Source organism: Chenopodium quinoa, unplaced genomic scaffold (assembly GCF_001683475.1).
Source record: "Chenopodium quinoa cultivar QQ74 unplaced genomic scaffold, ASM168347v1, whole genome shotgun sequence".
Lineage (NCBI taxonomy): Eukaryota > Viridiplantae > Streptophyta > Magnoliopsida > Caryophyllales > Amaranthaceae > Chenopodium > Chenopodium quinoa.
Genome location: NW_018742484.1, coordinates 753,177 through 825,265, shown reverse-complemented (window position 1 = coordinate 825,265; position 72,089 = coordinate 753,177). Strand labels below are relative to the sequence as shown.

At 38.6% G+C, this 72,089-nt stretch overlaps 3 protein-coding genes across 3 annotated transcripts; 2 read left to right on the top strand and 1 right to left on the bottom strand.

Moving 5' to 3' along the window:
• Window positions 1-31,840: 31,840 nt before the first annotated feature.
• Window positions 31,841-32,368, top strand: LOC110719725. Its single transcript, XM_021898715.1, has one exon. It carries the CDS (start codon window positions 31,841-31,843, stop codon window positions 32,366-32,368), a length of 528 nt encoding a protein of 175 aa, XP_021754407.1.
• Window positions 32,369-47,357: 14,989 nt separating this feature from the next.
• Window positions 47,358-52,388, top strand: LOC110719325 (ABC transporter G family member 14-like). The gene is made up of 5 exons (XM_021898224.1): window positions 47,358-47,693; window positions 47,866-48,637; window positions 49,243-49,425; window positions 50,130-50,317; window positions 51,447-52,388. Exons 1-5 carry the CDS (start codon window positions 47,580-47,582, stop codon window positions 52,104-52,106), a joined length of 1,917 nt encoding a protein of 638 aa, XP_021753916.1. The 5' UTR covers window positions 47,358-47,579; the 3' UTR covers window positions 52,107-52,388.
• A 522-nt stretch (window positions 52,389-52,910) lies between these two features.
• LOC110719724 (uncharacterized mitochondrial protein AtMg00810-like) lies at window positions 52,911-53,531 on the bottom strand. Its single transcript, XM_021898713.1, has one exon. The coding sequence runs from the start codon at window positions 53,529-53,531 to the stop codon at window positions 52,911-52,913; it is 621 nt and encodes a 206-aa protein (XP_021754405.1).
• Window positions 53,532-72,089: the final 18,558 nt, after the last annotated feature.

Sequence of the window (72,089 nt, the reverse complement as noted above, 5' to 3'; positions counted from 1 at the left end):
GACCACGATCAAGAAAATCCTCCTACACAATAAAATAATCTTAATTAATATAAGGGTAATAAAATAACACAAAACCATAAACACCATTCTACTTTTGCATGAATTACCAAACCATCAAACTTGTATTACTTTAAAAACAATAATAACTTTGTTTTAATTTCAAAACAATAATTTATAATAATTTCATAATTATAATAATAGAGTAAAGTATTAGTAATAAGGAACATAGTACTTTAACCAAAAGAAACATAGTATAGTACGTAATAGTATGAAATAAAATAGAAGGGCTTTTTTTTTTTTTTTTTTTTTTTTTTTTTTTTAAATGGTACGTAGTAGTATGGTAAAAGAAAATTAATTTTTTTCTTTTTAACGACTCATGCATGTATGGCAAGGAGGTAAACAAAGAGCAACTAAGGCAACACCTATCTTGCGGCAGCAACTTATGGCAGCAGCAGTAGGTGGAGGAAAGAGGGCGGCAGCGGCACAGGTGGGCAGCAGCTAGGGGCGGCAGTGGTGGCGGGTTCGGCTTTGGTTGTTGTACGCATAAGAGGAAGTAAGGTCGGTGTTTGTACAAGTGAAAACTAGGAAAAGAAGCAAGAACTTGGAAGAGGAAGAGTACGTGGGTTTCAAGGGAACTAAAGGAGAAGAAATTTCTGATTTTGGTGTGAGTAATTGAGGAGGATTAAGGGTCTATTTATAGTGTTTAGAGTGTGGAAGGGATAGAGATTAACGTATGATATGATTACTAGAAAACATGATAAGTTTTGAGGTTTGTTAAAGTACTTGAATCAAATTAGGTCTAGATTAATATTTGGATGTAAAAGATGAGTAGAAAAATTGGATAGAAGTTCATTTGATTGGAGGATTAGAAGAAGGAAGATAGAGATAAAATAAGATGATGGAGAGGGTTTAATAGTTAAGTAAAGAATAAGATAGAAATCACAAAATAATCATAATTAATTTTTTTATTTTTTATTAAGCTTTCGGCCAGCTGATTTTTAAAAAAAATCTGATTTATTTATTTATTATTATTAAAAACGAAAATCATATTTAAATGGATAAAATAATTGAATTTGATATTTAAATCAAGTTATTATACAAATATATAAATATTTTAGATAATATCAAAACTAAAATTTGTTGTAAATCATAATGTATATTAGGTATTATCTTTAAAACTCTTGAAATTTCTAAGATAATAACATACATATTGAATAAAATATGGACTGACCTTTAAAAGATAATTAAACCAATATTATTAATTTAGAAATCTGAAAATAATTAATTATTCAAATGATTAAATGCTTATATTTGGCGCCAAAATTTAAAGTTCATTTTGGCTCCAAATTAAATAATTCAAGAAATTATTAAAATATCTTCCCCAAATTCGGGGTATTACACGGATATTTTAGAAAGTTTAATGAAGGGGCAATTCATCAATGGGTTAAAGGAAGAGATAAGGGCGGAGATCCGTATTCTTAACCCGTTAACCCTTGAAGACGCCATGGACCTAGCTGTATGGGTCGAAGAGCAAAACCGGGTCAACAATTTAAAGAAATCGGGTGGGGCTTTCTCTAAACCAGGGCCTTATTCGTATTTTAATAGGAGCCCATCTGCTACTCTCTTAGGGAATGGGCCGGCCCAAATAACAGCCACAAACAACTATCCTTCTAACCCAATCAGAACCAACCCACAAATTAACCCACCACTTACCCGAACTCCTCAAACTTCCATAGCCTCTATTAACCATCCTACCACCACTTACCAAAACAGATCCAACCCCAGTTCATCCCAGTTCAGTGGCGAGGTGAGATGGCTGATCTAGAGAGAAATACAAGACAAGAAAGCCAAGGGACTATGCTTTTAATGTGACAGTCGGTGGATGGGTCCTACCCTTGTTTGCACGGCTAAGGGCTTGAGTGTTTTGCTCGTAGAGGAGGAAGAATATGAGGAGAATGGGGAGTTGCAGGCTTTGGAGACACCAGTTTAGGAAGAGGAAGAAATACCAGCCACCATCTCAATCAATTCCGGTGTAGGAATGATAAATCCCAAAACCATGAAGCTCACTGGAACTATAAGAGGTCAACTGGTGGTGGTGATGATAGACCTCGGTGCCACTCATAATTTCATCTCTACTCTTGCCGTGGAAAAGCTCAGAATACCCATCACAGGAACAAACTCTTTTGGCGTGTCCTTAGGGAATAGGGAGGCGGTGAGAGGGCGCGGCCAATGTTGTGGGGTTCGCCTGAAGTTGAATGAAGAATTAGAGGTGGAGGGGAATTCTGGCCCCTTCAATTAGGAAAATCGGATGTAATTTTGGGTGTACAATGGTTAGAGAAGTTATGTTCGCTATTGGCTAATTGGAAGCTGCAGGAAATGAGCTTTGACGTGGGGGGCAGACTGGTGACTATTATAGGGTACCCCACTCTTTCTCGAACCGGAATCACACTCAGCCATGATTAAAGCCCTTCGGAAATAGGGAGGGGGTCTCTTAGTTCAGCTGAATCAGTCAGAGGAAGAAGAAAGGTGCGAAGGGGGTGAAGTCCTTAACTTTATGCACGGAGTGATGAAAGAATTTGGTAAAGTATTCGAGGAACCCAAAGGGCTGCCGCCGGTCAGAGGGCACGAACACTCAATTGTGCTCAAGGAAGGGAGTAATTCAGTAAGCGTCCGACCTTACCGTTACCCGTTCTCGAGCCCGGTGCTTTTGGTGGAAAAGAAAGATGGATCATGGCGTTTGTGTGTGGACTACCGAGCTATTAACAACGAGACCATTCCCAATAAATACCCCATACCGGTGATTGATGAATTGTTAGATGAGTTGAATGGTGCTTAAATATTCTCCAAGCTCGATCTTAAGGCTGAGTACCATTAAATTCTTGTGCGGCCGAAAGACACCCATAAGACGGTTTATTGCACCTACGAGGGCCATTACGAGTTCTTAGTAATTCCATTAGGGTTGACTAACGCCTCGACTACATTTCAATCACTTATGAATGAGGTATTTTGTCCCTCTTTACGTAAATTTATACTCGTATTTTTTGACGACATCCTTGTTTATAGTTCTAGCAGGGAGGAGCATATTAATCATCTTAGAGAGGTGCTAGCCACGCTTAAAATTCACACATTGTTTGCAAATCTTAAAAAATGTGAATTTGGGAAGGAGATTGTAGCTTACCTGGGCCACATAATCTCCAAAGATGGTGTGGCTGTGGATCAAGAGAAAATATGGTCCATGGTTAATTGGCCCACTCCAAAGTCTTTGAGGGACTTAAGAGGCTTCTTGGGCCTTACTTGGTATTATAGAAAGTTTATATGCCACTATGCTCATATAGCCCAACCCGAAATAGACCAACTCAAGAAAGATGATTTTGGTTGGTCTGAGTTGGAAAATCAAGCGTTCCTCAAATTGAAAGAGGCGATGACATTGGCTCCGGTGTTGCTAATGCCGGATTTCAAGAAGATGTTTGTGGTTGAATCGGATACTTCCGGTTATGGGTTGGGTGCAGTGTTAATATAGGAGGGTCGTCCGGTAGCCTACTTCTGCAAGGTGTTGGGACCCGGTGGTCGAAGTAAATCGATCTACGAAAAAGAACTCATGGCGGTGTGTTTAGAAATTCAAAAGTGGAAGCATTATTTGTTGGGCAGGAGATTCATTGTGAGGAGTGACCAACAAAGTTTAAAGTATATTACACAACAGAGGGAGGTTGGGATGGAGTATCAAACGTGGGTGAGGAAATTAATCGGGTTCGATTTTGACTTACAATACAAGCCGAGGGTGTCGAACAGAGTGGCTGACGCCTTGTCTCGGCGAGGGGAGGATGATAAAGAGGCGGATTTGGGGGTTATAGTTGCCACACAAGGGGTTGATTGGGCGATCTTGTACAAGGAAGTCAGAGAAGATGGAGCAATTTGAAAATTGAAGTCTAAAATTGAGAAAGGTGAGGGAGTTCTCGGTTATCCGGTGGAGAAGCACCAATTGTTATACAAAGGGCGGTTGGTGCTTCCTCGTAATTCCAGCTTGAAACCGACTCTATTCAGGGCGTATAACGATTCACCTAAAGGGGGTGATGAGGGAGAGACTAAGACCTATTTGCGGATGGCAAGTGAATGATTTTGTGCCGGAATGCAGCGTTAGGTAGCGGAGTATGAAAGAGGCTGTGTGGTCTGTCAGCGCAACAAGCTTTCTAAAAAATGACCGGCTGGGTTGTTGCAACCCTTGCCTATCCCGGAGAAGGTGCGGGAAGATATCACGATGGATTTCATCGAAGGGATGCCGAAGTTAAAGGGGGTTGACACCATTTTGGTGGTGGTGGATCGCCTCTCGAAGTATGCACATTTCATTGGGCTCAAGCACCCTTTTACTGCTTATGGGGTGGCTGACATTTTTGTGAAGGAGATAGTGAGGTTACATGGTGTGCTGGGGAGTATCGTGACGGATAGGGATCAGATCTTTGTGAGCATATTTTGGAAGGAATTATTCTGGCTACAAGGAACCGAACTCAAACGGAGTACTCTCTATCACCCACAAACGGATGGTTAGTCCGAAGTGGTGAACAAGAGACTTGAGACGTACCTCCGTTATTTCACCGGGGATCAACCTAAATCATGGGCTAAGTGGTTGTTGTGGGCTGAGTATTCATACAACACCTCCACTCACCCGTCAACACACTTGACTCCATTCAAGGTCGTGTATGGAAGAGATCCACCTAGGTTACTAAGGGTGGGCTTGAGTCAGACCATGGTCGATACCGTGAAAGAAGTATTGCAAGAGCGTGACATGATGCTCGATGAGCTTAAGCTGCACTTGATGCTAGCTCAACAAGTGATGAAGGGTAATGTGGATGCGAAGCGATGAGAAGTTGAATTTTAGGTGGGGGATTTTATGTTCCTCAAATTACAACCATACCGACAGCGTTCCTTAGATAATAGGCCCTTTGAGACGCTCGCTGCACGCTTCTATGGTCCCTTTTGAGGTAATAAAACGCGTGGGAAAAGTAGCTTACAAGCTGCTGCTACCAGATTCATGTCGACTTCACCCCCATAATGTTTCTCAATTGAAACAAGCTGTTAGGGATGTTCTGAATTCACCCACCCTTCCTACACAAATTACTCCTGAGCTTGATTTGGTGGTCAAGCCTGAGATCGTGTTGGACAGCAGACCTAAGGTGGGGCGAAGTAAAGGGCTGGAAGTTCTAATCAAGTGGCAGAGATTGTCTGAGTTTGAGGCCACTTGGGAGTATGCCGAGATTGTTAAAGCGAAGTTTTCGGACTTCCACCTTAAGGACAAGGTGGCTCTTTTGGGGGGCGGTATTGAAATACACCCACTACCAACCTACTACCACCACCAACCATCTTAACCTACAGCTGGAGACATAAGCAACAGGCGCAGCAAGGCAACACACACCCACTACAAGCAGCAACGACTCACTAAAGTTGCAGGCAGCTTTGGCTTATTATCTTTCTTACTGTTGGTAACTTAGCTAAAAGACAAGAACTAGCGAATGTAACAATTAAGGCCTAAGTTAGAGAGGGATATCTAGAAAATTGTATTGAGAAACTTGGAGAGTAATGGCTTAAAGCCATTGACATCTACGTAAGCTTTTAGCTTTATCAATCAAACAACCTTTAAACTATTTCTTTGTGTGTGAAACACGCTAGTCTGTTGCAATTTCACCACCACTTAACAGATTCCATCCAAGAATCCATTAGTGGGGCCCAACACATACACTTATTACTAATATATTGGATAAAAAAAGAAATAAATACCAAAAAAAACCTTACACCCAATAGATTTTTTTTCTTTTTTTTTATGCAATATATTAGTGACACGTATTCGTAGTGAGCCCCAGCAGAGGATTTTGTGGATGGAATCCGTTAAGTGTGGTAAAATCAAAATTTTTGCATTTTTTGTGGTGGTAAAATAAAACCTTTTATAAGAGAAGGTAGTAAAAACCAAATTCGTATTTATTTTTTTGTGGTAAAAATCAAAATTTTCATAAATTAAAATGTGGTAGGAAAATTACGGGTAGTCTCCTCTCGACAAGCCATATGAGAAACAACATTATATCACTTAAATGATAACTTTACATTATTTTTATATTTTATAAAGGAAAATAATCGTTAAATAAATATTCATCTCTTCAATTTAGTTCATTAAAATTTAGTTTAGTTCGTTTCATTTTCAATTCAATGCATTTTTTTTAATAAAATGAAAAGAAATAATTGTTATATAAATATTCAGAATACTAAGGTCATGGTCAATTGGATTTTTCTGCAATTCAGTTTAGGTTGTTTTAGTTTATTATTATAACAAAAAAACCTACAAAGTCAATCGATTTACAAGAAATTAGTGGGGAGCTGAGATACAATCTGGGCCCCCACCCCTCTAGCTATAGCGAACCCGATCCTACTGAAGATGTGAGCAGTTGCACGAGCACCGATATCCTGAGTCCTAGCGAACACCTGAACCCGCTTCAGCAGCGCAACAACATCTTTCTCCAATTCCCTCAATGAAGAAAAGGAAAAAGGTAGAAAACCATAGCCAATAGCCCTGCAACGCGCCCCATACTTGTCCCGCTTCCGCAGAGCCGCAGCCGACACAACACGACCAGGAACGAAGTCAGACAACCCAGAGTGAGTCAAAGGAGAAGACCTCGTCAAGTCAACACATACATCAAGGCCTCTATCCCAGGAATAAAGCAACACATGTATTGGCCGAAAAGCCCCATTGTTCCCTCTAGTCAACCCAACATTAACCTCCTTTCTTGCAGAAATCCCAAACTGAAAACAAATATCAATAAGGGTGTCACGAACAACATTGTGCCGATGTTTAATACCCACCATCCCAGCACAAGACACTGCATGATCCCCATAAATATCCCCATCAAAAACCCTTGAGCAAGCAGAACACGGTGTCAAAACGAAGAATAAAGGAACACCCAACCGGTAGCAAAGAACACAACGGTCAGTCTCCACAGTCCTATTAAAAAGACTAAGAGCGCTATTGAAGGCCGGTCCTGGACCAACAATACCAGAATTGCGAAGAAGCGTAGTCTGAAGACACGAAGACTGCAAACGCGATGTAAGGAAAGCATAGTGCCGAACATCACCTGCTGAATAGACACTCAGTCCACCATAAGCAAAAGGTAATGTGGCAAGTTGCCATTGCCAATCACCAAAACCCGGCCCCGAAGCAGTTACAATAGGCTCCAAAGAAGCCCGAAGAGCCACATTAAAAGTAGTCTAGGCTGCTTCAAAAAGATGAGGGGGACAAGTGCGCATAACAAAGTAGAGTTTGGAAACCCCAGTACACGCACGAAGAAGTAACAACTCACATTAGGGATCATTGAGCTTAGCAACAGCATCCATTAGCACTCATATTATTATTATTATTATTATTATTATTATTATTATTATTATTATTATTATTATTATTATTATTATTATTATTATTATTATAACAAAAACCTACAAAGTCAATCGATTTACAAGAAATTAGTGGAGAGCCGAGATACAATTTGGTGTTGGGTTTTGTAGCGTCCAACGCTACGCGGAAGAGAAATCTGCCCAAGACCCGCTCATTAATTAAAGCAACTAAATATTTAATCACATAATTAACAACATAAGAGAGAGAGAGAGAGAGAAAAGACATTCTTACCCTTGATGCGTGCTTCGCTCGATTCACGAGCTCTTAATTCAAAGCCCGAGCCTTGCAAGTGCGACGATCTCCTATGGCTCGCACCCTCGACCCGACCCGAACGGTCTTAGTCCCGAAGGTTAGTCGGGACTTGACCAATAAGAACTAAAGTATTACGAACTTAAGGTTTTCTCACTTTCTAAGGAGATGCCTTTTTAGTTCCACTCAATTGTTCTTCCCAAAACCCTAAACTTGGGTATTTATAGGGAATAGAGACTTGATCTCCATTCTCCCATCAATGTGGGAGATTTGCAATTTCCTATATTTTATTTTAATCAAAACAAAATAAAATTGCAATTCAATCAACAAGCTACAAGTGGCACAAGGAGGGAGAAAGAGTAGGTGAGGACCACCAAAAGGGGGGGACCAACTCACCTTGCTCTCCAAGCCAAGCACCATCCCATTTGGTCCCCTCCTTGACCGGCTGACCATGCCACACCACACACACGCATGCACGCATCTCGCGATGCTTGTGCCATAAGGTGTGCGTGTGCTAGGGGATGCTAGGCACCCATGATGCGCGTGGGTTGGTGACCTCGCCTAGCCTAGCACTTGCATGGCTAGGCCAATGCGAGGCTACGGTTAGGCTCAAACTTGTTGCTTGCTTGATTTCACTTCTCGTCGAATTCTAAATTCGTCTCGACTTGTGACGCTCGGTCTCGACGCTCTAAGCTCGATATCCAACATCTTTGTTCGTAATAATCTAATGCCTCATCTAATCCTTCAGATTGATTTGTTGATTCGGATCGGTTATTCGATTGGGGTGCGACCCGAAGGGTTCAGTCAAGACTAAGCCATAATATTAATTATGCATTAATATTACTGATCGAAAGCGGCCTCCACTTAGGCATTTCGATCACTTGACCTCACTGAAGAATTAACTTTCTAATAATTCCGAACCCTCTATCGGAATAATACACTTGTTGGAAGGACACCATTCCATTCAATCTCCCACTTGTCCTTCCGGACAAGTGTGCAATTAGTGTACAACCCTTTTCCTATGTTGCTTAATGTCTCTTCATGAACTATAAGGTAAGATTCTTCGTCATCCTTATTATATCCAGAAGTATTTCTCTATTCCCGAGTTTGACTGTCAATAAATAGATGATTTCTAAAATCCATCTTAGCACGGCCATGCATTTTCAGTCTCGCTCTTCGAGAGGCCTTGTAAACAATAAAGACATATTCCCTATTGTTAATAGGGGGACATTCCCAGTCTTGTACTGTAAGCTTCCCTTACTAAGAGGACTTTGTCGCCAGAGTGTTGCCGTTATAATCCCCATTTACGGCAGACGTTTGACAACATCAAAACGACTAGTACTTATACAAGAGAACTTGCAATACTCATGGTCAAGGAAAAAGGTTTCGATAGCTATAATGAGAAATGTACTTATGGCGGTTTTTAAATCTCTCAAAGTACTCTCATAGGTCGATCCGGTACAGTTCCAAACAATCATGTCCTCGTAGCACAAGAAATAGTGCTATAAATCATACTACACACTAATCTAAAGTGGTCATTAATCGTCCATCGTTTAAATGACCTTGATTAGGGATAATGTTCGATTAAAATATTCAATGTTCACTTAACAGGTGTTTCTTTATCCAAGACATGGTCTTCATACCCTGTTTTGAATATTCTAAGTAATCGAATGGACTCATTATTTAATTCTAAACCATAATTAAATAGAAATGGAGAAATAATAAATTTGCTGAAAATTTAATTGCTACAAAATTGAATGGTTCAACATAGTGTTTTACATTAAAACATCAAGTTTAATTAAAACACATATACAGGGAATTCAAAGCCAATCTCCAACATGCTTGATCCCCATTGCCTCAACGTGCTTGTTGTGCTTCACTTGAGGCAAAGGTTTAGTCAATGGATTGGCTACATTGTCGTCCGTTCCAATCTTACAAATTCTGATTTCACCCTCGGGCTTCCATTCCCTTATCAAGTGAAATCGTCGCTTGACATGTTTGACCTTCTGGTGTTCCCTTGGCTCCCTATCCTGAGCGATAGCTCCATTGTTATCACAATAGAGTTCTATCAAACCCTTGATGGAGGGTACAACACCAAGTTCACTAATGAACTTACGAATCCAAACAGCCTCCTTAGTTGCTTCAGAACCTTCCAAGTATTTGGCTTCAGTTGTAGAATCTGCAGTGGTACTCTACTTAGCACTTTTCCAACTAAACGCTCCTCCATTTAGGCAGAATATGTACCCTGACTGCGACTTGGAGTCGTCTCTGTCAGGCTGGAAGCTCGCGTCATTATAACCTTCAACAACCAAATCATTACAGCCACCATAGACCAGAAACTTATCCTTGTTCCTTTTCAGGTACTTTAGGATATTCTTGGTCGCAGACTAATACGCCTCTCATGGGTCTAATTGGTATCGGCTCGTAGCACTCAAGGCATACAATACATCCGGCTTAGTACATATCATGGCATACATGATCGATCCAATAAGTGAAGCATATGGAATCTGACTCATCCTCTCTCACTCATCAGGTGTCTGTGGACACTAATTCTTGCTGAGAGTTATGCCATGAGACATGGGTAGGTGCTCTATTTTTGTCCCTTCCATGTTGAATCGTGCCAGTACCTTATCAATATAAGTACTTTGGCTCAATCCAATCATCCTCTTAGATCTATCCATATAGATCTTGATGCCCAATATGTACTGTGCCTCTCCCAAGTCCTTCATTGAAAAACACTTACCAAGCTAGCCCTTTACGGACTCTAACAGTTTAGTGTTGTTTCCAATGAGTAATATGTCATCGACATATAAGAATAGGAATTTGATGTCACTCTCAGTGACCTTGTAAACACAAGACTCATCTGGATTCTTGATAAAACCAAACTTACTAATAGCTTCATCGAATCGCAGATTCTAACTTTTGCTTGATTGCTTTAGTCCATAATTGGACTTCTTAAGCTTGCATAACTTCTCAGCATTGCTTGGATCAACATTACCTTCCGGCTGTGTCATATACACAGTTTCTTCCAAAATCCCATTAAGGATGGTGGTTTTCACATCCATTTGCCATATTTCATAATCGTAATGTGCAGCAATCACTAGGATAATCCAGACGAACTTAAGCATTGCGACTGGAGAAAAGGTTTCATCATAATCAACTCCGTGAATTTGCCTGTAACCTTTTTCCACAAGTCTAACTTTGTATACAGATACATTTCCATCTTTGTCTGTTTTCAACTTGAAAATCCATTTGCAACGGATAGGTGTGTTACATTCGGGCAAATCAAACAAGTCCAAGACTTGATTTTTAAACATGGAGTTCATCTCGGATTTCATGGCATCTTGCCATTTTTGCAGAGTCGAGGCTTGTCATAGCTTGTTTGTATGTCCCTGGCTCATCTCCACCCATAACTAGGATGTCTTAATCTTCGGTTAAGACAATACCAAGGTATCTGTCTGGTTGAGATCTTGGCCGTTGCGACCTCCGTAGGGTAATAGGTTGAGCATTTTCATTGTCGGTTTGACTCTGACCAATGTCATTAGCTGCTTCTAAAGCACTATGATTGTTAGTTTTGTCAGGTTGACTTTGTTGCTCGACTTCTCGAACTTCGTCGAGTTCGATTTTCCTCCCACTTGTCATTTTGGAAAGGTGTTCCTTCTCCAAAAAGACACCATCACGAGCAACAAACACTTTGTTCTCGGATTTGTTGTAGAAGTAATACCCCTTGGTTTCTTTTGGGTAGCCCACAAAGAAACACTTGTCAGATTTTGGGTGAAATTTGTCAGAAATTAATCTTTTGCTTCGCAACCCCAAATCTTAAGAAAAGACAACCGTGGAGGTTTCTTCATCCATAATTCATATGGAGTCTTTTCGACAGCTTTTGACGGAGCACGGTTCAGAGTTGATGCCGCAGTTAGAAGTGCGTGTCCCAAGAAAGAGATAGGAAGTTCTCTAAGACCCATCATTGATCGAACCATGTCTAACAAGGTTCGATTCCTCCTTTCGGACACTCCGTTCCATTGTGGAGTTTCGGGAAGTGTCAACTCTGAAAGAATACCATTTTCTTTCAAGTGATCATCGAATTCATGGCTCAAATACTCCCTACCTCGATCCGATCGAAGTGATTTGATTTTCTTGCCAAGCTGATTTTCAACTTCACTCTGAAACTCTTTGAATTTCTCAAAAGATTCAGATTTGTTCAACACATCTACTATAGTCGTCCGTGAAGGAAATGAAATATCGATAACCATTCGTTGCAGGTTTACTCATTGGTCCACATACGCCCGTATGTATTAGACCTAATAAGTCACTAGCCCTTTCTCCCAACTTGGAGAATGGCTGTTTTATCATCTTGCCTAACAGACATCCTTCACAATTTTCAAACGAATCCAAGTCGAATGAGTCAAAAATACCCTCATGAAGAAGTTTCTTGATGTGTTTGATGTTAATGTGGCCAAGACGACAATGCCAAAAGTAGGTTTGATTCGACTAGATGGTCTTAGCTCTTTTGGCTGTATCATTAATGTTATAAACTTGTTTGTCTAGAGAAAGCACATAAAGACCATTTTCTGAATATGCCTTACCATATAAAACATTATCGAAATAAAACGAACAACTATTGTTCTTATTTCGAAATTTAAATCCCTTGGTGTCCAACGCCGAAATTAAAATAATGTTTTTGGTAACTCTTGGAACATGATAACAATTGTCAAGTTCTAAAACAAGCCCAGAGGGCAAAGACAAATTGAGAGTTCCAACGGATACAGCAGACATCCTTGCTCCATTGCCGACCCGAAGCTCGACCTCTCCTTTCTCTAGCCTCATATTTATCCTTAGTCCCTGAGCATTGGAACAAAGGTGTGAGCCACATCTGGTATCTAATACCTAGCGAAGTTTAAGTGTATAACAAAAATACCTGATGAAGAAGCAACGGTGCCATTCTTCTTATTTTCCTTAAATTTGAGGTAATCCCGCTTCCAATGTCCCTTCTTCTTTCAATTAAAACATTTGGAATTGGATTTAGAAGAGGCTACCTTCTCGTCCTTGCCGCTCTTAGCAGCACTTGACTTAGGCGGAAAATTCTTCTTCTTTTTCCCTTTAAAGCTTCTCTGCTTGCCCGAGCGCTTAAACGGCTTGCTCTTTCTCACCATGAGAATGTCATGCTTTTCCCTCATCCTTGAGGGTTTGTCGGCCTGCTTCAACATACCATGAAGCTCGGTGAGAGTTTTCTCCATGCTGTGCATATTATAGTTCATCTTGAACTGATCATAGCCTTTGTGCAGCGAGTGGAGAATGATGTCAATTGCCATCTCGGTTGAATACCCATCATCAAGACTTTCCATGTTCTCAAATAATCCAATCATTTTAAGAACATGCGGGCTGACTGACTCTCCTTTCTTGAGCTTGATCTCAAGGATATGCCTGTGGGTTTCAAACCTCTCGGTTCAGGCCTGCTCTTGGAGCATATTCTGAGTTCAAAAATGATCTCATAAGCCGTCTCCTTTTGAAAGAAAGTCTTTTGAAGGTTCGGAGACATAGTGGCCAGCATGATGCACTTGACATCTCGATTGGCACTTTTCCATCGGTTAAGGACAGCCTAAGTGACCTCCTCATTGGGAGTGTTGGGAATTTCCTCATCAAGGACGTATTCCTTTTGCTCTTGCATGAGAACATTACGCAAGTTCCTTTGCCAATCAAGAAAATTTGGCCCACTCAACTTCTCCTTGTCGAGAATTGAGCGTATTGAAAACTGGTTGTTTGAGTTATTTGCAAACATGTTTCTGCAATTGAAAGAATTTGAAATGAAAAACCATTCATAAACCAATAAGTTTGAAATTTAAAGCATTCATGCAAATTTTCAATCTTATTGAGCATTTTATCCACGCATTAACATTAGTCCCTTTTAGGCGAGAATAAAATGATTCCAAGATCCCAAAAATCAAAAAGTGATTGAGCATGCTTTGGCTTGTCTTATTACTTAATATTTTAGGGTAATCAATCCAATCGCTAATAGCTCCAAGCTACTCTTGGTTCGATAAAACGTCGCATCCAATGCTTCCTTGACATTTTATCTCCATTGCCACGACATCTAAGGACTCCTTACTGATATTGTTGAGCTTAACCAAGAAGACTTGTATACCTAGTATACCTTATGTCCCTAGGGAAGCGGTGATGCCTCACTTTGGCGTAGCCCATCACCACGCGCATTAGTTTGGCAAGTGTTGTTCTTGGAATGGCAAATTTGGATCAATATTATAGGGACCTAAGGTTTCTACATTGGTTGATTTAAGTGAACTTAATTAATCATCGCAACATTTGAAATCCTAAACATGCATCTATCATACAATTCAATTATATATAAACACAATATATATAAACCATAAGTATAAGATGCATTTGGCAACTAGCATGACCCCTTGAAATCTTCAAATCTTCAAGGGTCTTCTATGCAACTTCTTTGGCTTGTCTTCTTAGAAACGCCGCCTTCGAGACATCTCCGCCAACTATGCATCTACTAGCTACTATGACTAGGAATAATCTAAATATTAAGGTACAAAAATACCCAACGGTACGCAGACCGTATTTAGATTTACAAAAATACATAACGGATCGCAGTCTGTATTTACTATCCTAGTCGGGCCCCACTAGTTTCCATTTCCACAAAACCTTTGAAACAATATACATTCCATTCATCCATTCACTATATGTGAATGGCCCATGCATTTTACAACGATAAACAAGTAAAAATGCATAACACGAGCAAACTAGTAACTAACTTAGGTGGTTAATCCAATTAACGCGCCTAATTAAAACTAGTCAAAGTTGTTAAATATTTTATGTGATTAAGACATAATTAGTTCATGCAATTAACGAAGCTCCCGCTAAATTCCGCAACCAACTTAATTAATCCAATTAATTAAGCCGGTTAACCAAAAATTTTGTCAAAAAATATTTTTGCAAGAGCCGGAAGAACCGAGGTCTAGCCTCGTTAAAATAATAAAATTAAAACGGCAAAAATTCGCAAAACTCATAGCCCAAGTAACGTGAAAATCAGCCCACTAAAACCGAGCGCCTAGCATCCTAGCCATGGGGCTAGGCTTGCTAGGCATCAAGGCTGTGGCTTGAGCGTGCTTAGGCCCAGGCATGCTTGCCTAGCAAGCCATGCTACTCCTGTTAGCTCCAGCAACATTGCAGCATGCGTGCTGGCGCTCGCAGTGTGTGGCTGGGCTTGCTAAGGCTCGCTGCCTTGTTGCCCAGCAGCTCTTACGAGCAACATCCAGCAGCCACGCACCACACAGCAGCACGCAACAATTGTGCACTCCCAGCCCGCCACATAGCAGAACCATGTTGAGGTAGGAGCACCACCATGCGCACCTAGGCAACCACATGTGGGCTGCATTAGCAGCCCGGCTAGCCTTGGTGGTGCTTTAGTGATTTTACCTCGATTAGGGTGCTTTTATCTCGGGATTTTAATCCCGATATATGTGTGACATAAAATTAATTCTAAATTTATTTTAGAACCAATTTAGAGAAAAATGAAAAATAAAATAAGTCCAACTTAATTAAATTCAATTTTAATAGTGCACATGCCTAAATTATTCAAGAACTATTCTTTAAATCAATTTAGGTCTATCTTGATGCTACAAAATTGAAGGGCTACACTCATAATTAATTTAATCGAATATAAATTAATAATGAGATTTGACAAAATTAAGGAGGTTGGAAAAATAAACCCTTTCATCCAATGAAAAATTTCCAACAATAACTTGTGTATAATTGAAAAATTACATCTTCCAATATGAAGATTAATTAAATTTTAACAACAAGTTTTGAACTTTTAGGACTTTAATTAACTCAAAATGATTTTATCCAAAAATTAGTTCAACATGGAATTTAGCAATCAAAGTTCCAACCAAATAAACAATTAAAGATTGGATCTTTAACATATTAGGGACTTCAAAATTACAACTTCACCATAAACATTCACACTTGAAGCAATTTATTTGCAAAAATGTGAAAATTTCAAGTTTATGTGAAAAATGAACTCACCAAATTAAGCACCAATTATGACTTCATAAACATGCTTAATAAGGTTTATAATTGCAGTAGATTAGTGATGCAACTATACATTTAATCTACCTTTAACATGCCATAATTAATCAAGGTTTAAAGATTTAAAATTTTCGTCAAAAACGAAAAACCCCTTGAAAAACATGTTTCTGGGTGGATTTTGGCTTCTAGACAACTGTCGAAGAGGGTCAAAAACGATTTAGAATAACGATTCCACCCAAAAATCACTATTTTTGAGTCGAAATCAGGGTTTGTAGGCCAAAATTAGTAAAATACGAGATTAAAAATAATTAAAACGAGCTTCTAATCTAATTAGAAAGCAAAACCAGAATTAAAATCCATTTTAAATCACCTCATTTAATTATTAGTTACAATAATTAAAATGAGCGCGGCTCCGTCACCGCTGTTGGGTTTCGTAGCGCCCAACGCTACGCGGAAGAGAAACTCGCCCAAGACCCGCTCATTAATTAAAGCAACTAAATATTTAATCACATATTTAACAACATAAGAGAGAGAAAGAGAAAATACATTCTTACCCTTGACGCGTGCTTCGCTCGATTCACGAGCTATTACTTCAAAGCCCAAGCCTCGCAAGTGCGACGGCTTCCTACGACTCGCACCCTCTACCCGACCCGAACAGTCTTAGTCCCGAAGGTTAGTCGAGGCTTGACCAAATAAAATTAGAGTATTACGAACTTAATACTAATCTCGTAGTTTACTAATCTCGTAATTGTCGCGTATCTACCAAAAATAAAACTAACTAAAACCTCCTAAAATAAAGTAGGGTAAGCTAGGGTCGATCCTACAGAGAATTGGATTACCAAATTATTACTTGCGAATGTTAAAAACTCCTGATTTGAAGAATGACTATTACGATCTAATATATAAAACTATGGACATGAAAATAAGCTAAGTACGGAGATGTAAAACTGACAGTAGGAATAAATATTAAAAATCAAGAATGACAAAATAGGGATCGGGAGATGCAATATAGCATTGGTATATCGATTGATCATCGAATTATATAAATCATGTTTTTATCTCAATGTTAGCCGATGAGCGCAAACAAGCATTTGACACTTCCCTTTATTGCAAATAAACCAAATAAGCTCTTGGAGTATTGTGTAACTAACTAACAATCTACTCGATTAATTAGTGGAATTAATAAGTAGGAATTAGCTAACTTAAGCCACAAATCTCACAAGCTCGGATTCGTGCAACTTAAAGGGCTGATAATCATAGGCATCGGATAAGTTTCAGTCACCCATAAAACACCTAAGTGCTATTAAGGAGTATTAATCCGGACAATTACGTATCACAAATCAATATTCTAGCAATTAAACTAGCAAACTATACTAAAGATGACCGGTCTAGAATATAATTTAACTAATTTATTCCGATAAAACAGATTATCAATCCAATCAAGATATAAACATAATACCCACGAATTATAACATATTTATTCTCAAAATACGATAATCTAATGCATAATATATTTCCCTACCCACTTATAATCTAACCTGACATATTAAGAACTGAAATACTAACAATGGTAATTATATAAATCATAATTACGAAACAAGAGATAAATAATTAAATTGAAACAAAGTGTAAAATCATTCAACACGATCTAATAAAAGACTGAACTATTGACGGTAAAAATAACTTAGTAAATTACCCATTATTTGAAATTCCACACGCAAAAGTTGTAAACAATCAATTAAATTCAGAATACCAAATCAATGGAGAACAACCACAAACGACACTCCAAGTTAAATTCACCGCTGTTGCTGCCTTCTTGTTCTTCGGTGTTTTTCTTCAGCTCCGCCGCTGCACTGCTGCTCTATGTTCGTTTCTGGTTTGTTGCTGAATTTCGCTGCCCATAATGTCCTCTTTTTTTATTTCTTAGAAAGATCTCCAGATAAGCTCCAGAATCTCACCCCCAAAAAACCCCAAAAATACGGAGCTGAATTCCACCCAGAACTTCCCTAACAGAACGATAAAGAACCTTTTATTCATCTCAGCTGCTCTGAGTATTTTGCTCCCATCCTCACCTGATTCCATCTCTATATTTTCTTGCTTGACAATTTGATTTCTCGCAAAAATCGCTCAAGGGTTTATTTGTGCCATACCCGCAATAAACAGTGAGAGGAGTTCTTTTGCTCTTCTTTTTTCTTTTGTTTTGGCTGAGTAACCAGTTGGTGTACTTCATGAGTTCATGGTCCACTTGGCTATTTGCTATGAAACATTATTGGGTTGACACACATGTGAGTCGACTGGGCTTGTGAGCTTTGCTTCGTGTAATCCGGGCGGTAATAAAATATCACTTTGATATCGTAATCTTCCTTCCTACAAACAAATAAATAAAATAGTAGTAAATTGTGTCTTGGGAAGATAATTACTTATAATACTCTTAAATCATTAATTGTCAATATAAAATCAAGAGTTTAATATATATAAATAACATATTTTTACGGCCCTATCAAACTCCTCCAAGCTATAATTTTGCTTGTCCTCAAGCAAAGACATGAAATTACAGAGGAGTTAGACTCTTGATATGACAATATGCAACCTGACATGTTACAATTACTCCACTCTTGCTCAATAACAGCTTCAAGCCAAGTATATTGACACATCAAAAACAGCTAAGCATTCTGTAATAATCACTCCACTTTGCTCAATAACAACACCTAGTCAAGTATATATGCAGGAGGAAAATCATTTTTATGATTACAAAATCAATTACCAACTCTTAAAACAATTACAGCCTACCTTCCGTCAACAATGTAGTGGAGTAAATCAAAGATCCTTAGGACTTGAATCAAGGATAAAACAGGGCCAAGGTAAAGTGAGGTTTTAGAGAACATTTGGAATGTGGTAAGAAGGATTAAGATTAGCAGAGCAAAATATGCAAAACCACAACCACAACATAAGAACTCATATCACAGGCCCTTCCAACTTCATGAATTTATTTATTTATTTATTCAATTTTTGAATGTGTTTCATGACTCTTAATGTCAAGTATCTGTCAAGCAACCCATGTAGCGAGCTTTCAACCAGTGACTCCTGGTCCAATTGGCCCAAGGCACTAGGTTTTAAGATACCCCTACGGATTTACTAACTCGAGTTACTCAATCACGATACATAAAACATCACACGTACTTATATGAGTTCTTTTCTCTTTTTTTTTTTATTTTTATTTTTTTTAAATTTTTTTTTTATAACCCATACATTAGTACGTAGAGCCTTTAACATGAAACTTTTAAAAATATAAACATCACCACCAATTTACATCATTACCACATCGATAATCCAATTTACCCTTCGATATGCTTTACTAATCTGATAGGTAACTATTTCATGTTTCAGACATTTTGCAAGAAAAGTAGGTCTATAAAGCTCAAATTGGGTTTAATAATGAATCATGTCATGGGTAAGCTTTTTGGCTTATGTGGTGTAAAACTTTGATGCCTAACTCATTTCTTTCGTTTTACCCCACCACAAGACTGACTTTCACTAGGCTAGCAATTGTTCAAAGAACCTCAATTTTTTTTTTCTACATATATACAAGTCTATTAGCCAGGGGTAAGCATTGTAGAGTTAATGTTGACTCATATGCAAAGCGGACATACCAAGGAGACCAAATATAATGCATTCCCCCAAGCTTAATTCACCCATTGCCCTCAATGTGTAACTGTAAAAAAAAAATAAAGAAAATTAAAGGGGAAAAAAATAGAAAGAAACAAGGAAACAAGCTCACCGGATGATGTTGAATGACTTTAGAGTGCGGACTGTATAGCTAGTCTGCCAACTCTTCCCCCAAGCTTAAACCTTAGCAAATTCATTCAATCTTCTGACAAAAATGTTCTATTCAATAATGTTCTGGTTCCCAGGTAGTTGATTCGCCTCTACCGCTGCCTCCATTGCTTAGCTTCTTTGCTGCTTCAGCTGTGCTTCACTGCTTCTGGTATGATGATACTGTGTGCTTCAGCTTGGATGAACTTGGCTAACTGTGAGAAATGGATGCGTATTTCCCTTTTGGAACCCCCAAGCTTGAATATGTTCATGTTTTTAGTTACAAACACCTGGGAGTTGCTCGTAAACACATCATCAATTTTCTGGAAAAATGCTTATGCTATAGCAATAACTGGTGGAGAGACAATATATGTATAATGCTTTCACGCAGCTAAATGTGTACCAACAGTGATGTTGTTTGTTACAAGAAGAATGTTGCACAGCTCTAAATTTGCCAGTAAGATGGCTTTGCTCCAATAATTTTTCTTGTAATACACAACACCAAATCAAAACATAATTAGTTTCCAGAATAGTATAAAGGGCTTAAAAATAAGAGCAACTGAAATTTTATAAGCTTTGTTTTTTTAAAAAAAATAGAAATATAAAATTGAAAAAAAAAATGACGAGAAAATAAATTAAAAATTAAACTATCAAAAAATATTCCTAAGCTTGGGCTGCCTCCCAAGCCGCGCTTTATTTATTGTCGTTAGCTCGACGCCTTTCCAGCATACTAGTCTTCATAATTTGGAGCTTCTAGCTCCATCACTTCAATGTTCTGGACCTAATAACCCTCATAGTACGGCTTGAGTCGATGACCGTTCACCTTGAATTCCTTCCCTGTGCCCTCACTATGAATCTCCACCACACCATGGTCATATACCTTGGTAACAACAAACGACCCTACCCATCAAGAACCAAGTTTACCAGGAAAAAGTTTGAGCCGAGAATGGTACAAGAGAACTTTCTGGCCAACTGTAAATGTCTTTCGTGTGATGCACTGATCATGGAATGCCTTAGTCTTCTCCTTGTAAATTCTCGCATTCTCGAAAGCATCATTTTGGATTTCCTCAAGCTCTTGTAACTGAAGTTTCCTTTGCTCACCTGCTGCATCCATCTCCATATTGCATTGCTTCACAGCCCAAAAATCTTTGTGTTCTTATTCTACTGGAAAGTGACAAGGTTTACCGAACACTAGCCTGTAAGGAGACATCCCAATCGGAGTTTTATATGCTGCTCAGTACGCCCACAGAGCATCGTTGAGGCAGAGACTCCAATCTTTCCTATTTGGATTCACAGTCTTCTCTAGAATGGATTTGATTTCCCGGTTGGAAACTTCAGCTTGTCCATTTGTTTGCGGGTGGTATGCCGTGGAGACTCTATAGATCACATTTTACTTCTTTAAAAGAGCCCCTACGGTTTTGTTACAAAAGTGTGTCCCCTTATCGTTGATAATGGCCCTCGGAAATCTGTATCTAGCGAAAATGTTCGATATCAAAAATTCTGCAACCACTTTAGAATCATCAGTACGGGTGGCTATAGCTTCTACCCATTTCGAAACATAATCGACATCTAGCAAAATATATTGAAAACCATAAGAAGAGGGGAAGGGTCCCATGAAATCCATACCCCAAACGTCGAAAATTTCACAAAACAAAATAGGAGTTTTGGGCATTTCATTCCTAGGACCTAATGTACCTGTCCTTTGACAATTATCACAAGCCTTACATATATCATATGCATCTTTGAATATAGAGGGCCAGTAAAATCCGCTTTCCAAAACCTTGCGTGCAGTTCTCTTGGGTCCAAAATGTCCTCCACAAGCATAAGAATGACAAAAGATTAGTATATTCAACCTCCTCGTTCGAAAATGAACTTTCACTGTGAGGTAACGGAATATGACGAGCTTGCTCCAGTATTTAAGCACGAGTCCTTTTAGCTACAAGAAGAGTATAAAAAGGATTAATTATAAGTCCTTGATTCCTTGCTGCAAATTCCCTAATTCTTTGATTCTTCGAGCTTCTGTCACACATACACAAACAAGGAACTAGATGACAAGTTAGTAGGAAAAGTTAGCAAAAACACAAGTAATAATGTAATAAAAGGCTTATTCCCCGGAAACGGCGCCAAAATTTGGTACGATTGTCGCGTTTCTACCAAAAATAAACCTAACTAAAACCTCCTAAAATGCAGTAGGGTAAGCTAAGGTCGATTTTACAGAGAATTGGATTACCAAATTATTACTTGCGAATGTTAAAAACTCCTGATTTAAAGAATGACTATTACGATCTAATATATAAAACTATGGACTTGAAAATAAGCTAAGTACGGAGATGTAAAACTGACAGTAGGAATAAATATTAAAAATCAAGAATGAAAAAATAGGGATCAGGAGATACAATGTAGCATTGGAATATCGATTGATCATCGAATTATATAAATTATGTTTTTATCTCATTGTCAGCCGATGAGCGCAAACAAGCATTCGACACTTCCCTTAATTTCAAATAAATCAAATAAGCTCTTGGAGTATTGTGTAACTAACTAACAATCTAGAATAAGCTCTTTAGGCTCGATTAATTAGCAGCATTAATAACTAGGAAGTAGCTAACTTAAGCCACAAATTTCACAAGCTCGGATTCGTGCAACTTAAGGGCTGATAATTATAGGCATTGGATAAGTTTCAGTCACCCATAAAACCCCCTAAGTGCTACTAAGGAGTATTAATCCGGACAATTACGTATCACAAATCAATATTCTAGCAATTAAACTAGCAAACTATACTAAAGATGGCCGGTCTAGAATATAATTTAACTAATTCATTCGGATAAAACAGATTATCAATCCAATCAAAATATAAACATAATACCCACGAATTATAACATATTTATTCTCAAAATACGATAATCTAATGCATGATATATTTCCCTACCCACTTATAATCTAATCTGACATATTAAGAACTGAAATACTAACAATGGTAATTATATAAATCATAATTATGAAACAAGAGATAAATAATTAAATTGAAACAAAGTGTAAAATCATTCAACACGATCTAATAAAAGACTGAACTATTGACGGTAAAAATAACTTAGTAAATTACCCATTATTTGAAATTCCACACGCAAAAGTTGTAAACAATCAATTAAATTCAGAATACCAAATCAATGGAAGAACAACCACAAACGACACTCCAAGTTAAATTCACCGCTGTTGCTGCCTTCTTGTTCTTCGGTGTTATTCTTTAGCTTTGCCGCTGCATTGCTGCTCTAAGTTCGTTTCTGGTTTGTTGCTGAATTTCGCTGCCCAGAATGTCCTCTTTTTTTGTTTCCCAATAAGATCTCCAGATAAGCTCCAGAGTCTCACCCCCAAAAAACCCCAAAAATACGGAACTGAATTCCACCTAGAACTCCCCTAACAGAACGACAAAGAACCTTTTATTCATCTCAGCTGCTTTGAGTATTTTGCTCCCATCCTCACCTGATTCCATCTCTATCTTTTCTTGCATGACAATTTGATTTCCCGCCAAAATCGCTCAAGGGTTTATTTGTGCCTTACCTGCAATAAACAGTGAGAGGAGTTCTCTTGCTCTTCTTTTTTCTTTTGTTTTAGCTGAGTAACCAGTTGGTGTACTTCATGAGTTCATGGTCCACTTGGCTATTTTCTATGAAACATTATTGGGTTGACACACATGTGAGTCGATTGGGCTTGTGAGCTTTGCTTCGTGTAATCCGGGCGGTAATAAAATATCACTTTGATATCGTAATCTTCCTTCCTACAAACAAATAAATAAAATAGTAGTAAATTGTGTCTTGGGAAGAAAATTACTTATAATACTCTTAAATCATTATGTAAATATAAAATCAAGAGTTTAATATATATATAAATAATATATTTTTACGGCCCTATCACAGAGACCACCAAGAATGGTGAATAGAAACCGTGACCCTAGCAAATGATGTGACTTTCATAGAGACCATGGGCACACCACTGATGAATGTACACATATGAAGGACAACATAGAGGACTTAGTCCGACGTGGGTACCTGAGCTGGTTCAAATAGTACTCTGACTATAGCCGACGAAGAGAAAAGGATAAGTCTGGCAATGACCTTAGAAGAGGTCAAAGAGACCAGGCTGAAGGCAAAGATCAAGAAAGTAAACCAGAGGGCAGAGTGTATGTGATCAGTGGTGGACCAGTGCACGGAGGAATGGTGAACAGGGCAAGGGCTAACTTGCGAGCAATGATTCACCAAATAAATTACAATGAAAGGCGCAGATGGCCACCATTACCACCGCAGCCGCGAGCAGTATTTGACTAGTATAATCAAGAAGGCATATCTATCCTCACGATGATCCTCTGGTAGTCACGGTGAGAATCGCGAACTGGGCGGTGGATAGAGTATTGATTGATGACGGTAGCTTAGCCAACATAATCTACATTAGCGCGTTCAAAGATCTGAAGTTAGATAAAAAAAGACCTGAAAAAGGTGAGTTATGAAGTCACTAGGTTCAACGGATCAAGTCTCATCCCAGAAGGCATAATGGAGCTATCAGTCCGTGTTGGGGATGGGTCTAGGCAACGTGATGTTCGGGCTGAGTTCTTAGTTTTAAACTCACCTTCACCCTACAACGTGATCACGGGAAGACCGCTCATTCATAAGATAGGTGGAGTGGTCTCCACTTACCATCTAGCTATAGCTTACACTGCCAATGATGGAAGATCCGCCAAGCTCAGAGGAAGCTAGAAGACAGCACAACAGTGCTACATCACAACCCTTAAGCAGCCAGCTAAAGAAAAACGACAATTCAGCTCGAAGTTGAAACGAAAGGGCCAGGGTGAAAGGAAATCAAGAAAAAGAAAACGAGAAGAATACCACAGAGAAAAAGATAAGCAAAAGCTGGTAATGGAAAATTTTGAGCCTGCAAAAGAAGAAGCAGCCAAACCATTGCCCAGTGGCGAGCATGAAAGGATCGAGCTCACAGAAGGGGATAACTCTAGAACACTGAACATCTGAAAGGACATCGAGCTTGAAGTAAGGGTGAATCTCGTAAAATTGCTGAGAAAAAACAAGAGCATCTTCGCATTTTCGGCAGATGAAATGCTAGGAATTGACCTGGAGGTCGTGGTTCATAGGTTGAATGTGAAAGAGGACATCAGGCCGGTCAAGCAAAAAAACAAAGTTTCTCTACGGAAAAGAACCAGGCCATACAAGAAGAAGTGGACAAGTTGCTGGAAGTCGAATTCAACGAGCCATGTGATAACCCAGAGTGGCTAGCAAATGTGGTCATGGTCAAGAAAGCAAATGGTCAGTGGAGGATGTGTGGTGATTTCACAGCTCTCAACAAAGCCTGCCCAAAAGACTGCTACCCGTTGCCGCGAATTAATCAGTTAGTGGATGCTACGAGTGGACATGCATTATTAAGTTTCGTGGATGCTTTTTCAGGATATCATCAAATCAGCTTGCACAAACCAGACAGGCAGAAAACTGCATTCATCACTGAAGGGGAGTGTACAATTACATAGCTATGCCCTTCGGGTTGAAGAATGTAGGGGCCATGTTCTAGAAAATAATGGATAAGGTGTTCATTCATTAAAAAGGGAGAAATGTGAGGTGTATGTCGACAATTCGATTGTCAAAAGAATCACACAAGCAGGACACATCCTGGACTTGGAAGAAACATTCGCCACACTGAACAAGTATCATATCAAGCTGAACCCGAAGAAATGTGTTTTCGGGGTGAGTTTTGGAAATTATTAGGCTTCATGATGAGTGAAAGAGGAATTGATGCCAACCCCGAGAAGGTAGAAGCAGTTCTCAAATCTCCCAAATCCTAAATGCACTAAAGACATTATGCGCCTAGCAGGGAGAATGGCAGCGCTGACCCGTTTCATTAGCAAGTCAGCTGACAAGGCATAACCCTTTTACCAATTTCTAAAAGGAAACAGAGAGTTCAAATGGGGAAAGGCAGAAAGGAAAGCTTTTGCAGGAATCAAGGAGCACCTAACCAAGCTCCCTACTATGATCAGCTCGGAGCAGGGTAAGAAGGTTCAATTATACATTTCAGCCTCAGTGCAGATAATAGGATCAGTCCTCTTGGTTGAAAAGAACAAACAGCAAAAACCGGTATACTTCGTGAGCCATGTACTGACTGACGCTGAACAAAGATACCCGCTTGTAGAAAAGCTAGCTCTAGCAGTAGTAAAAATAGCAAGAAAGCTAAAACCATACTTCGACGGTCATATATTCCAAATTCTTACAAATCACCCGTTGGGGAAAGCCCTACAGGAAATGGATGCTTCAGGAAGGCTTCTTTAGTGGGCAATTGAACTTTCTGAGTATGAGTTTGAAGTCAAAGCTAGAGCAGCCATAAAAGCCCAAGCTTTGGCGGATTTCATAGTAGAAGCCTCAAACAAAGAAAAAGAAGATGAAATAGGAGTTTGGAAAGTAGAAGTGGATGGATCATCAGCTTAAACAGGCAGCGGCGCTGGAATAATCCTAACATCACCAGAGGGCAATGTATTTGAATATGCCATTAAATTCAAGTTCAAGGCATCAAACAATGAGGCCGAATAAGAGGCAACCCTAGCTCGATTGAGAAGGAGTATCGCAACCGGAGCCAACCCTTACACTTGCAGACTGACTCCCAGCTGGTAGCCAGCCAGCTGAAGGGGGAGTATGAGGCCAGATATTTTACGATGTTGAAATACACAGCCAAAGTAAAAGAGTTGGTAGCCTAGTTGATGCACTTTCAAATGGATTTAGTCCACAGGGCAGAAAACTCTCAGGCCGACGCATTGTCAAAATTGGCAAGCTCTACCCTTCAAAGCCTCACAAGGACAGTCATGGTGGTAGTCTTAGAGAAGAGCAGCATTGCTGAAAGAAAGCAGGTGAACTATACCACGCAGCAACAAGCATGGTTCTCAGACATATTAGCATATAAAATGCACAGCGTGTTACCGAATGACACAGTGAAGGCTAAGAAAGTCAAGAAAGACGCCAACTGGTACGTTGTGATGAGTAGGGAGTTAAACAAAAAAGGTTTCTCCAAACCACTCCTAAGGTGCATTATAGAGTTGGAGCAAGAAGGAATCATGGAAGAAGCTCACTCAGGAATTTGCGCAAACCATATTGGAGGAAAAGCCTTGGGAGTTGAAGTACTCCAAAGAGGAGCATATTGGCCAACTTTAGCACAAGATGCTTTAGCATATGTCAAGAAATGTGAAAAGTGCCAAAAGTATTCCCCAGTCATCAATCATCCGGCTAACGATCTGACACCGATCCTCAGCTAGATCCCGTTCGCTCAGTGGGGAATGGACATATTGAGACCTTTCATCACTAGGTCAGCGGGTAGAAAATTTCTCATAGTGGCGGTGGACTATTTTACTAAGTGGATTGAAGCTTAGCCCACAAAATACATAAAGGCATCTCAAGTCAGAACGTTCATATGGAAGAATATCATCACAAGATTTGGGGTGCCACAATGCAGAGTTTTTTTTACCATGGCTGTCAGTTTGACTGTGACACCATCAAAGACTACTTGGAAGAAATGAGCATCAAGTACGCAAGTGCTTCAGTCTGTCACCCGCAGAGCAATGGCCAGGCAGAAGCAGCAAACAAGCTGATACTAGTAGCCTTGCAGAGAAAGCTAGAGGAGCACAAAGGCCTCTTGGCTAACCTAGTGCTAGAGGTGCAATGGGAAAATAGGACAACGGAGAAGGAGGCCACTGGCAAGAGCCTATTTGCCTTAGCTTATGGAGCAGACGCTGTCGTCCCAGTAGAAGTGCAAATTCCCAGCCTGAGAGTTCAACACTACAAACAGCAAGGAAATGAGAAGCGCCTGCTGGAAGAGTTAGACTTCCTCCCAGAAATGCGGCTAAAAGCAGCTCTCAAGCTGGCAGCCCAAAAGAGCAGAATCTTGAAGGCTTTCAATAAGAGAGTCAAGCACCGAGAATTATTGCCCGGAGATCTTGTTCTCAGAAGGACTACGGTAGTAGGAAGAGGAAACCAGCATGGAAAGATGTCAGCTAACTGGGAAGGCCCCTTCCTCATTCACGAACAAGTAGGATCAGGTGCTTTCCTCTTCTCTAATCAAGAAGGTTAAGTTCTAAGGAACATTTTCAATGCAGATGTGTTAAAGAAATATTTTGTTTAAAGTCATATGACTAAATAGAAGCATAGAAAAACTTTGTTTAAATTATGCAATGTTAATCAAGGCAGCTTAAGCCATTTAAATTCAATGAAATATGAGCCTCTACGTGAGGAGTATCCTACACGAACTTGTTTAAACATGTTTATTCATTACATTGTGCTCCAGCATTATAACTAACATGCACAAAAAATAGAGTAAACTAAAAATCACCATGGCAAAGCCAAAAACACCAAGGCAAGACATGGAAGGACACGTTGACACAAGGGGTTGATCTTAGAAATCGCCCAGACTCAAGAAAATCATCACTGCCTAGTTTGACCTACCAGCTCAAGATAAAACAGGGTACCACCTTAGGGACGCTTGAGGGGGAGGCCTGGCACGTTCAAATTAAGCTGGTAGGAGTGAATAAAAGACAAAACCAGAACTGAGCGGGCAACGCCAAGGTGCTCTTGGTCTCACTCAGCTCGTTTTTCGTGGGTAGTAGAGGAGATAGAACATTGATAAGCTCTTGCACAAATTAAGTGAGAAGCATAGGCAAAAGGTCATAGCCAAACAAGCTGAATAACATGCCCACAAGTCCTTACAAAAACTAAGTAGGTGACATAAATGCAAGCCCTCGTCACAAAAGATGAGTGGCACAAACCTAAAGTCCTAGGTGGTGGAAACTCCAAAGAACCACTAGAGGATGGGGGAGACAGCTGCCAAAACCTTTATTGCTCGTCAGCCAAAGTCTCCACTCCAATGGCAGCAGTAACGTTAGGGCAGAAGGGCACTTCTAAGTTCAGCACAACATGGCTAGGAACTTTACAATTGACAACAAAGGGGTGATCACCAAGAAGGTTGTGGCGATCATCGTGCCCAGCAAGGTCAACCTTAGCCCAAAAGTGCTTCCTTCCTAGCCGCCTCAAGCTCATTCTTCCGTCCAGCCTGTAGACAGCCATCTCAGCCTCCAAAGATTGCACCCTGACTTGAGAAAATCGCAGCTCCCTCTCACGGTCTACCAGTTTAGTCTTAAGGGGCTGGAGTTCCTCTAGCTGAATGATGAGTGCCATTTATGACACTCAAATGGAATTATTTTGGGATGATTTTAGATGCTTTTATAGCTTTCTTTATGCCTTATCCCTTAGTTTTAGTCTCTTATTCTCTAGTTGGTCTCATTCTCGTTAGTTCTACCTTTTTCCTGTATTTTCTTGGATTTTATGGTCTTTTCCCTTTTACTTTCTTGACTTTCTTTATTTTTAGGTGTAAGGTGAATTCCAAGACCCTTCATGCTGATTCCTTGAGTTAGAAGATGCTCAAGGTGCAAAGTGGAAGCTTACTTATGGCTCACAAAGCAAGTGATAGCTTACTCCAAGACTTGATGCTTGCGCCCTCATGCTGCGCTCACATGAAAATATGATGTTGAACCCACCGTCAATTCATTTTGGCACTGCCATCCCCAATGTTGATCAAGAGGAGCGAACCTCTTGCATTAAAAGAAAAGGCGGAGGAAGTCACATGCTCCAATGGCGCGCGTGCGGGTGCGCATAGAGGAAACCTAGTTTGACTTCTAGGAGATAACCCTTTAAGTTCTCTTGATTGAAATAACTATCCTCCTTTACAACATTTGGTCTATTGATTTCCCCTCAATTGGCATAACCATCATGATTGTGTGTGGAGCCTAATCCCTAGTGCTTTTAATATTGAATTCCCTCTTTAGTCTAGTTGTTTGAGACCATAGTTAGTCATATTCAACATCCTTCTTATTCTTCGAAATAACTACCTTTGGCTATAGTAACCTTTCTCCCATTCCTCGTGGTTTGATCCTTGACTTACCCTATACTTGGTTTAGGATTGGTCGAGTGTTTACAATTTTTGTTGATAAGGTTTTAAGCATTTAACGACGTGTTTTGACCCTCTATCAAATTGGCGCCGTTGCCGGGGAGTGGCGTAGTTGTTTGCTATATTTGTTGAGTCTATTTCATTTTATTTGAAAAAAAAAACAAAAAGATTTTTTTTTCTTTTTTCGGCTACATCTGTAGCTGTGCTACTAATAATTTCTTTTGAGATTGTATGCATAGAGCACGAAGTCGTTCTCTAGTGCCATTTGATCCGGAAATAGAGAGGACAATTACGAAGATAAGAGTTGCAAGGCGTTGCTCAAGTCCTTTAAGACAAGAAGAAGAACAAGAAAGAACGGGAGAAAACCCAAGAGTGGCATTTAAGGAATTAGGGATTCCAGGTGCATATAGGTTCGAGAGCGGGATTGCTCCACCTATAACACCGGCGAATGATTTTGAAATTAGACCGGAAATGATCACTTTGATAGTAAGGCAAAAATTTAGTGGGCCAAGCACGAGAGTCCTCTAAACCACCTCAAAGAATTTGAGAAGTATTGCAACACTATCAAAGTGAACGGAGTTTCGCAAGAGTTCATTCGTTTGAAGCTTTTCCCTTTTTCTCTTATAGGGTGTGCCTTAGAATGGTTGGATAAAGAAGTCAAGTTGAACTCATTAAGGACATGGGATGAGGTTACTAAGGAATTTCAATCCCGGTTTTACTCCCAAAAGGAAACGGCGGAGGCAAGAGCACTTATCCAAAGTTTCAAGCAAAGATCTAATGAAAGCCTCTATGAATCTTGGGAAATGTATAAGGATTATTAAAGGGAGTGTCCTCACCACGGAATTCCTACCTATCAAATCATTCAAATCTTTTATGGTGGTGTAAGCCCTCAAGGGAAGTCTTGTCTTGATGTAGGACCCGGAGGACCCATTATGAACAAAACGGAAGAGGAAGTTGTGGATATTATTGAAGATGTAGTGAGGCACTACATGGATTGGCAAGATGGTGAGAGGGAGTCAACAAGCAAGAGTAGCTCTTCGGTGTACTCAGTTGATCATCTAAATGTCATCAATAATTTGTCATCACAAATAACAAGCCTAAGGAAAGAGATGTCTTCGATCAAGTCAAAATTGGAGAATTCTACCTCCCAAGCTTCAAATATTCCCTCCCAATTTAAGGGGAAAGGTACATCTTCTAACTCTACTCCTCCTTCTTCCTCTAATAACATGCCTAGTGGATGCTTGTTTTGCGATGTATGTGGTTCATATGAGCATGATTCTTCTATGTGCCCTCATTCATTTGTGGATGGATGTGATGATTTTGATGGTAATGTGAATGAGCATGTGAACTTTAAGCCTAACAATAATGGATCAAGGTTTGATAATCAAAGAGGTCAAGGGAATAGGAATTATCACAACTAAGGCAATTTTGACAACTATAACCAAGGTAGTGGTTATAGGAACCAAGGAAACTAAGGTTTCCGGGGTAACTATAACAACCAAGGTTATAGTGGCGAAAATCAAAGCCAAGGTTATGGTAACCATAATCAATGCTATGGCCAAAATCAAAATAGGGGTAATTGGAACAATCAAAATAAGGGTAACTTTCAAAATAATGCTCAAAGGGGTCCCCCACTCGGTTTTGTTCCAAAGACCTAAGGTCAAGGTGATAATTCTTATGCTCAACATTCTTCTTCTAGATCTAATTTGGAGGATATCATTGAAATTCAAACCAAATTGTTGAACACTTACATGTCATTAGTGATAAGAAATTTAATGAAATGATGACCCATAATAAGATGTTAGAGAACCAAATCTCCAAATTAGCTAGTGCTTTGAAATATATTGCAAGCCCTTCTTCTTTACCTTCCCAAGGTCTTGACCCCAAGAAACCGGTTTATTCTATCACCACTAGAAGTGGCAAAGTGCTAGAGGAGAAAGTTTCTAAGAGGAGTCAAGAGAAGGAAAAGGTGAGTGATTCATTTGATGATGATGAGCGTGATGTGTCTAGCAAGAAGAGTGAGAGTTCTAATGAGAAGGCCAAGGATAAAGAGAGAATGCAAGATGAGGTTATCAAACCCAAACTTCCCTACCCCAAAAAGTTCATGAGGCACAAGTTGGATGAACAATTCAGGAAATTCATCGAGATGCTGAAGCACATTCATCTTTCTATTCCTTTCACCGATGTTTTGCAACAAATGCAAACTATTCCAAGTTCCTTAAGGAAATCTTGAGTGGCAAGAGAAAGTGCAATGTGGTTGATTCGGTGAGTGTTGGGGAATGTTGTAGTGCTCTTATCCATAATGACCTACCCATAAAGATGAAAGACCCGGGGAATCTCTCTATCCCTTGCAATATCAATGGAAAATTGTTCCAAAATGCTCTTTGTGATCTTGGTGCTAGTGTTAGCATCATGCCATATTCCGTTTTCAAGAAGCTTAAGTTAGGTGAGCTCATACCAACCAACATGACCCTACAATTGGCCGACCGTTCTATTAAGTTCCCCAAGGGTATAGTCGAGGATGTCCCCCTTAAGATAGGAGAGTTCACTATCCCCGTTGACTTCATTGTGCTAGAGATTACGGAAGATGATAATATTCCTATCATCTTAGGGAGACCATTACTAGCGACTTCGGGGGCTTTAATTGATGGGAAAGGCAGTATTATTACTTTGTGTGTTGGTAATGATAAGGCAAGTTTTAAGCTCAAGTCGATGCATGAGTCTCTATCTTACATGCAAGGAATTATGTGCATTAATTCATTTCCCTTGAATGATGATGCTTGCATGTTTGTGTCTTCTACTAATGATATGCTTGTAGCTTGTGATGATACTCCTAATTGTGTTTAAAGCAAGATTGTTAGTGAAGAAGACAAGGAGTCCTCAAATCTTGAGAATGAGATTGAAATGCCTTCTTGGTTTGAGCTTTCTTTGAAGGATGACGAGAATAGTTTTTCAAGTGTTGGTCATGTGGAGCTCAAAACTCCAAGGAAGAAGAAATCAAGGAAGAAAAAGAGAGTTCCCAAGAAAAAGAAAGAGAAGTTGAAGCACAACAAGTTTGATCAGGTTTCTATGATTCAAGATGATATGTCTCATGTTGTGATTTTTCCCAAGATTAGCAATGACTTTACCCTCTCCACCACTTTGGACAAGGTGGTCTTCTGTGACCCTCCATGATTTGGAGGGCGAGTCAAGCTAGGGACCTTAAACTAGCGCTTCCCGGGAGGCGACCTGACCCTCTAACTTTGATTTTCTCATTACTTGATTTCATTTTGAAGTTACTAATATGTGTTTTGAGTATAGTTTGTTTTCATTTATTTTCCTTATTCTTGTCTTGTAGATCAAGTTTAGCTTTGTTGGAGCTATGTGGAGGTGTGAGCTCCTCTTTGCTTCTTTTCTTTGCTTAGCTTGGATCGCTTAGTGAGATCTTTCTATTTTCCCTTCTTTTATTTTCTTTGATTGGTTGCTTTAGGATAATTTTAGCTTAGGAGGAGTTGAATGGTTCGAGAATGTATGCTATTAACACCTAGTGTGTTTGGGATCGTTGACATTGTGGTTGAATGATCATTGTTTGTCGATTGGGATTTACTTGCATATGCTTATGTCCTTTTATCTTATCACTCCTTCTTTGTTTCTCCTTTTTTTTCTTTTAAGCAACCTTAATCAAGGCAATTTTTGCAAAATGTATTTTTCTATCACTCTTTGTTTGGACAATTAACATTGGTCTTGTGTATTTAAATGATTTCCTTCTTTGTGATACATGTGTGCATGATTTGAGAGTGTTAGTGGTTGATTCTAGGATATTGCATGCTAAGGTAGCCAGTCTCAGAACTTTAGGGTCCATGAAGCCTTAGTTCATTAAAAGTGGTAAGATGGTGTTGCTTTTCATAGTGGATTTGATACCTTTGGGTTAGTATTTGTTTCAAAAGATCCCTTGAGAGGTATATTGTTCAAGCCTTCATCATCTTTGTTGAGCGGCATTTTAGATCCTTGGCTATGCATGTTTTAATCTTTGGTTTGTCCACTAGCTCTCAAGATCGAGACCGAGCCACTTTAGGGGAGGAAAAAGGTTCTTTTCATTTTCTTTTGTGTTCCTTTTATTTAGTTACTTTCTTGTTTTTATTTTACATTCACCCTCTTGCTACCCCTTTGAGCTTACTTCCATTTATTCGGTTACTAACCACATTACAAGCCTATCGACCTTTACCCTTAGTTTTGAAGCTTTGGTTGGACGCTTGTTATGTCAATAGTTTGGATTTATGGTGGTTGAGTCCGAAATGGAAAGTTTGTGATATTAATATGCAAGAAGAACAAGAAGTATGAAATAAAGGGTGCATAATGTTTGATTTTTGAGTGTTATACCAAAAAAAAAGAGCATTTATAGTTCAATAAGTGTGAAATGTCATGAATTACACCAATGAAATCTTTGTTATGATCGTTTTTCGAGTTTAAGCATTGAGGACAATGTTTTGTTTAAGCTTGGGGGAGCGTTGCTTTGCTTTTGAGAGTTAAAGTTTGGTGTATTTGTTGAATAAGCTTGGGGAGATGGAATTTTTGTTTTTTTTTTTTTTTTTTTTAATAATTGGTGACTTCTTAAGTTTGTTTCTCAGAGATGGCCACTCTTTTGCTTCACTTAGGAATTACCACCAAATTTTCAAATTTTTGTCCACCTATACCTTAAGCCATGACATTACAACCTTGCAAAGTCCTTTAGCCCTTAGAGGGTTGAGTCACAAGTCGGTGGAGGGAAATGGTTTTCAAACCTATAGAGAGGAATGTGCATAGCTAAGACGTCGGGATAACCTTCTCATGTTTTTCATTTCATTATATTTTTTCGGTTCCTTCGAGGAATCATGAGGAGCTAACTCAAGGGTTGATTTAAAGCTAGTGGAGAGAACGCGGTAAGACTAGTGGGGACGAGGGTGGATTGAGTCTCCTATAATTCTCTATGCTTATCATGTTCTATGTTTCAATCAACCATTTACATCTTATAGCATGCATACATATATTGTCTAAGAAGTCTCTCATTCATTGGTATTTGCTTCCTTTTCAATTGTCCAACTCAAGAGCTCTTTTTGTTTTTTATTTCTTGATTTTTATTGCTTTGCCTTGACTTTGGTTGCTAGAGTTATGGGTTAAACTCTTTGGAAACCCTTACGAGACCTCACTCGTCCTCATTGGCGACTTTGGGTTTTTAAGGGCTTGTTGTAGCTAAAAACAACCGTGATTCCTACGAAACTGAGTTAGTGTATATTCTGGTCCCCTTTCTCTCCTTTTTCTTTATTTGAATAAGTCTTTCATCCTACTCCTACTTGCTTTTGTTTTTGCTCGAGGACGAGGAAAAGTTTAGCTTGGGGGAGTTTGATAAGTGTCATTTATGTCACTCAAATGGCATTATTTTGGGATGATTTTAGTTGCTTTTATAGCTTTCTTTATGCCTTATCCCTTAGTTTTAGTCTCTTATTCTCTAGTTGGTCTCATTCTCGTTATTTCTACCTTTTTCCTGTATTTTCGTGGATTTTATGGTCTTTTCCCTTTTACTTGCTTGCCTTTCTTTTATTTTTAAGTGTAAGGTGAAGTCCAAGACCCTTCATGGTGATTCCTCGGATTAGAAGATGCTCAAGGTGCAGAGTGGAAGCTTACTTATGGCTCACAAAGCAAGTGATAGCTTACTCCAAGACATGATGCTTGCGCCCTCATGTTATGCTCACATGAAAATATGATGTTGAACCCACCGTCAACTCATTTTGGCACTGCCATCCCCAATGTTGATCAAGAGGAGCGCACCTCTTGCATTGAAGAACGCACAGAGAAGAAGTCCCCTGCTCCAGTGGCACGGGCGCGCATTCATCGGGCACGGGCGCGCAAGGTGCTGGCGCGGGCGCGCCACTTGAGCTTTCTGTTCCGTACCCCGTTTTTCATGACCGCGCATTCCGGAGAGAGGGCGCGCCTGTACGGGTTTCTTTTGGACGTCCACTTTATTTCTCCTTAGTTAGTTATTCTAGAGAGAGTGAACTTTTGATTTATATATTTGGGGAGGCTAGGAGGCTAGAGAGAAAAGTTTTTGGAGTTAGTTTTGGAGCTCTTAGATTTTAGAGAGAGAAACTCTTGGATTTTGATTTGTACTTCAACATTTGCTTCAATCAAGTTTGGATATCCTTCAATCAATGATAATTAGTGAGATTTTCTTCCTTTAATTCCTCTCCATTGCTTGATTTTGCTTTTGTTTCATGAATGATTGTTTGATTTGTTGATCTTTTGGTTAATAGTTTGATTGATTTGAATTTCTACTTGATTTAGTTTAAGATGATAATGTTTGTGATTTACTTAGTTTTGTTCTTAAATTTCAATATGCTTAGTGAGTAGACTCCTTGCTAGGGAGATGGTGAAGCATGCATGAATGATGTATTATTGCTAATGGAAGGATTTTGATTGATTGAATGTTGTGATTAAATTGGTTGATAGAATTGTGCATGTGGTTGAATTGTTAAGGAGTGATCAACCTTGATTTTCAAGCTAGATTGCATTGTGATTTCTAATGACACGAACCATTGATTTAGGGATTGCAATTATTGATTGAATTTGATTTGTGATTCTTCTTGCTAGTCATTTATAGAGGAAACCTAGTTTAACTTCTAGGAGATAAACCTTTAAGTTCTCTTGATTGCAATTACTATCCTCCTTTACGTCATTTGGTTGATTGATTTCCCCTCAATTGGCATAACCATCATGATTGTGTGTGGTGCCTAGTCTCTAGTGCTTTTGATACTGAATTCCCTCTTTAGTCTAGTTGTTTGAGACCATAGTTAGTCATATTCAACATCCTTCTTATTCTTCGAAATAGCTTGACCTTAGGCTATAGTAACCTTTCTCCCATTCCTCGTGGTTTGATCCTTGACTTACCCTATACTTGGTTTAGGATTGGTCAAGTGTTTATAAATTTTGTTGATAAGGTTTTAAGCATTTAACGACGTGTTTTAACCATCTATCACTGAAGCTGTAGGGCACCCGCTCTCTCCTTTAGAGGAGCCACCTCACCAGCAAGTGCATCCTTCTCAGAGTAGACCCGCTAAATCTGCTTATCCTTCTCAATAAGAACAACATTCTGATTCTGATACTCTTTCTCCACTGGCATTGTCTAAGTCACCAACAGAGTTGGTAAGCTGCAGAAGAAAGAAAGACGGAAAAAACAATAAGTTAGAGGTGAAGGGTAAAGTAAGCAAGAAGGGAAACAAGAAAAGCCAAGGCAAATGAAAAAAGCCTAAGCATATAACAAACTAACCTTCTGAAGATCATGGCACGCACTGGAAGCCGAAAGGCTGACTGAGCCACTAGTAGAATTATCTGGGAGACGAATACCCTGAGTAAGGCGGTACCCCAAAGTACCACCTAGTTGTGGGTTATCTACGAACAAAGACTCGTCAGCCCAAACATTCATTAGAGGCCAAAAGGAGCATTCTCAGCCCCAGCAGAGCATAGCACATGGTGAAAGGCAGCGTCAATAGGCACCTCCCCAAACTCTATAGGCCTAGTAGGGCGAAAAGTGCCAAGAGTAGATATAGAGGTCGCTGAAAGTGGATTCTCAAAAGCATCACTCAGGAACTGGTGAACACAACAATTAAGCTCGCTAGAGTTATGGGTGTCAGTATCCTTCATAGCATTATCACCAAGAAGCCCAATATTCGCAGAGTGAGAAGCAAGGGGATCTAGCGCAAAGGAGGTGCGAGCCCTTTTGGCAGCAGGCTGTTCATCGCCAGCTGAGGACGAAATCACTAGGTCATCCTCCAGATCGATAACTGGATGAGCCTACGGATGTGACCCCGCAGGCTGAGAATCACCACTTCTGCTGGCTTTCCGCAAGCAGCCTCGAAGCCTAACTAAGCGAGGGGATTTTAGGGAGCTCCATGATAGTCTCATCAGGCAGCTCAAAATCAGGAGCTTTAGTAGGGGGGACAACAGTTTCTTTGGCAGCAATAGTAGTACCAATGCTAGTGGTAGAGAACAGAACATGTTTAGCAGAAGTTGTGGGTTTCTCACCCACCACAGCATTAGTCTCAACCTCCCCCTTAGGGGGAAAATCGAGAATGTTATCAGCAAAATTATCAGCATTGTCATTTTTTGGATCATTAGAAGCTTGTCTCTGATTCGTGTACTTGGGAGGACTAAGGTGCCACCTGGCCGAAAGCCGCAGCAGGATCCTTCACAGAAGATGAAGTACCATGCCTCACTAACGCCTCAGATCCCGAAGTAACTTCTTCCAACATATTACGAGTTTCTCGCCGACTTCCCACAGTAGAAGATGAAGGCTAGGCTTCAGCTCTGCCAGACCCAATTTGGACTACAATGGTCACATTACCAAAAACAGACCTCAATTCAGCAGGAGCCAAGCGAATTTCACCCTTTAAGGCACCAGCAAGAACCTCCAAGGTATCAGAGCTCAGGAGGATTGTCAAGGGTGGCAGTGATAGGATCTTTCCAATTGTCCTGCAAGACGAGAATTCGCCTATCCAACTTGTCATAACCTGAGATAGCAATCAAGCAATAGAAAAGGAAAAATGTAAAGACAAGGGCAGACAGACGAAGGAGAAAAGAAAACACTTAAGCAAAATGAAAGAGAACATACCAGATTCATGAGTAAAGCACAAGCGCATGGCAAAAAGCTACACGTTGCCTACAATGTAAAGAAAGTTAGGCAGCCAGATCTTAAGATACTTGGAATCGCCTGTACCCACTCCCTGCAGCGCGTTAAGAGCCTGCGCTTCTTGGGCAGCCTCAGTAGGAACAACAGTAACCCTAGCCATATTAGTACGAATGAACCTGAATTTGCGTGGTACAGCAAAATAGGAGGGGAAAGAAACCCAAAAGAACTTGCCAGTCTAGTCCCTAAAGCGACCAAGCTTGGGATAAGACAACACTCTCCCTTCTTTAGGAGCCACGCAATACCAGCCAGACTCAGGGGAGTTGGAGGACGTTCGCTTTAGGCTCATCAAAGACTTGAACAAGTTCAACGATTCTGGATAACGCCGAAATCTCAAGAACCACAACAAACATATCAAAGTATGCAAGGAGGCATGGTGCAGCAATGCAATGAAAAGATTGAAAGCGCGAAAGACCTTATCCAAAGTCTGGTCCAAAGGAAAGCGCAATCCCAAATCCAACTGAGAGGCAAAGACAGCAATATCCCCAACAAGAGGAGCAGATAGTTTGGAGCCCTCAGCATGAAGAACCAGCCCGTACCTGGCCCAAACCCATAGAATTATTGACCCACTGAAACCAGGTCCAACCTCTCAGCATCCTTATGCCAGTTGGAATCCAGCGTGCAATTCTTAGGGCCAATGCACCTCTCATCAACATAGAAATTAGATTTCCCTTCCTCCACAAGCTCGGCCACATAGATAGGCTGGTAGTCCTAAAAGGCTTGCTCGCTGGGAGATTCAGCAATTATGCTCATACTTTTAGCCGGAGAAGGAGACGGTGAAGGAGTTGGAGAACGACCACCACGCACTACATAGTGATCAAATTGCTTCACATCAGCCATATCATCAAGCCAAGCAAAACTGTTTAAAGGCTGAACGTGGGGAATGGGGGTAACAAAAGACACATCAGGAGGATTAGCTTTAACCTCATCAGCTAACCGTTTATGGCGCATTGTAGGCATTCTCAAGCGAATAAGATGCGGCATGGGAACCCCATCATGAGTAAGTTCCCGTTCGCAGTAAGGGTCAAAGAAATCAGGAAGAGTTTTAGAGCGAAAAGGGCGAAAAGCACTGCCGGTAGCAGGACGACTAGTGCCTGACCCAGATGCAACTGGCGAGGTCGCAGCAGTACTCACCCCGCTCCCAGCAGGAAAGGTGTCACCTGGCATAACTACTTGCAAAGGAATGGGGGGAGAGGCAAGAGAAGCAAAAGAATTTTGCGCAAAACGCTCACCTGAGCGAGACGACTCAGGGGAAGAATCGAACTCAATGCGCACAGAAAGGGAACTCAGATTTTGACTGTCAGTAGCGTGAGACATCCTAGGATCTACAAACAACAAAAAGCCCCCAAAAAAGATGAAGAAAATGTGGTGCAAAAGCAAAATCAGTTAAGCTCTAAGAGCAAATACGAAAAAGCAAAGAGAGAAATGGAGAAAAGCCACAAAAACAGTGGCAAAAAAGCATAGACAAACAACAAAAGGGGAAAATTGGACAAGAACAATCAAATCCAAGAAAAGACTCAATCTTGTGAAGCAAAAACTCAAAAGAAACGCAATTAGGCAAACAGAAATGAGAAAAAGCCATAAACAAGGTACCTTTATGAAGAAAGCTGCAGAAGCAAAAGAGCACGGCAACAATGGCAACACCAGAAAACCAAATGGAGAAGCGAGGGCTTTGAACTACAACCAAAACAAATACTCCGAAATGTAGGACAAGGAATGGGAAGAAATAAGCAAACAAAGCAGAAAAAATAGAACGAAAACAAAAGCAAAAGGGTAAAAGGAAAAGAAGAACTTACAACAACAACAGGGGAAATGAGAAAAAGGGAAGTAAAAAAGGGGGACAGTGAAATAAATGAAGAAGCTAATGGACGGTTTAGCCAAACAATAAAGCCAAACCGCCATGTCACTTCAGTAAAAATAAACTGACCCTAGGATGACTGACACGCGTCTCATACATGCAAGCACTGGTCCCGCCTTAAAAGAAAAAAAAAATAACCCTCAGTTCTCAGACTTCAGCGGGAGTAATCGAAATTCCTCCCTACAAGCTCGTCATTTCTGAGACTTTAGAGGGAGTAATCAAAATTCCTCCCTGCAAGCTCGTCATTCCTCAGACTTCGGCGGGAGTAATTGAAATTCCTCCTGCAAGCTCATGATTCCTCAGACTTCAACGGGAGTAATTGAAATTCCTCCCTACAAGCTCGTCATTTCTCAGACTTCAGCGGGAGCAATCGAAATTCCTCCTTGCAAGCTCGTCATTTCTCAGACTTCAGCGGGAGCAATCGAAATTCCTCGCTGCGAGCTCCCTCTCCCTCCAGTATTAACAAGAATAATCAAACATCCTTTGACACATGGAGGACATGTACTTCACAAACAAAAAAAGATCACCATCAGCAAGTAGCAGCAAATCTCCGTCTTTAGCACCTCGTATCATCACCTCACAAGTCTTTGCAATTCATGGTCAATCCTGAGATTTGAGGGGCTAGAGGTATGCAAGGTGACTTAGCCGGATAACTCATTGAGCAATTACCGGTAAAGTTACACTCTCAGAATAGCTGGCATGAGTGACCTCATGCCATCTCTTTAGGGGCTAGTTGTAGGGGATAGCTCCTGCTGAGCTATTCCCCTCCCAGTTGAGCTCATCCAGAGAGGCCACACTGTGCAGACAAGAGCCGGCATGAGTGACCTCATACCACCTCTTGAGGGGCTAGTTGTATGGGATAGCTCCCTCTGAGCTATCACCAGGCTCCCGGCCTAACTTACGGGGTGCGCACTCACCGTTGGAAGAACACTTAGAGGGGCTCACTAGCCCGATAGAGTCAGCCTGCAGGCTGACCAAGTAGGACTCCCCTTGAAGGAGATCGTACACCTATAAATAAGGGATAAAGTACAACGGAAAAGAGGTTAGGCACACAAGTTATTACACTCTCTCTATCTCTCTAAGTACACTTTCTCTCTCCAAAGACATTTTAACTTAAGCATCGGAGGGGGTTCCTCGAGCCACCCCCGAGGGCAGTCATGTGGGTTACCTTGTGCAGGTTACCAGCTCGACCCAGCCTGCCCCAGTCAGAACCCTTGGATCCAGACCCGGAACAGTAATCATGTGGGATTTAATAAAATTCGCTTCAATACATACTTTCATAATATATATCTATGAAGTTATTTTTATAATTTTTACTTTTTTTAAAATAATTTAAGATATTAGTAAATGAAATAACGCATTAACAAACGTGAAATTAGGAGTGTGTGTTGTAATGTTAGTGAACGGAGGACGTATAATGTTGTCCTATATGGGTCTGTTTTGTTCACTTTATTTTCACTTATTTCAGGTGTAATAAGTTTAGATAAGTTCAAATCAGGAAATATGAGTTCTGATAAGGGGTAACTAAGTATAAATTACAACTAAAATAAGTTTTAATAAGATCTAATAAGTTCAAATAAGCTCTGATAAGTTCATGTAAGCTCAGATAAGATAAGATAAGATAAAATAAGATAAGTTCAGATTAGTGAAAATCAGGTGAATAGAACACACCCTATAAAGTAAGCAATACAAATCTTTACTCAATGAAAGCATGTCAATTTTTATGATTACCTGATGAAGGGTGATTGAATTATTGAATACGCGCGATTAATGGCTTAGTGAAATAAATCTAACGACTAACAGAACCCAAGTTTGCTTCATCACCCCTTCATTGCTACACGAATTGTATGATATTAACTACGTACTAACCATCGAATAAAAGAATTTCAATGTACAAAGAAAGCAATACCATATCAAGTCATAAACCTACCAATTTGGGTCAAAGAATCTGGTTCAGATTAGATTTTTGTGTCGTGCTAAAAAACTATCTCAAATATTGTAAAAACATGATATCATTACAAAATATGATAAGTAGGTCAAATTAGGTTGTGTTCGGGTTATTTAACCTGAGTCGGGTTTCTCTAAGTAACCTTGAATTAGATCGGGTTATCGAATTGGGTCAGGAATTGAGAGCATTTGACCATACCTTACCATAAGCAATGTTTTCACTTATGACTTGATACACGGCCATTGAGGCATTGACCATTGTTACACACAAGTGTCACGTCACTCACGTGTGATTTACTACAATCGATTTTTCACAATCCACTCACAATTGTACATTATATCACCCTACATACCATTGTACTTTGAATCACATTTCTATTATTTCAAAAAAAAAAAAAAAAAACCGGCACCGAATTCGGGTCAAATAATTTGACCTAAAGTGAACAACTAACTATGTGTTAAAAGAACAACAAAGATCCATATTAATAATAAATCATAATAATGATTAATTAAAGTTTATTCATACAACTTGCGTGCACTCATTGTTCATGTATCATTAGTTGTAGAGCAACGAAACATAGATGTTTTTTTAAGTATAAAAATTGCAAGAATTCAAACCAAGTAGATTTTTTTTTGCCATTTAATATCTTTCTTATAATTTATTTGGAATTCAAAGACATAGCTTCCATCAACCATCATTTTTGTCCTTTTGGAATTTTAAAATTCTAAAAAGAGAGGAGAAGAGGCGGAGAGACAAAGCATCAAGGCAGCCGCTAGACCTACAAAACTTTGCTTTTAACTCTTAAGTGAATATTATGGAGTAGCACCCTAGTCTATGTAGTACATTTTACACAAAAATATAATTACGTCTTTAGTGATTTACATTAAATTAAAATTCTTCAAAAACACGAGAAATTGTTGAAACTAAAAAATTCACTTGACACAAAATAGAGAAAGTTACTTGCTTCACTTTCAATAATATATAAGAGAAACATGTAAGAATTGATACTGTATGAGAGAAACATCTACTTAAATCATATTATTTTGCATAAACAATTTTCGTATATCGATTTCTAAGAAAGAATACTACATGGGAGAAACATCTAAGCTATATTTCTGTACATTATTAACTAAATAAACAAATACCATACGTACTAGTAATATAATTACGAAAACATGCACTCTATAAAAAGTGATATGAAAAAAGTTTAAAAAGAGAAGAAAAGAAAGGGCAGGCAAAGGCAATAATCAAGCATTTAGCAATGATATCGAATTTCGAAGATACGAATGTTGAAAGTTTACTAGTAGGATTAGAAAGAAACCACTCACATTTATAGTTAAATTCCTCTAGCGCTCGACTATACAAGAATCATTTTGGTGTTCTTATGATGACAAAAAGGCATTAGACTTACTTTCGCTTTCCTTTACATTCAATTATATTTTTTCTTCTATAAGTTGAATTAATGTACCCTTTTCGTTCGAAATTAATTGTCATAGATCATTTGATTCGACTGATCTAATATGATTTATGTTGTATTGGTCGTGTTACAATTTTCTATTTAGACTAATAATTTTGGCCTAAATTGTTTCTAATTTGAGATGTATGAATAAAATTTCAATTTCTTATTTAGCCAAAGTTTTTATTATTTTTCCTCACAATCAATATAAGTTCTACGTCTCTTCTAGGTTGACATGGCTAATACATTATCAATGAGCCACGTTAAACGTGAGCTTCCTAGTTGGTTGATTTCAAGATAGAGTTGATTTATGATTATCATGGTTTTAGTCCTTTTAGACTTAAACAACATGGGACACCCAAATCGAAAATAGTTTAGGTTTAGGCAGGATCTTTCAACTAGACATACTAAGGAAAAAAAAGTATTAAAATCAAACTGAATGAATTAGAGGATATGAGAGTCGTCTAATTTAAGTATATGGTATATTGCGATTACAATTAATTAATTTTTAGAGAGGGGGAGTACTAAAAATATTTTTATTTAACTAAGATGCTAATTCTATGTACGTGTGGGTATATGAGATTATTATAAAAATGAAACTAGGGCCAAATATACCTTCCCCATTGACTAATTAATTTAATTAGTTTAGTATGCTAAGTCTAGAGAAAAAAAAAAAAAGTGAAGTAAAATTATAGTAAAATCTATGGATTCCATATGGACAAAACTTGGTGGGGAGGTGTATATGTAAAGCTTAATTAAAACGCCACTTGCAAAATAGGAATCATTTTGCCAAATTATAAAAATATATACAACACTTAATCTTAAAAGTGTCTCTACTCTTTATTCTCTATTCATATAGCCACCTATTTCAAAATTAAATTAAATTAGATTAATAATTTTTTCAATAGATGATTTTCCTTAACATGTAGATTTCTTCCAACTCATGGTCGGTCGAATTAATACTTGAATTGGCTTAATTAAGTAGGTGGGCAAGATTCGAAACTAGGGGGAGGAGAATATTGTGTGAAGAAGTGTATGAGATTATGAAATCCAATCTCAAATTAGAATTTAATAAATGGAGTTTATATTCTTTTAAGATACCTCCGTTGCATTTAAGAGTAGATACTTGATGACTTTGTAGAAATGATATTTTTATTCTGGTCAGTAAGGTTTACTTGGGATCGGAGCTAGTAATTTCAAAAGTTGCTACCTCCAAGCCGATGGTTGTATGTTTGCATCATTTACTCCTTGTCACAGTGGGACTTCCCATAATTTAGAAAAAAGCATATAATTTAAGCTTATCATTAAGTATTTTGTTCGATTGAAAAAGAATTAGAGAACACTACGAAGATTATGTAGCTCTCTCGAGTACTCGACTGATGTGATTATAAAGGTTCTTAATATTATCTCGAACCCACGCCATTTATAAGTGACTCCTACTTACCATATTAAGGTACAGCCACCATGATGTTTTTATCACAAAGTACAGCTTACCAAATTGCATTCATACTATAGTACATTAGTACACTACCCGCACATAATACTGATATTATGCATCTTCTGTGCATTCTAAGAATAAGTACAAGTTTAATCAACTACCAAAAGATCTTAACCATATTTGATACTTATTCTTTGGAACCTTGCACCAAATAATATCTAGTCGTACTTAGTTACATGTGAAACCTAGGGAAATTATCTATCTCTAACAGCTTGAGTTTTCAATTATGACTCTAATCAACTGTTGGTATTAAATTGTACTTAAATGACATTATTTTAGTAGCAAAATACATCTTTAATTTATTAGTACCAATAAACGCAATAAGCTTTGTTGGTAGCAATAGACTTTTTTGTTTGGTATTAAGATGATACCATCTATCTCTCAAAAAAAAAAAAAAAAAAAAAAAAAAGAAAAAAAGATGATACCATTTAAGCACAACTTAATAACAACGAGAATAATTAGTCATTAAAGACTTAAGCTATTAGAGGCTGAGAAATCCTTGTGAGACCTATGGTAAGTTACCTCTCAATAAACCAATAGTACGTCATGCATCATAAACATACTCCTTATTCGACGTAACTTATTATAAAACATATAGCTAATTAATATGGACCACTACGCTAAAATGATGTGGTCTCACCCAAATATATATAAGTGTATGGTTTTTTTTTTTTTTTTTTTTTTTTTTTTTGGGTAAAGATATAAGTGTATGTTGTGTACATAGGTGTGTAACTGTGTACCATCATATATAAGGTTTTTCTTGAGATTTTTGAGCCTTCATATAGAGCTTGATACCAAACGACCTTAATTAAGGTCTTGCTACGTACCCTCAAGCAAATCGATTTTTACTAATTCATTATTATCTCCCTTATATGTTATATCAATATTTTACTGATTTACATTGTTATTCAACTTAATCATCAAAATTGAAATTAATCACACAAAATGGAAAGAATACGAGATATCTTACTGTATATTATTGATTTTCTTAAGTTGAAAAGAACTAGGTCTTAATGGTATTCCAAATGTTCGTCTGATCAATGGTTCAAACCTTGCTTCTAACTTTTTCAACTCTCATGGTCCATAACTCCCCTTAATCACAAATCTTGACTCGAATCCGAAACATAGCCATGAATAAAGAATCTAATAACTTCACATGAATTCTTTTGACAATAGCATTCCAACTATATATTATCTACATAAAAATCAATATCTAGCAAGTAGTACTACAATGGATATTCATTGTATGCTCTTGTACATCACACCATTCACACGCATTGGTTTAACTTTAACAATAACCTAGCTTTGGAACACGAGGCTGAAATTTTTGACATAGACTAAAGAATATAATGGAAGAGTGAACAAAAGAATATTTTGAGACATAGAATTAGAGGCAAAAGGTGGTAGAGTGATTGATCAAGGAAAGATAACAAAATAAAGAGAGATAAACTTATCACTATTAATTGATTAAGATAAAAAATCTAGTGGATTCTAATAATCATGTGGAATAACATGTTTACATTGTTACATGTTTTAGCCTGATATTAACCTTTCGGCTAAAAAGAAAGAAGTGTTCTTGGGGCCGAAAATTCGATATAGAAGATAATTTGAATAAATATTGATGAATAAGAATAATTTTTTTGCACCTTATAAGCAAAAGCAAAAGGTCCTAGGGTGACTTAATTTAAATCAAAAGTTAACATTGGCATGAGATCAATGTCATCACTAACTATAACTAATGGGTTTCGTAGTATACAACTATAAGTGACCCACGTATCTAATTATCAGATCTAATTATTCGATTCAGTCCTTAATTGTATCTAAACTTTAAAGTCCGATTATGACCATGACTAAAAACTATCACAATTCGACAAATATTAATTAACATTTTTAAAAGAACAATTTATATTTGACTTAAAATTGTACTAAATTGGTACAGTCCTAACCTTAGCTGGCACTGAAGTAAATGACTTTTACCTTAACCACGTATCTAATTATCTGATCTAATTATTCGATTCAGTCCTTAATTGTATCTAAAATTTAAAGTCCGATTATGACCATAACTGAAAACTATCACAATTCGATAAATATTAATAACATTTTTAAAAGAACAATTCATATTTGACTTAAAATTGTACTAAATTGGTATAGTCCTAACCTTAGCTGGCATTTAAGTAAATGACTTTTACCTTAACTAATTTATTAATTAAACTAACTTGAACCAAACCTGATCCGAACAACTTATTGCTGCTTTAAACAGTATTATATGACAAGGTTGTCGTGACTCGTAATAAGGACCCAATTAGAACCCATAAGCAAGACTAGAATAAACATAACTTAGGTGACACTCTCTTTAGCAATAAACTCTTATACAACAAACTAATTAACAAAGCCATCCTCTTGGCGCCTCCTTTCTCATTTTCTCACTATATATACTTACATTTGTCCCTCTCCTCACTTTGGACATCCAACACCTAACTTGTTTTTTAACAAACACCTTCTCAAACTCTTTCTTCCTCTCTTTTTCTCATATTCTCTTATTCCCTCCACTAATAATCTCCAAATTAAATAATAACTAACACAATCATCCTAAGAAACCACTTATGCCCTTCAATTGCATAGCACCAAAGCCGGAGAATAACGGCTGTAATAACAATAATACAACCCTCCAAGATCTTCCCACGATGTTGGAACCCGTTTTCCCCATCGCTTTAAAGGTTTTTCATTCTATCTTTCTTTTGAGTCTATTTGAAACAGCCTCTCTTAATTTCTTACGTGTGAAAAATAGATATAGTTTGTGTATGTATGTTTAGCATGTCTTTGTTGTGTTTATAATTACATCTACTAAACGTTTCTAATAAGCGTACTTAAATTTCTTGCTTTTTTAAGTTTGAGGAAGTGGTGTACAAGGTAAAGTTGCAAGGTAAAAAATGCAAGGAAAAGACCATTCTTAATGGTGTTAGTGGCGTGGTATGTCCGGGAGAGATCCTAGCCATGCTAGGTCCTTCGGGTAGCGGTAAAACCACCCTACTAAGCGCCCTCGGCGGAAGGATTGGTGGCAAGTTACTAAGCAGTAAAATCACCTACAACGGCCAACCTTTCTCCGGTACAATAAAGAGACGTACAGGCTTTGTAGCTCAAGATGATGTTCTATACCCTCACCTCACTGTATTTGAGACCTTATTGTTTACAGCTCTTTTAAGGCTACCAAGCGCCCTGGCCCACGAAGTTAAAGTGAGCCAGGTGGAACACGTGGTAGCAGAGTTGGGCCTGGGCCAGGTAAGAAATAGTATGATTGGAGGCCCATTGGTGAGGGGTATCTCTGGAGGAGAGAAAAAGAGGGTTAGCATAGGCCAAGAGATGTTGATTAACCCAAGCCTAATGTTGTTAGATGAACCTACTTCGGGCCTTGATTCAACCACGGCTTTAAGGATCATGATCACCCTTAAGGGTCTAGCTGAGGGAGGACGGACTGTAATCACCACTATCCACCAACCATCTAGTCGTCTATATCACATGTTCCACAAGGTGGTACTTCTATCAGAGGGCAGACCTATCTATTACGGGTCTGCCTCCTCTGCTCTAGAATATTTCAATTCTGTCGGATTTTCTACCTCCTTGACAATTAACCCTGCCGATCTTCTCCTCGACCTCGCTAGTGGTAAGCCAACATAAACTTTTGTACATTTTAACTTCAATTAAGTTAATTTTAGTTACAAATTATATTTTATGATTTTATTTACACTCATCTAATCTTAACAATTAAAGTAGATATATTAGATAAAGAGGGGATCAATAATTATAATAGTACTTGTATTATGATTGGGGTAAGCTTTATGGCCTACTATACTATCCTCAAAGTGGTGGAAGTGATCATGATTCATCATTGTAACTTTACTTATAAATGTGGAAGTGGAAGAAAGAATTAGGACTAGCCCACTTAACTTCAAATAATGGTGACCCTACCCATTGTTTGGTGCTAAGGTTTATAATGTGCTAACATATATCATGATAATCTCTCATTAACCTTAATTAGTTATATAATTAAACATGTATAGACAAGCAACATGATTAAGTTCAAGGTGACTAAGTCTAAAACTTCCTTTTCACCTTTACTTGCTTCACTTTATACTTCAACCAAGATTGTCTAAGTAATGCTTGACATGTCATAGTTGTACTAGAAATCAAATAAAAAGTACTTTTACAATATTAGCAAGTTGTGTTAAAAGTTAATCTTCTTTATTAATTATATTATAATTATTTTAGGGACTGGGCCGGAGTCGAAGCATGCAATGGAGCAAGGTGAAAATATGGAGCAAGAAAAGAAACAAGTGAGGGAAGCACTAATTTCTGCTTATGAGATGAATATATCAACAAGATTGAAGAGTGAACTTTGCAATTTGGAAACGGCTAATTACGGTTGGAAGAAAGATGCCTCTAACACAACAAGTATACAACTTCTTTACTTACTTTATTCCTTCCAAGAATTAGTTAATAATGGGCATGCATAATTATAATAATAATTAAGAAGTATAATAGCTAGCTCCCCTTGTTTTTTTCAGTTAAATTTAAGTACTTGTGTCGTCGTGTCGGGTTCACAATTCTCTATGTTAGATCGTATTTATATATGTTTTTATAAGATAGTTGAATTTGACAGACACTTGGACACATATATGTTTCTGACACAAATAAGTAATAATACGGTAACAACCAAATTATTTATATACTTAGAAAGCTGGAAGTTAGAACTAGTACATGTAAATTATATGCATGTCATGAATGAATAACAATCTCATTGTATTCACCTTAAGAAAAAGGTGAATAATATAAAAGAATATGTGTGTAAAGGTGCAATTCTTGTAGAAGGGGTTAAGATGGTAAATGAGATATGGCAAAAAAAAAAAAAAAAAAAAAAAAAAATTAATTAAAGTAGGTAGAACATAAAATCGCAAGCAAAACTAGTAAAAGGTTAGAACAAAAAAGAACGAAAAAGGTATCAATATTTAAAATATATAATTAAAATTTTACAAATATTATTTTATCATGGAAGAGAGTATATATGAATACAACATTATAGTAATCATAATGTCCTATCATTTTGATTTGCATTTGTAATTATGTGTTGTCTAATCACAAATTATTATGATAATTAGGGAAAGACACAAAAGGAGAACAATGGTGCACAGGCTGGTGGCACCAATTCAAAGTATTGCTACAGAGAGGGATGAAAGAAAGGAGATTTGAAGCATTTAATAGGCTCAGAATCTTCCAGGTCTTAAGTGTTGCCACCCTTGGTGGGCTCCTTTGGTGGCACACCCCAGAATCCCACATTGAAGATAGAGTAAGCTACCTTTCATTTTCTTTCATTCCATTTTTGTAAAATTTTGTATCATATCATGTTTGTATAGATTACACATCACGATCACGAGTATGTTCGATACTCAATCGATATAAGAGGTTAAATAAAAACATTTTACTAGCTCTGTTACTGACTTTAATTTAGATGGCAGAATTAGGGTCCGATATCCACCAATTTCTTTTTAGAGAGACTTCTTTCATTCACATCTTAACACGTACCACAAACTAATATTGTTATGAAACTATAGGACAAAGAAAACTTAGTGGTCTAGCTAATTTACAGCCTTAACTATTGTGTTCTAATAAAGAAGCTTATCAGCAAAGTTATAAGATAATAACTTTATTTATAAATTACTTTTTGAGATAATCTAGATACTAATTATGTCTTACTTAATACGACTATACGAGTACGGACTTTGATAAAGTAATTATTAAAATTAATTTAATGAACTTTATTATTAAAAAAAAAATTAAACACAGCATCTTACTTTTAGATTGGAGATAATAATTTAAAGCAATAATCAAAATTAATGAATTTCCCGTTAAGTATTAGATTTGTCTTTATATCGATTCTTGTACCTCCTTATTAACCATTAAAGCTTTAATATTTGTTATTTCTTTACTTTATTCTACATCAATTTATTTGTCACTTTAGGCTTATTGATAGATTTGATTTAACCTCCACCACGAATTGCATGTGATTTAGATTTTTCATCTTTTACTACTCAGTACTAAAAGTCATGTAGTTTATGTACTTGTAGTGGAAAAAAAAAAGGCACCATAAAGCTACTTTTATGTAAGCTTAGAAGTGAAACTTTTATGTAAGCTTAGAAGTGAAAGTTGTTTAAGATATAAAGTGGTAAATGACTTATACTTTTGATAAGGTGCTCCTGAGTTACCTTTCTCTGCGAATTATTTCATACAATCGGGTGTATCTTGTTTAAGAGTATCGAGTATGATGTTCTTAAACCTATTAGTGAATAACGCATGAACCATACTAGTATTAAGCAAACATAGGCTTATGAGCACCATTTTCATTGTTGGTAGATGAACCATATAATTATCTAAGTTTATATGATTATCTGACTATATATCTTATCAATATTGTGTAGGTTGCATTGATTTTCTTCTTTTCCGTATTTTGGGGTTTTTACCCCTTATATAATGCGGTTTTTACCTTTCCACAAGAACGAAGAATGCTAATCAAGGAACGCACATCAGGAATGTACAAGCTCTCCTCATACTTTCTAGCAAGAACCATAGGAGACTTACCCTTGGAGCTAGCCCTACCTACCGCCTTTGTCTTCATAATATATTGGATGGGTGGACTAAAGCCAAACCCCATCATCTTTGTTCTTTCTCTCATTGTTGTCCTTTACAATGTTTTGGTTGCTCAAAGCCTTGGTCTTGCAATCGGTGCCATACTAATGGACATCAAACCGGCAACCACCTTGGCTTCTGTCACAACCCTAGTGTTCCTAATCGCCGGAGGCTACTATGTTCAACAAATCCCTCCTTTCATTGTGTGGCTTAAGTACTTGAGTTATAGCTACTATTGTTACAAGTTGCTCCTTGGTGTACAATACCAAGAAGATGATACTTACCCTTGCTTGAAGATGGGAAAGTGGGAATGGTGCAAAGTTATTGATGTTCCTGCTGTAAAATCAATGGGCCTCACTCATTTGTGGATGGATGTTTGTGTCTTGGGACTAATGTTGGTGGGCTATAGAATAGTTGCTTACTTAGCATTACAACGAGTACGCATGAGGTGAACTATGTAGTGGCTGGAAAGTATATATATGTCTTTTTAGAGCATGTCTATTATACACCTGAGGATCAAATTATGAGATTTATATGAATGGAGTAGTGCTTTATTAACTTAGAAAACTTCCAGGGTTTACTCCATTTATCTTTCACTTGAAGAATAATTGTAATTTAGACAGGAAAATCATAATTTTGGCGGTAAGTACCCCTATAGAAATGAAATGGTACTACTTATGATCATGTATACTAAAGTATGACTATGGAGTAATAGAAGTATTTTCACCTAGCAATTGTTTTGATGCACTATATTAGTCATTATCAATTAATTTACCTCCAACATTTTTTCAATCATTTAATTCTAATCATCTTTAAAGTCTTAAGTTTTTTTTTTCCTTTTTTTTGACTAGAAATTCTCAGCGCTTTAAGTATACATGCTTCTTGTCAGGAATTGATTTTCCTTAGTCGTATTACTGTATTAGCAAGTATATATATACAACCTAACAAGAGATTAGGGTAACATTGGCCCATTAGCTATACAATATTAGGCTTAACACCCCCCCCCCCTCCTTAAGTTGGAGCATGCAAATCACAAATGCCCAACTTGCCCAGTAAATAAACAAATTGGTTTTTGCTTAAGGCCTTAGTGAAAATATCCGCAAGTTGATCAGTTGTCTTCACATAAGACATACTAATAACCCCTTCCTAAATTGCATCCCTAACATAATTTCAATCAAATTCAATATGCTTAGTGCGTTCATGAAAGACTGGATTCTGCGCAATATATAACGCTGATTAACTATCACAAAACAAGCTCATCGCACGTGGATGCGAGACTCCCAAACTGATATAACGCTGATTAACCATTTCAACTCTGAAGTAATTGCCGACATCGAACAATACCCTGCCTCTGCAAAAGACTTAGAGACAGTATGTTGTTTCTTAGTCTTCAAAGAAATCAGAGAACCACCAAGAAACACCAACCAACCAGTAATCGACCGTCTCGTCAAAGGACAACTAGCCCAATCCGAGTCACACCAACCTGTAAAATGTAGATCGCAATTTGAACTCAAAAAGACCCCTTGACCCGGACAACCTTTCAAGTAGTGTACCGCACGGAGTGCTGCCTCCCTATGATCTTGACGAGGTTGTTGTATAAATTGTGATAAGATATGAACTGTATAAGCAAAATCAGGTCTAGTGAAAGACAAATAGATCAAATGACCCACAAGACGGCGATACATTTCGGGGTCATCAATAAGAGGTGTCTCCGATTTAACTAGAGTATGATTTTTCTCAACGGCCGGTCCCGCTCCTAATATACCAGATTCTGCAATAATATCAAGAGTATATTTCCGTTGACATAAATATATGCCCTCCGAACTTCGTGCAACCTCAATACCAAGAAAGTACTTCAACACACCCAAATCTTTCATATGAAAACAATCACTCAAATATGACTTGAATGTTAAAATTGCAGAAGAATCATTCCCCAAAATTATTAAATCATCAACATACACCAGAACACTTAGATGAATAGTCCCATGATTCAGAGTAAATAGAGAGTAATTAGAGTACGATTGCAAAAATCCGTACCTTTTTAGAGAGCCGACCAATTTGGAAAACCAACAACGAGGTGCTTATCTTAGTCCGTACAAAGACTTCTGAAGACGACAATCCATGCCCGGTTTTGTACCATGAAATCCGGGAGGAGGCTTCATGTAGACCTCTTCATCGAGGTCACCATGAAGAAAAGCGTTATGGACATCCATTTGATGCAATTCTCAATATTTCGCAGAGGCAACGGCTAGGAAAGCACGAACAGTGACCATTTTAGCAACGGGAGCAAAGGTCTCATTATAATCAATACCTTCAATCTGATGATTACCGAATATAACAAGATGTCCCTTCAATCTTTCAACAGTGCCATCTAAGTTAAGTTTAATTTTGTAGACCCATTTGCACCCGAGAGCTTTCTTCCCCGGAGGTAATTCTTCCATCACCCATGTTTCATTATCCTCCAAGGCGGAGATTTCTTTTTGCATCGCCTCTCTCACCCCCTCATCTTGCATAGCCTCTTTGAAATTATGAGGTTCGACCGTCGTATCTACAGCTGCAACAAATACACGGTGTCGCATGGAAAATTTATCACAATTCACAAAATGTGCTAAAGGATAGGGAGTACCTAAGGTTCTTGGAGTAGACGGTGAACCTTGAGAGATAGATAGACCCGGGAGAGAGATAGTATGTGCGACATAATCACGATACCAACCCGGAGGATGTCATTGACGATGACCACGACCCATATCAAGAGAAGTAGAAGAAAAGGAGCTCGGAAAGCCTTAGAGCTGCTGTTTGAACTTCTAGCTAGTAGTAGCAGCGGCACTAGGGGCCGCGGGGAGCTACAGGCAGCATCGGGTACCGCAGGGGAGTCACATACCAGGCTACCGACAGCAGTAGTAGTAGGTATAGTAGCGACAGCAACAGCAGTAGAATTGGGAGCAACAGTTTCAGCAGCAGTGGCAACATTAGAAATAGTAGCAGTAGTAGTACCATGTTCAATTGCAGCTTCCCTAACCTCCAAAACTTGCTCCAAATCATCCAAAAAATCCATGTCGATGAAAGGAATGGTGTCCTTCGAATAAGTGTATTATTCCGAGAGAGGGTTCAGAATCAATTACAGAGTTAATTATACAGCGAAGTCAAGTGATCGGAAAGTCGGGCTAGAGGCCATCTCCGATCAGTGAGATTAATTATATTAATCTCACAGCTTTCCTTTGACTGAACCCAACGGGTCACACCCAAGCGTGCAACCAAACTAAGGTGACGAATTAAGCCGAAGGCCTTAATACATCAAACAAGAGGATATGTACTCCGACGTCGGATTCCGAGCTTAGAGCGTCGAAGCTGAACGTCGAACGTTGAGTTAAATTCTAGGAATTAACGAGACGTACAAATAAGTCAAACAACAAATAATAAAGTCAAAGTGCATAGCCCTAGCCTCGTATCGGCCTAGCAGTACGAGGGCTAGGGTAGCACATGTTGCCGCAAGTCGCAAGCACCAAGCAGCCCGCAAGGGCATGCGAGCTTGCGAGGGCAGCAGCAGCAAGCAGCTAGCAAGGTGCACCAAGCAACCCGCATGCCAGCAGCTTGCAGTAGGCCTGCTATCCTTGCGCGCTAGCAAGCCCGCAGCAAGCAGTAGCTTACGAGGCATGCTGGCAGGCCCGGCATGGCAGCCAAGCAACGCACAGCAGCCTAGCAAGTGCGGTGGGCTTGCGGTGCGGCTAGCAGGCCCAAGCCAAGCTCACAAGGCCTTGGTCGGCCATACCTTGGTGCCCAAGGATGTTGTCTGGTCATACCTTTTTGTGATTGGTGGGTTTGGTGGCTTGGGGAACAAGGAGGCTATGTGGCTCTCCCTTATGGTCCTCACCTAGCCCTCCCATGTTTGTGCCACTTGTTGTTTGATAATTTTTTATTGGCATTTTAATTTATTTTAGAATTAAATTAAATGCATTTATTTCTCAACTTTGCAAAGTCCCACATTGATTGGAAATCAAGTGGATGGAGATGCTTCTCCTATAAATACCCAAGACCTCCCTTGGAAATTGTTGCAAGAGTTGAACTCTATACAAGGCATCTCTATTAAGATAACTTTCTAAGGAGATCCTCTTGTTAGTAGTGTTAATATTACCCTAGCCGGTAATATTAGCCGAGTTTGGGCGCGTCGGTGAACTTCGTTGGAGGGGTCGCATTTGAGGCTCTTTCTCCGTTCGTGAGTTCGTGCTCGTGCTAAGTGGAAAACACGCATCAAGGGTATGGTCGTCTTTTCCTCTTTCTTTCTCTCTCTCTCTCTCTCTCTCTCTCTCTCTCTCTCTATTATTATGTGTTTATTATTTAATTGATTGTATACATGTTTAGTTGCTTTAATTTATGCACGAATCTTTAGGCGGGTTTTGTTTCCGCGCAGTGTTTGACATTGCAAAACCCTACAGCGGTATCACGAGCCACGTGCATTTAATTATTGTGACTAGTAATTAATTAAGTGATTTAAATGGATTTAAATTTCTGGTTTAGCAACCTAATTAGATTTAGGACCTTGTTTTTAATTAGATTAAAATCGTATTTTTGCGATTTTTGGCCTACGAACCCAAATTTCGACTCAAAAATAGTGAATTTTGGGTGGAATCGATGTTCTAAATCATTCTTTACCCACAAGTGTTAAAATTACCTTCCAGAAGCCAAAATCCACCCAGAAAGTGGTTTTTCGAGGGGTTTTTTCGTTTGAAACGAAAAATTTTAAATCTTTAAACTTTGATTAATTATGACATGCAATTGTTGGATTATGTGTTTGATTATACCATTAATCTTCTGCAATTTTACTCCTTATTAAGCATATTTATGAAGTCATATTGGTTGCTTAATTTGTTTAGCTCTTAATTTCACATAAACTTGGATTTTCTCATTCTTGCAAATAAATTGCTTGTAGTGCGAAAGTTTATGGTGAATATGATTTTTGAAGCCCTTAAAATGTTAAAGATTCAATCTTTAATGGTTTAAATGGTTTAATCTTAACTTGCTAAAATCCATGATGAACAAATTTTTGATTTTAATCATTTTGGAAGTCTTGTGCTTGAAATATTATTGTTCTTCATATTGGAAGGTTGTAATATTCAAATGTGCATAAGTAAGTGTTGGATAAATTATTTCATTGGATGATTTATTATTTATTCAACTATTTTTGTCAAATCTCGTCATTAATTTATGTTGGTTAAATTAATTGTGAGAATAGCCCTCAATTTTTGTTGCATCAAGTTGAGCCAAAAATAATATAAAGAATGGTTCTTGAATTTATTTTGGTTTATGCACTAAAATTGAATTTATTTAAGTTGGACTTGTTCTATCTTCAAAATTGCTCAATATTAATTCTAAAATCAATTAAAATGCCAATAAAAAATTATCAAACAATAATATTTTATTCCGAAACATGAGCATGTAAATCGAAGCCTCGAGCTTCGAGCACCCACCCCGACTAGCAGGGCTGCTTGCGTAGCTCACATATTTCTGCCGAGGTGGTGCATGCATGCGTGTGCCCATGTGCGTGTGGCTGCGAGCGTATGTGTGCGGGGAGAGCTAGCATGGTCGGGCTAGTGACTGTGCGCCACGGAGCCTATGGTAAACGCTGCTAGGATGCCCACGGGAGCATCTAGCAGTGCTGCGGGGCTAGGGTGCGAGCACCAGACACCATGCCGCAAGCCCAGGGCTGCTAGGCAGCAACTGGTGCTAGCAATGGTGCGTGCCAAGGCAGCCTTGGTGCGCTGCTATGTGCGCGCTGTCGGCTATGCGCACCTTGCTTGGTGCCTAGCTAATTCCCTAGGCCTTTTGGCTTGGGAGCTAGGCACTTGGCACCGTTTTTTCATGTACTTGAAAAATTATTTTGACAAAAAAAAATTTTAATCAGCTTAATTAATTTTAATCGGATTAATTTTAATTAAGTTGGATGTGGAATTTAGTGGGAGCTTCATTAATCGTTTTGAGCTTAATTTAGCCTTGATTGTGCTTATATTATTGCGTTAGTACACATCATCGGATAAACAATTTGACTAGTTTTAATTAGGCCCGTTAATTGGATTAACCACCTAAATTAGTAACTAGTATGCGCTTGTTTTAATACACTGTTTTGTATTGTTGCTTGAATTATTTGTAAAATGCATGGGCCATTCACTTTAGAAGTGAATGGATGAATGGAATATTTTAGATGTTCTAAAGCAGGTTTTACAAAATGGAAACTGGTATGGCCTGACTAGGATAGTAAATACGGACTGCGTTCCGTTTTGTATTTTTGTAAATCTAAATACGGACTGGGTGCCGTTAAGTATTTTTGTACTTAAATTATTTAGATTAATCCTAGTTTTTCTAGTAGTTGCATATTTGGTGATGTCTCAAAGACGGAGTTTCTAAGAAGAAGAAGCCAAAAAGATGCAATGAAGGCCTTGAAGATTTGAAGATTCAAGTTTCAAGGGGCTCATGCTAGTTTGCCAATGCATCTTTGTTATATCTTATATACTTTTTGCTTATATAGAATTGCGATATTAGATGCATGTTTAGGATTTCGAATGTTGAATGATTAATTTATTTCACTTAAATCAACCAACATAGAAACCCTAAGTCCCATAGAATATTGAGTCAAAAATTGTCATTCCAAAATGACACTTACAGAACTAATAAGAATAATAATGGGCTATGCCAAAGCAAGGCATTACTACTTTCCCAGGGAAGTAAGGTATGTTGGTGGGCTTGCTAAAGCAAGGCGTCATATACACGTTAGTTTTGGTTAAACTCAACGATATCAGTAAGGAGTCCTTAGATGTCGAGGCAAAGGATATAATCGTCAAGGAAGCGTTGGATGCGACAATTTATCGAACCAAGAATAGCTTAGGGCCATTAGCAATTAGATTGCTTACCTTAAAATATTAAGTGTTAAGACAAGCCAAAGCATGCTTAATCACTTATTGATTTTTGGGATCTTGGAATCGTTTTATTCTCGCCTAATTGGGACAAATTTATAAATGTGTGAATAGAACGTTAATAAGTTAATTGAAATTGCTAGTTTGCATGTATTTCAATGCTTATTATGTTATCTTGAAGAATAGTTATACTTTGCACTTATATTTGTAGAATTCTAAATCAAATTATAATGTTTCAAACGATTGGTAAAAAGAAATCTTTTGAGAATGGTTCTCAAGGAAAGAAGAGGCATTTCTAAAATACAACTTCTCATAAATGACTTTTATGGCTAAGTCCGAAAGGACGGTTGGACATCATGTATTCAAAATACTATTAGTTTTGATTAACATGAAGTATTGAGTTGAAAATTCAAATTATCAGTAGTTGACAACCAACATATCTTTTCACTTCATACACTAATGAGTAGCACTCTTTGATGTAGTAATTCAAGTACGAGTTAAAGGAAAAGATAGAACTTTGTTTTACGGCGCATTAGATGCTTAATCATGCCTAACAAAGTATAAAAGTCAAAACACTTAAAGTCGTGGTTCTTAAAGTTATGAGATGATGTATGATAAGAAATATAGGAACAAGGAACAAAGAAGAGGAATACGAGATTCCAATTCTACCTAGGAATTTATGTTATCGTAGTTTGCTTAGCAATTTATCTTCACAAGTATCAGATACTACTTGAGAGTTCCACTTCCAAAGTGACCTCAAACCATTGAAGTTAAGCTAAGTTATTGACTTACGAGCTTGGAATGAAGCAAGTAGGTGCTACATCAGCTATAAGGTCATCTACTTTGTTTAAAGACCGCTCAAAGCTAAGGCTGGAACAAATAATAGTTATTGTGTTCCATAATCAGCAAATGTTTTGTTTACACACGGAAAGACTCACATTCAAAGTAAAAGAACAATAGTTGTTGGTTTTATTTGAATGGCATGGTTGCTTTAGCCATAAGTCAAGGATGCTTGATTATAAACAAACATTTCCCTAATGTAAAATTACAAGGTTCAAGTCATAGACATTTTGTGTTCTAACTATCTTTAGCAATGTCACATCAACAAGAACATAATCAAGGCTCTATTAAATAGACTCTTGAAAGTTGATTGATTCGGAATCGTTCTAAGGTAAGGAAGTCTTACTTGTTGAAACCGACAAAGAAAGGAGCTATTGTGCTTGGTATAGACAAATGACTCCAAAAGCTAAAGAGAATTCTATTACTTCAATGTTTTCACAAGAATTTGAAAGAATAAGGCTATATTCATCAAATGTGAACAAACTGGATCTTGAATAGCTCAAAAGTTCAAGTGAAGTATAGAATCGACTTGATAAGATATCAAAACGTCTAGATTAGATCGAGCGATGTTTGCTTGAGCCGAGAGTGATTATCTCAATGTTATGAAATTGGAATTTCATAATCAGCTCCACAAAGAATATAGTATATCTTGATGGAGACCTCGAAGCCATTTGAAAATGACTCGAACGATGATGAATCGCATCTCTTCCTATAACGTTCTTAGAGATATGCACAAATTAATGACTAATGTTACACTAAACAAAATTGTCAAAGCTAAGAAAAGACACCATATTCAGTTATGGATAGAAATAGTTTCTAGCGTCTTTTCAAGTATATGTCTAGGGCTCTTAGCCTCAGTGGGAGCTCGTTGGCTCAGTGGGAGCTAAGTGGCTCAAAAGGGCTAAGGTAGCTCAAGTGGGAGCTAACTGTTTTTTTTACAATGAACTTTACCCAAAGACAATATATACAAGTCTCTTTGTAAGCATTCAAGTGAGACTAGGGGCATTACTTCCAGAACCAAATTGAGAACATAGTACTTGTTGCTCTAAGAGGTGTCTTTTTGAAAAGTAACACATTTTCAAAACTACAAGTGGGAGGAAAATGAACTCGATGACCATCGAAACGAGCAACAAACTAGAACTGAGAATATCGGAAGACTTTAGAAGGGCTTCATGAGAATGATTATTGATCAAGAATACTCAAGGACTTTACAAGTGCCTTAAGAGAGAATTCATTAACTCACAAAAACTCTAGAAGTATTGGATTAAGATCAATATAATCATAGGGCTTTAGAAGCGCCTTGAGACTCAGTGTTTGATGCAATTACCCCGTATAGGTAGAGAATTCACTAAAAGGCTTGGATTGAATCTTGTAAAGTTTCTATTAAGTTAGAAATGAACCTAATACTTACAAGTATACTATTTACAATTGGATAGTAAGGGAATAGTGTTTTGTAAGATAGCCACGACAAATCCGAATTCCAGAAATGGTTAGAGACCATAAAATCCGAAATAGACTCCATGTTTGAAAATCATATTTGAAACTTGATTAATTTACATGAAGGGTAAAGACCCATCAATTGCAAATAAGTTTTCAAGGAGAAAACTAACAAATATGGAAAAGTATATGCATAAATAGCTAGATTGGTCGAAAAGGATACAATTAAATTCACGATGTTGATTTTAATAAAACCTATTCACTAATCGGAATGCTTAAGTCTTTTCGTGATTATTCTAGCAAAATTACACATATGAAATATGGCAAAATAGATATCGAAACCGCCTTCCTAAAAATGGATTTTGGAAGAGACTATGGATATAATCTAAGGGTTTTGTAAATCTACATAATGCTAGATTTGAAAGCAAGCTCAAGAAATCCATTGGTGGATTGAGGGAAGCATGTAGGAATTGGAATGGGTTTTCTCATAAAGTTAATATAAGGTTTGGCTTATTGAAAAACATGGAAATTCTTTGAATAAGAAGTTTAGTGGGAGCTAAAGTCAATTTGTAAGGTCCAATAAGAAGTTTACGAACTCTATTGTAAAATGACTATCAAATGCTAAATGCTTATATTTGAAAGAATTTTTCAATAATGGACCAAGCTAAGACGACAATTAGTAAATAGTGGGAATTAAGATCTATTGAATAGACTTAATGAAATGTTTAAACGGGTAAAGGAATTTACCGTGTTAAACATGAAGGACCTAAAAACGCTTTTGACCCATATGTATAAAACTAAGCAAATGTTGGAACTAAGTATGAGCTAGGCAAATACTAAGTCAAGTAAGAAAGACTTTAGTAAAGACTTTCAACCGTATCATATAGCAAACAGTTTAGCAAGACTCAGTGAAACTGGATGAGCTAAAAGTCACATGAATGGGATGAAATTGGGAATATTTCAGCAATTGAATCCATCATGTATGCTACGATATGGAATCGTCACATGACCTGCATGCTTAGAGCATAACAAGTATAAAATACCAATCGACTTAAATCTTAGCAACGGATCATTACATCATGATCAATAACATACAAAGTACTTGGTTAAGTAAAAGGATGAAGTCTCGATACATGGAAACAAATATAATTGGAGTATTGATGTTGCGAGCTCAACATTAACAAGGATTAGATCCTTAATGAGGAAGCCATTTATAAGCACGAGCTTAGATGCTTTGTGGCTTGAGAATGGCAACATGGACTTAGGTCCATGTGTATTGTGCGGAAATTTTAAGGTAAAATTCCATAATCACAAATGATCCCAAATCATTGTGAACTGGTTGGAGTAAGATCCAAACATAGCATCATTAGAAAATCTACTGAAATATATATTGAGAACATTGTTGCCTTAAAGGCAATAAAAAGGGATGTTGTTCAGGATAGTTCGTTGTTGAACTTTGATGATTATAGGTTGCCAAGTTGAAGGTCTCAAATCATGAAAATCAGTTGGAGCCATCACTTGGGCAATAAATCCTAAATCGCATGTAATCCATAACACACTCAAATTTTATCATCTTATTATGAACGTGTTCGATAATGAAGATGCTAAGATTTGCAAAGTAATGACAACTAAACCTATGCAATAAGTGAACCACAACATTCACAATTGCATAAAAGAAATCAAGTATATTACATATGAGTGTGATTTCTATAAATGTTTTGTAAAGAGTATTACTCTTAAAACATTTGGGAAAACCATTTATCATAAGATGAAACGTTGAAAAGTTTCATAGTGGAATAAAAAATTTACTAATAATTCCACAAACTATTTAATTGTGGTTTAGAATTAAATAATGAGTCCATTCGATTTGACGATATACAAAATAAGGTATCAAGACAATGTTTTGGATAAAGAAACACCTATTAAGTGAACATTGAATATCACACAACTAAAAAATAAGGTTTTTGCGACCATCTCAAACAGTCGCTGAAAATAGCAAAAACGGTCGCTGAAATTAATTACGACCGTCAACGGGCGTAACATGGTGGTCATTATTCACTTGGTTGCAAAAAGACATAATTATGATCGATTGGCGGTCGCAGAATTTTTGCGACCGTTTCCTTTATTTTCAACGATCGGCACTAAAACGGTCGCAAATAATATTAATTGCGACCGTCGTAGTACCGGTCACAAATATCAATATTTGCGACCGCTATAGGCGGTCGCTGAATTTTTTTTAAAAAAATAAATGTAAACAAACACAGCCAGTCCTGCAAAGCCCCTAGCCCCACCGCCACTTACCACCCGAAACCAAGCAACTCTTCCCACCGCCCTATCACCCTTAACAACCTCTACCCACCACCACCGCCCACCCTAAACACCCTCTACCCACCACCACCGTCCACCCTACAGTACCTAATAAAATACCCCAAAAAATTTTAATTTAACCCACAATTATAAAAAAAATTCGCAAAATCACCATAAATCAAAATTAAACAAACCATCAACATAATAACAAAAATCACCATAAAAAAAATTAAACCCACAACTATAACTACCACGAATTTTTTGTATGAACATCAACATAAATAACAAAAAAATCAAACAAAAATTCGTATGAACATCTACAAAAATCAAACCCAAAAATCGAAAAAAACAAACCCAAAACTCGAACAAAAAATCGTATGAACGTAAACAAAAATCAAAACCAAAAATAACAAAAAGCAAACATAAATTCGAATGAACTTCAACAAAGATCAAACCCAAAAATCGGAAGAAAAAAAAAATCAAACAAAATTCGTATGAATATAAACACATAAATTCGAACAAAAAATGAAATAAAACCACAAAAATCAAAAGTAAACAAAAACGAAAAAATAATCAGAAAAATCAACATACCTTATCAAATAATACATCCTCTTTGTGTTTAAATGGTCAAATTCGACCATGAAAACTCCAGATCTGGAATTTTTATGGTCGAATTTGACTAAAAACACCATAACTATTCATTGGTTGACGAAAATATGAACACCAAAGTTCCTTTGTTGACGAAAATTCGAAGAAAAAAATGAAGAAGAAAAAAAGAACGAAAAGGGAAGAGAAAAAACAAGAGACGTGAGAAGAAAGAGAAAGGAAAGAGAAGAAGGAGAAAGGAAAGAAAAGGAGATGGAGGGGCATGAGAAAGGAAAGAGAAGGAGAGAGAAAAGAAAGAGAAGAGAGAGAAAAGAAAGAGGAGAGATGAACGGCGAGTAAGAAGAAAAATTTAGGGTTTGGGTGAATGGGGTATCCTTTTATACTTTTTTTTCTAAAAAAAATAATACCCCTTAGCGGTCGCAAACGAATTATTTTAATTTAGAATTATTTTAAATTGTTCAAACATTCTTGCAGCTATTTAAAAGGCCAAAAACGGTCGCAATTCTGCGACCGCCATTAAAACGGTCATAAAATTACAAACGCGACTAAATCGGTCGCAAATTTCATATTTTACGACCGTTTTTTTTACAGTCGTAGAGAAACTATCCCTAATCGAGGTTATTTGAAAGTAGGACGACTAATAACCGCGCGAGATTAGTGTGTAGTATGATTTATAGCACCGTTTCTTGTGCTACAAGGACAAGATTGTCATAAATCATTTGCACAGGTACTAGTTTGGAACTGTACCAGATCAACCTATGAGAATACTTTAAAAGATCTAATAATCGTCATAAGTATATTACTCATTATGGCTATCGGAACCTCTGTCCTCAACTATGAGTGTTATAAGTTCTCTTATTTGAGTACTAGTCCCCTTTGATTTTGTCAAACGTCTGTCGTACAAGGGGATCATGAAGGCAACACTCGGGCGGCTAGGGACTCTTAGTAAGGGAAGCTAACAATGCAAGACTGGGAATATCCCCCTATTAACAGTAGGGAACATGTCTTTGTTGTTTACAAGGCCTCTCGAAGAGCGAGACTGTGAAAATGCATGGCCTTGCTCAGATGTATTTTAGAATCATCTGCTTATTGACAGTCGAACTCGGAGATCGAAAAACACTTTTGGACATAATAAGGATGAAGAAGAATCTTACCATATAGTTCATGAAGAGGCATTAAGTGACATAGGAAATAGGCTATACACAAACAGCATTAACTGAACCCAACGGGTCACACACAAACGTGCAACCAAACTAAGACGACGAATTAAGCCGAAGGCCTTAATACGTCAAATAAGAGGATACGTACTCCGACGTCGGATTCCGAGCTTAGAGCGTCGAAGCCGAATGTTGAGTTAAATTCTAGGAATTAACGAAACGTACAAATAAGTCAAACAGCAAATAATAAAGTCAAAGTGCTTAGCCCTAGCCTCGTATCGGCTTAGCCGTACGAGGGCTAGGCTAGCACATGTTGTCGCAAGCAAGCCGCAAGCACCAAGTAGGCCATAAGGGCATGCGAGCTTGCAAGGGAAGCAGCAGCGAGCAGCTAGCATGGCGCACCAAGCAACCTGCATGCCAGCAGCTCGGAGCAGGCCTACTAGCCTTGCGTGCCAACAAGCGTGCAGCAAGCACTAGCTTGTGAGGCATGCTGGCAGACCCGGCATGGCAGCCAAGCAACACACAGTAGCCCAGCAAGTGCGGTGGGCTTGCGGTGCAGCTGTAAAGCCCAAGCCAAGCTCACAAGGCCTTGGCCGGCCATACCTTGGTGCCCAAGGATGTTGGCCGGTCATACCTTTTTGTGATTGGTGGGTTTGGTGGCTTAGGGAACAAGGAGGCCATGTGGCTCTCCCTTGTGGTCCTCACCTAACCCTCCCATATTTGTGCCACTTGTTTGATTATTTGCTATTGGCATTTTAATTTATTTTAGAATTAAATTAAATGCATTTATTTCTCAACTTTGCAAAGTCCCACATTGTTTGGAAATCAATGGGATGGAGATGCTTCTCCTATAAATACCCAAGGCCTCCCTTAGGAATTGTTGCAAGAGTTGAACTCTATACAAGGCATCTCCATTGAGAAAACCTTATAAAGAGATCTTCTTGTTAGTAATGTTGATATTACCCTAGCTGGTAATATTAGCCAAGTTTGGGCGCGTGGGTGGACTTTGTTGGAGGGGTCGCGTTTGAGGCTCTTTCTCCGTTCGTGAGTTCGTGCTCGTGCTAAGTGGAAAACACGCATCAAGGGTATGATCGTCTTTTCCTCTTTCTTTCTCTCTTTCTCTATTATTATGTGTTTATTCTTTAAATGATTATATGCATTTTTAGTTGCTTTAATTTATGCACGGATCTTTGGGCGGGGTTTTTTTCGCGTGGTGTTGGACACCGCAAAACCCTACAGTCGACCCCAACATTATCATGATACACTCCATTAGTTCTCTCAAGCAAAGTAGGTGATACATTCTTGTCACAAGTATTCGCCAAAGAAAATTCATTTTCATGAAACTTGACATCAAGAGACACAAAAATGTTACCCTTCTCTAAATCATACAACTTCCAACCCTTCTTCCCATGAGGGTATCCCACAAACACACTTTTTAATCATAAGAGCAAACTTATCACCCTTAGCCTTTTGATTATGAGCAAAACAAAGATAACCAAAAACTCGCATTTCTCTAAAGTAGGTTCTTTGCCAAATAAGACCTCATATGGTGTTTTTTTTTTCTAGTAAACGAGAGGGAGTACGATTAATCAAATATTCCGCCCCAAGAACACATTCACCCCACAAATCAATCGACTGATTGCCTTGAAACATTAATGCACGATCTTGACAATTTCACCCAACTAGAACTACCTCAAATAGTAGGGAGTAACTTGACAATTCTTTCCGACAGATGCTCCAAACTTCGATGCCACAACTCAAATGTAGAGACCTCCGAACCCGTGACTGCACATACTTTTGGGATACGCCGGAAATAGTAGAGTCCATCTATTCGTTCACCGCCTCCAATCAGGCTCCCCGAGTTTTGATCCTGTATACCATATAAAGAATTAGTGAATCGTACATAACAGTGAGAGTCATCAATCAATTTAGCCACCTGTAGGCGTCATTCGAAGCGCGCCTACGTTAGCATGTTGTGAATATGCTTGGCACTCATAGGAAGTGGGAATTGACATATACAATTAGGGACAAATAAAGTAGGGAGCCGCCAACAAGTTTTTAAGGAACTTGTAAACCGTTCACGGATCATTTAAGGCAACCACGATAAAAGGACAGGATAGGCAACAACGATTGACCCGTGAAGGTTACACCCCATTCATAATCCATGAGATTACTAACTCCATATGGTTCGGAACAAGAAAGGAGGATCGGGGATGATGGTACGAAGTGAGTCATGGAGTCACGTTCGCCCGTATTGGCCTCTACTCGATTCTTATTGTGAGAAGTATTCCTGCAATCTCAAAGGCATGCAAACAAATATTCAATTTGCTCCAAACTATTATTAGGCTAAATTGGTTGAATGTTAATGCAACACATAAATCTAAAATATTGTGATCACTTGATTAAACAACAAGATTAAAAAGGAACCTAAATCAGTCGTCCAAATTATCTTATTAGGCGTTATATTCAATTACATATTCCCTTTAAACATGAAATATGGTGATCATAAAATCATCATTAACATTGGAAGCAATTTAACAATAATAATAACGATTAGTACATGAAATACATAATAAAAATCGTTAGAAATATAAAAGGAACAAAAGGAACATGATTCCTTACTTTGATTGCATTTGCTTGCAACTATAAAACAATAAACGCGTTAGTAACTTTAAGGAAAATAATAAACAATAATGGAAATTAAATTAAATTAAAGTTGTTGATTTGAGGCCAAACCCTCAAACAGTTCTACCTTTCACGCCTTGGTTTAAGTGTGGAACTTCGGGTAAAGTACGAACTCCAGGGAGTGCTTAGGGTATGTATGGTGGAAGAATAGGGTAGGCTAGTGTTTAGGCTAAAGCATAAGAAAGAGAAGAGAGAATGATTTGGTGCCCCGAAACTGAGAAATCAGCCTCGTATTTATAGAGGAAATGAACAGGGTGATGCACGAAATCCTAAAAAAAAATGAGCCGCAGAGGGAACCCTAGAAATTGTCGCGTCACGGTAAGATTTTCTGCGACACGGCGTAGTTTGCCGTGACACGGAAGGATTTGCCGTTGTTCGGCATTTCTGCCGTGACACGGCAAATCTGTTTTTCAAATTTCCGTCCAAATTCATTTTAACCCTATTTCTTAATCATTAAGTACATGATATTTAGGCGCCGTTTCAGCTGTTCCGGGCTTATTTCAGGTTTAGGGTTTTGTTATTTTATTAATCGGGCTCAACACGAAATGAATTAAAAAGGGTTTGGGCTGAAATGAGAGTTGGACTGAGTTTGCATAAATGTTTGGACTGATGTGTTGACTGATTTGCAGGCTTATGTTTGATTGAATGTGGACTTTTAAGCACTCTTGAGATTAAATACTCGACCCGACCAATAATGGCGGTGAAAGGTTGTTCACCATCGGGTTTGGGTTTTGGGAGACATTTTTAGATTTCTACAGAACCCCCCACTTAGATTGAGTTTGTAGAAACGTCATTTTTGAAAACGATGATCAAAGTAGACGATAGGGTCGGAGAATGATTTAAGACGTTCTACGATCCTAAATCACTCTGTATACGCCAATACCTGCAAAAAAGCGTTAGTTCCACAAATAAAAGAATGAAGAGATAGAATGTGTATTTGACACCAGTACATGGCAACAAACACGTTTTGGTAGTTTTCTACGCCTCAAGAAATCCACCGGATGAAGACTGTTATGATATTTTTCCACGCCTCGGGAATGCTGTTAGACGATGTTGGATGACCATTTTCCATGCCTCGAGAAAAGCTTGTCTGACAACGAGATAGTTTCCTCGCCTCGGGAACAAAATCGCCGACTTCTACGCCTCGAGAAGTGTGCAATGACCGACAATTTTCCACGCCTTGGGAAAAACTTGTCGGATGATGAGATAGTTTCCTTGCCTTGGGAACTCTATCGTGAGCTCCTACGCCTTGAGTAGCTGACAAGTGAAATTCCATACTCCGAGAATAACACTAAGTGTCCACGCCTTAGGACGAAATCGTCGACTTCTACGCCTCGAGAAGTATGCAATGACCGACAATTCTCCACGCCTCGGGAAAAGTTTGTCTGATGATGAGAAATTATAAGTCTTCGTGTCTCGAGAACCTTGTAACGTGAACAGTCCACGCCTTGGGAGATGGTCACTAGGTGTTTGATAAATGTTGTCGATGATTGTCCGATTGTATTTGAACAGTGGTTGCAATATGTTTTGTTGATGTTGAGACCTTCAAGCCGAGTATATTCGACCGTGTTAGGTGCTTAAAATGATGAAAATTTGACTTTGATATTTGTTGGGGGCAAAATGGTAATTTTGATACCATTAAAATATCAGTTAGAATTTCCCGCGAGTTTTCTGCCAAAATATTGCGGAAGCTCGTTCAAACTTGGTCAAAGAACCTCGGGAATATTCGCTGAACAATTGCAGGAATGCAGGTTTGCCGTGCCACGTGGAATATTGCCATGACACGCGAGTTGTTGCCGTCACGCGGTATATTTGTCGTGACACGGCAAGTTTGGCTTTGGTTTAAATTCGAACCAAGCCCGACAATTTCATTTTTCCTTCATTTTTTTGTTGTTCGAGCTCTCCGTATTGCCACTACTATTTTTCAAGCAATTCTCACTCAAATCTTCTCCAAATTTGCTCAAATTTCTTGCAAACCTTTTCATTTTCGCATCTTTTCATAAATCCATGTAGTTTTCTCACTTTGTGTTGATTTCTTGCTGAAAATGGTGATTTTTGTGCGAAAAACCCTAAAAAATCGAATTGGGGATTTTTGATTTTGAGCTTTGATGTTGAAATTCTTGCTATGATTTTGCTAGTATATGCATGTATGTTGATTTGTGAGCAATTTGAGACCAAGTTTGCTTGATTTGGTGAAGAAATGAACAAATCACCATTTTTGGGCACTACTTGTTCGTGAATGGTGTTCTTCATGTTGTTCTTATTGTTTTGCACTTGAAATGATAATGTAATTGCTATAGATCTTGTAAAACATGCTTTGATGTGCAGATCTGTTGTTTTTGTGCCATTTTGAAACATGCTTTATTTTTATACATGTACTACATTGTCATGGAGAACATAGTATTATGCGGCTAGGCGAACTGTAGTATTAGTTTGTCATGGAGAAACTAAGTACTGGACATGATTCCATTATTTTGCTAATTTTTAGCCATGAGGTAAAAACTTAGCGTATAACGGAAAATGTAGTTTTAAGTAGACCCTTAAGCTGTTTTGAGAAAATGAATAAATTACTAAGGAAATGATGCTAAGTATTTAGATTTTTACTTCTTTTTGAACCAAATAGTATGCCTAGACGACGAGACAGGGACGTTTCCGCTCGTGGCCAGCGTCAAGCCTACCAAGAGGACACTCCTTCAGCACCTGAGGCGGAGGAGGACGAGGTTTCGCAGTCTGAGCCCCGTCCTCCTACGAGCAGAAGTAGGTGGACTCCACCCTAGTGGACACTGGAGGAGTTGGTTTTCTGTCGTGAGAACCACGTCTCTCACCGTCCGCTCGCTGGATTAGTTGACGGTGTGCTTCGCCATCATGGTTTGGGGCAGGAGACTTGATTCCCCGATTATACAGTCGCATCACAAGAGATCATGCTACTTACGCTTTGTGAGAGTCCACAGGTCTAGGTGACTTCTACTCTGCGGTTTCTGGATTTCGCATCCCCCGAGGCTGCGGTTCGATTATTGTTCGAGCCCTATTGGAGTATTTGTAGGAAACTACCAACGCTTTTCATTTTTCTTGGGGGGAGATGACATTGACCCCCCTAGACTTCAGCATTAGCGCTTCACTAATCGACGTGTTGAGAAGAGACCTGACCTTACTTGGGCTTCGAGTGATGTGGAGGCTTTGTTAAGCCTCGTTGTTCATTGTATCAGGACTCAGTCGGTGCCTCGGGGTGCCGCTCGAAGTCAGCGGACAGGGCTAGCATGCGTTCTAGCCCATGGCTTTGATATTGCAGGGACGACACCCGAGCAGCAAGTGCGGATTTTTGTTTTGATCTTCACCTCTGGGACTCTTTCTCGTGATAAGAGTTCTCATGTACTTCTTCGTTACTTGTCGTCTCTAGTTAGGATTACAGAGATTGGCTCCTTTAGTTGGGCCGGCCTGGGATACGCTGATTTGCTTTTATCGCTGTGTCAGGCCTGTTGGCAGTTGAACGATCAGACTCTTGTCACTGTCTGCGGTCTTTGGAGAGTCGTAGAGGTGACGATCCTTTTTCTCGTGTTTTGCTTTTACATCTTTGGCTCATAAACTCATAGGTTACTCTTGTTGAAGTTGTGGTTCTACGAGTATTTTCCGGGATTAGCTCCTTGGCGGCATCGGGGAGTGGCTCGCGATTTCCCTATTAGCCTCAGCTGGCGCCAGCAGGGCTAGTCTCGTGTGGAGTCAGTGGCGAGCCTCCAAGGGTTATTGCGTCGGGGTACCTCCATTGTTGGCGTAAGGATTGACTTTACAGTCTATTTTCCTTATCATGACACCGTACCTTAGTATCCACCCTGTTTATCTTGCTTTTTCAGGTTCCGGTCGAGATTCGGTATCATCCTTAGGTCGACCTTGATGGTCCTCTAGAGGCTTTGGACCTTTCTACGTACCGTGCTGTCTTCTTTGGCACTTCACGTCTTGTTTGGTATCTGGGGGAGCGGGTGACTCGTCAGCACAGCACTGATCGTTTTGTGGTGGGGGCGCTTCCACCTCCATCGATGTTGCACGTGGATAGGCTGGAGTCACTCGTGTGTAGCGGAGATCGTCTTCAGATCTTTTGGCGAGAGCTTGTGCGTATGGATGTCGAATATTCTGAGGAATTGCTTCCTTACTTGGCTCCACTACCACGTCTTCCTCGGGTTTGAGTATTGGGAATATTTTCTTATTGTGGTCACTTTTTGAACCGTCGAATAACTTGATTATTCGATCATGTTTTTAGTGACTGCTCGTCGTAGGGGGAGATTCGAGATTCCATCTCAGTCGGTCCGTTACCCGGGGCCGATCGGTATGGCCGAGGAGCATATCGCTGACGCGCCTGAGGGCTATAGACAACCCAGGAGTCTTGTCCTGAGTAGTTGGATCCGATAAGTTTTCGGATGAAGCTTTGACTCTATTTGATACTGATTGTTACTGACTTAATGTTTCTGTTTCCAGGTTACGCGTCCGGATGTGATGGGCATGATGA

Coding starts and splice junctions, on each gene's coding strand:
- LOC110719724 (XM_021898713.1), bottom strand. CDS start 53,531: ATGAAAGATTTGGGTGTGTTGAAGTACTTTCTTGGTATTGAGGTTGCA.
- LOC110719325 (XM_021898224.1), top strand. CDS start 47,580: ATGCCCTTCAATTGCATAGCACCAAAGCCGGAGAATAACGGCTGTAAT. Junction 48,638..49,242: donor TCTCCTCGACCTCGCTAGTG/GTAAGCCAACAT, acceptor TAATTATTTTAG/GGACTGGGCCGGAGTCGAAG. Junction 50,318..51,446: donor AATCCCACATTGAAGATAGA/GTAAGCTACCTT, acceptor AATATTGTGTAG/GTTGCATTGATTTTCTTCTT.
- LOC110719725 (XM_021898715.1), top strand. CDS start 31,841: ATGAAAGACCCGGGGAATCTCTCTATCCCTTGCAATATCAATGGAAAA.